At 34.4% G+C, this 72,089-nt stretch overlaps 5 protein-coding genes and 1 non-coding gene across 7 annotated transcripts; 3 read left to right on the top strand and 3 right to left on the bottom strand.

Annotated features, from left to right (window-relative positions):
• Window positions 1–14,110: 14,110 nt before the first annotated feature.
• On the top strand, window positions 14,111–14,602 carry LOC127103255 (uncharacterized). Its single transcript, XM_051040518.1, has one exon. The coding sequence runs from the start codon at window positions 14,111–14,113 to the stop codon at window positions 14,600–14,602; it is 492 nt and encodes a 163-aa protein (XP_050896475.1).
• A 5,266-nt stretch (window positions 14,603–19,868) lies between these two features.
• LOC127108143 (uncharacterized) lies at window positions 19,869–21,333 on the top strand. 2 transcript variants are annotated; one of them, XR_007795963.1, is made up of 2 exons: window positions 19,869–19,973; window positions 20,710–21,333. XR_007795963.1 is itself a non-coding variant. In XM_051045567.1 (2 exons), the coding sequence occupies exons 1-2, from the start codon at window positions 20,087–20,089 to the stop codon at window positions 21,082–21,084; spliced, it is 384 nt and encodes a 127-aa protein (XP_050901524.1). In that variant the 5' UTR covers window positions 20,004–20,086; the 3' UTR covers window positions 21,085–21,333. The 2 variants fall into 2 exon arrangements, 1 of the variants encoding a protein (XP_050901524.1); XM_051045567.1 differs by lacking the exon at window positions 19,869–19,973 and adding an exon at window positions 20,004–20,095.
• Window positions 21,334–21,410: 77 nt separating this feature from the next.
• On the bottom strand, window positions 21,411–24,430 carry LOC127108142 (ras-related protein RABA1f). The gene is made up of 2 exons (XM_051045566.1): window positions 24,010–24,430; window positions 21,411–22,115 (listed from the first exon to the last, which is right to left on the bottom strand). Exons 1-2 carry the CDS (start codon window positions 24,228–24,230, stop codon window positions 21,683–21,685), a joined length of 654 nt encoding a protein of 217 aa, XP_050901523.1. The 5' UTR covers window positions 24,231–24,430; the 3' UTR covers window positions 21,411–21,682.
• A 4,920-nt stretch (window positions 24,431–29,350) lies between these two features.
• Window positions 29,351–40,549, bottom strand: LOC127108141 (uncharacterized). Its single transcript, XM_051045565.1, has 19 exons — window positions 40,147–40,549; window positions 39,998–40,072; window positions 39,297–39,447; window positions 37,968–38,036; window positions 37,703–37,875; window positions 37,151–37,288; window positions 36,652–36,777; window positions 35,881–35,979; window positions 35,556–35,676; window positions 35,401–35,464; window positions 34,508–34,562; window positions 34,306–34,430; window positions 32,246–32,319; window positions 31,910–31,959; window positions 31,720–31,806; window positions 31,483–31,533; window positions 31,320–31,403; window positions 30,149–30,199; window positions 29,351–29,773 (listed from the first exon to the last, which is right to left on the bottom strand). Exons 1-19 carry the CDS (start codon window positions 40,450–40,452, stop codon window positions 29,690–29,692), a joined length of 1,983 nt encoding a protein of 660 aa, XP_050901522.1. The 5' UTR covers window positions 40,453–40,549; the 3' UTR covers window positions 29,351–29,689.
• A 56-nt stretch (window positions 40,550–40,605) lies between these two features.
• Window positions 40,606–40,678, bottom strand: TRNAR-CCU (transfer RNA arginine (anticodon CCU)). The gene has a single exon. It is a non-coding gene; the product is annotated as a tRNA-Arg (tRNA).
• A 16,616-nt stretch (window positions 40,679–57,294) lies between these two features.
• On the top strand, window positions 57,295–59,235 carry LOC127106721 (LOB domain-containing protein 2). Its single transcript, XM_051044023.1, has 2 exons — window positions 57,295–57,870; window positions 59,103–59,235. Exons 1-2 carry the CDS (start codon window positions 57,307–57,309, stop codon window positions 59,172–59,174), a joined length of 636 nt encoding a protein of 211 aa, XP_050899980.1. The 5' UTR covers window positions 57,295–57,306; the 3' UTR covers window positions 59,175–59,235.
• The last annotated feature ends 12,854 nt before the right edge of the window (window positions 59,236–72,089 follow it).

The following is a 72,089-nucleotide window of genomic DNA, read 5'->3' as shown; positions in this document are numbered from 1 at the left end:
TCTGAAGTGTAGTCTAACGTACGACTACCCCTTTCATCATCAGATCCTACCTAACATACGGTACATTTCTGAAGTGTAGTCTAACGTACGACTACCCCTTTCGTCATCAGATTCAGCCTAACGTACGGCTCATTCTGCAACTCAGATACGATCTAGCGTATGGTTCATTCTGATCCTTTATCCCCAACAGCATATGACACACTCCGACTCCCCAGCGAAGTCGGCAGTCCAATGGATGACTCATTATACGGTCTAACGTACGACCCAGTGTGGCACCCATGTCTTCAAATTGGCCTAATATACGGCGCGATCTGAAGCTTTCATCATCAAACCTCCCGGATGGCATCTTTAAGCCCATCTCCATCAAGACCAACTGTCGATTCTCAAGTGCAAACTTTTGGGGCATTCTAGTGTTCAATAATCTTCCACCTCCAGACCACGAATGGCGTATACACCATTCTAACTCTCTCGTATACAACAATAAATAGGATAGGATGAATAATGCATGGCTATGATAAAACATAAAAAAAAAAAAAAACAGAATAGAAAAGTCAGCTACTGTCTCGTTCGCCTCTGCCTCGCCTAGCGAAGGCCAGGCGAATACTCGCCCCAGGCTCGCCTAGCGAGGTGCTAGCGAGCGGCCACGAATTTTGAATTTGAAAACAGCCCCACGTTAGGAACTTTGAATTTTATGGCATTTTATCACAGGAATAACATGATCAAACATTCAGGGTATTCAGGCATATTTAAATTCCCATACGAAAGCAAATTATATATCAACATTTAATCATGATGCATTATATATGTAGATATGGCCAATTGAAAGTATAAACAATAGAGATACGCAAACCTGTTTGCCAATTCAAGGTTGAAGGGATTGACCACTTGTAGTATCGGAATAAGTTAGGCAGCGGGAATTGGACGGCGATGGCTTCGGTGCAGATGGGCTGCCTTCAGGGTTTCTTTACTCTGAATTCTCCGGGTAGGCAGGGTTCCTATGCCAAAACTTCTATTCGTTCTTCTCTGTTCTCCTCCTCTCTTTTTTTTTTCAGTGAATCTCCCAGTGTAACTCCAAGTGTCACTCCCCTACTGAAACTTCAGTATTTATAGACTAATTTCGTGGGTAATGGGCTTGGAATGAGGGAGACCCAAGTCCAAAATAATTTGTTATATTTTATTTATTTATTTATTTTAATTATTTAATTAATTAATTAATTAATTAATTAAAAAAAAATTCTCTTTTTTTTTTTTTTTTTTTATCATAGCCATGCATTATTCATCCTATCCTATTTATTGTTGTGATATTTCTCCGGTGTAATCTTCGATTGCACCCTGATTTGGTGTTCTGACATGTTTCTTTTTTTTGAGTTTCGTAAAGGTTCACATATCCCAGGAAAAGGTTATTGGCTAGGTATTCCACTTTATTTGTGGGATACCCTTGTGGAGTTTCACCCTAAATTAATTTTTAATGTATTAATTTCTAATGTATTAATTTTTTTAATATATTATTTTTAATAATTTTAATGTGGAGTTTCATCCTAATTATATAATTAATTGTAAAACTTTGCCTTTGAATAAGTGATCTTGGACCTCTCTTTGTTGCCTTACGATTACGATATTACGGTCATGTCCCGCGAACGTGGGGATACCCTTAGCAAAGACCCTTCGGTTAAATCATCATAAAATAAATTATAGTCCCTCGGATGTTGCCTTCGAATATACAACTTTGTCCCTCGATGACCCTCCGATGTTGCCTACGGTTAAAAGATGATAGTCCCTTCGAATGCTAAGATATCCTCGTAACTGTTGCCTTCAATGACCTATCGATGACCCTACGATGACCCTTAAACATCCAAAGGATAAAACTACTTATTTCTCAATAATAAGGACAGTTTTACCCTCATAAGGATAGGAAATGCTCATAAAGACCTTGGGTCGGTATAACTCTTAATTGTTGGCTCACAATCTAAAAACAATTTTCACACCTCACACCTTTCAAAATATCTTTAGAAAATCACCACTTGGTATATATTCATACTAGAATCATTACCGAGTTATATTTTTCTAAACAATTTCCAAAACTAAACGAGATAACTACTTTGTATATGTTCATACAAGAATCATTACAAAGTTAAATTCTCTTTTCAAAACAATTTTTCTAAACAATTCACAAACACTTTTTTTTAAAAAAATAATATAAGTGATCGAGCAATTAAGAGCCCATGGATAACCATGGATACAAAGGGTGCTAACACCTTCCCTTTGTATAATGTACCTCCCGAACCCAAAATCTAAATTAAGGTCTTTCCTGTTCTTTTCCACCTTTCCTTATTGGATAAAAGAAAAGTCGGTGGCGACTCTTGCTAACCGCGACATTGCGATTAAAACCACAAAAAAGTCCAGTTCACCGTATGACAGTAAGACTCAAATTTCTATATCTAATGAGAAATTTGTTGTTATTTGTGATTTACCTTACTCCGACTCTCTGTACACTTCTAAATCCCTTAATGTTGCGGAAGATTTTTTTTTGTCTTATTCTCAATCACTTCTAATTGACCCATCAACAAGTCACACATTTTCTCTTACTATGATTTGTGACTCCAAATGTTCGTCTCATTATGTGGCTACACATGTGCTAATCCCTAGGATGTTTAACCTCACACATGCGTCGAAAACTAATGTATTAATCACATCCTTACTAGCCAATAAGATTGAGATACACTAGGCGAGTAAGGGTAATTCTATTGGACATGTGATTCCATACACAAGAGGGGTGAGTTGTGGAAGTTTTGAAAAACTATGATTTAAAAAAATCATTTGAGAAATCAGAGTTTCAAACCATTTTATAAAAAAATTGATTAAATATGAAGTGGAAACTAAAATAATAAAAACGAAAAAATAAAAGAGATAAGGGAAGAGAAATAACACCCAAGAATTATACATTTGTATCCAAGAAGACCTAATCTTTTCTCCAAGAATTTTTATTGAGAGTATCCCCTAGACTTAAGAGATTTTAAAAGGTTATGCCCACGAACCCCCTTATACAAATAAATGATGTTTCACTTCTAACCAAATAGTAGACAATGCTTAAAACAGTTAGTCTCCAAACCAAACAGAGATTTCACACAGGATGATCTCGAACCAAGATGAAGTTTTGAGTTGGATATCTTGCGAATCGAACCAAGGTTTTACACGGGATGACCACGAATCGAACTGACATTTTTACAAGACTGATCTCGGACCTAATGAGTTTTTACACCATCCTGAACACAAAAACCAAGTGAGATTTTAACCGGGTTGATCTCAAAGCGGTAGAGATTTTAACATGGATGAACTTAAGAACTATTGTGAATATTTTCACTGGATGATGCTCATGAACCAAAAGAGAGTTTTTTCTTAAATGGCAGAGCTCACAGACCAAATTGAGACTTCCTAAGCCAGTCCCCCACTACAAAGAAGATCTTTTTAAATTGTTTAACTCGACACTAAAATATAAACTTCATATGGAAGAATTATTTACACAAGATAAAATTCACTCTTGTTAAATTTATAATTTTGCCTTCACCCATAACATAATTCCTTACTTAGACTAAAAAACACTATTGAAGCACTAGAAAATATGAGATTTAGAGAGACGATGAGAGAAATGAAAATTGAGGTTTTTCATATTTTCTAGATATTAAAAAGTGATAGAGAAACTCTATGTTTATAGGCCAAGGTGTGGTGTAAATCTGAAAATAATCCATGAGCCTTTTAACTCACCTAGCCGATTAGGCTAATGAACTAGGCACCTGAAATAATCGATTGTTGATGCCTAAAATGGAAGGTTTTGGTATAGAGTTGTTACCAATCATTAAGAGATTGTCATAATCAATTATGGACTCGATTAAGAATCATCTAATCGATTAGGCATATGATCTAATCAATTAGATAATTAGAAAAAGTCTCTTAATGAAACAAACAATCCCTGAATCAACTGGCTAGGCCTTAAAAACATTTTTTATGGCTTAATTTAAAAAGTGAAAGGCTTCTAAAATGAAATTAGGGCGTGTGTGTGGTTTATCTATAATGTTTTCATTAATTACTTTTTGTTTTTACAAGACACTGGTCACTCACATTGGCACAACCATGCGATCTTTCACACCTTTTCTCTTTCATATTCTAAAGCTTCAATTCTTGACATTATTATCTTTGATTTTAGCATGATACAAGATCCTTCATTATTGATGAAACTTGAGATATTCCCGTGTGGATTAACATCATCTAAGAGTTTGAAAAGTTAAACCATCAGTGATCCTTGAAACCTAAGTCTTCACTTGAGAGTCGTCATGTCTAGCTTGATTCGGGAGTATAACTTGATTAACAATCTTGTGAATCTTTGATCACGTGAACTATCCTTAGTAGTAGATTGACTTTGTTGGTTCTAAGTGTTGGCAGCAATTTTGGTAAAACAAAGAGTGTTCACAACATGTTGTTTGTGATGTCTTAACATAAGATATCTATGTACCTGCTGGAGTTTAAAAAATGTAATTATGCAGGATTGTTTCAGGATGTCATACACAATGTCATGACATATGATATTATGTACCTGCTGGAAATTATAAATGGAATTATGCAGGATTGTTCCAGGATGCCAGACCCGATGTCATGACATCCTGTACACAAAACATTCAGGGAGAATATTATGTGTTTTGTGATTGCGCATTTAATGGCAATCTATGTATGATTGAAGATCTGATTTACAGGCGCATTCAATCATTAATTACAACCTGATTTACTTATTTTCCAAGAAGATCTAACCAGCTGTCATGAGAAGATTTAATTGGAAAATAGTTTTAGGGTTTTCAAGATGTCCAAGCCCAGCTGAATGCTTCTATAAATAGGACATGGAAAACCTGATTTGTTACACAACCAATACTGAGCGAAATATTGAGAGAATATAAGGGTTTGTGTCTTGTTTAGTCGTGAGACTTGTAAGCCATTCAATTCATCCATAGATGATTGAATTGGTCTGATTTGTGGGTTGTAAATTGTCACTCCAAGCTTTTAAGCATGAGTGTGTGTCTACTTGATTGAAGCTGTTAAGCAAGATCAAGTGTGTGTCTACTTGGTTGAAGATCAAGTGTGTGTCTACTTGATTGAAGATCAAGTGTGTGTAATTGAAAAGTGTCTTCTTTTCAGAAGGAATTGTTGTTTAAAATCACAGGTGTGATTGTAGGGAAGTGAGTGGGTTCTCATATCTAAGAGTGCTTAGGTAGAAATTGCACGGGTAGAGATTAGGTGAGAAAGATTGTAACTTGTTGAAGTGTACGGAGAGTCTTTGAACTGATTCTATTTTAGTGAATTTCCTTCCTGGCTTGGTAGCCCCCAGATGTAGGTGAGTTGGACCGAACTGGGTTAACAATTGCTTGTGTCTCTTGCATTACTATTCTTTATCTTTATCCTATTTGTTTCACTCAGATATTAGTGTCGTGATATTACCTTCGACATCTCATATCTGATACCAAAATTTCAATTGGTATCAGAGCAGGCATCCTGCTCTGGTTCTGGGTAAGATCTAGGGACAACACTTTCTGGTACTATGGAGAGAGATGGAGGATATGTTCACAGGCCACCAATTTTGGATGGATCTAACTATGACTATTGGAAACCTCGAATGGTAGCTTTCCTAACATATCTTGATAATAAGGCTTAGAAGGTTGTGTTAACAAGCTGGGAACATCCAATAGTTACTAAGGAAGGGGAAGCCATTATTGATAAGAAACCTGAAGAACAATGGTCCAAGGAGGAGGATGACCTAGCCCTTGGAAATTCTAAAGCATTGAATGCCATCTTCAATGGAGTAGACAAGAACATCTTCAGATTGGTAAACAACTATGAAGTGGCTAAAGATGCTTGGGACATTCTCAAAACCACTCATGAAGGCACCTCTAGAGTGAAAATGTCTAGACTACAACTGCTCACCACCAAGTTTGAAAACTTAAGGATGAAAGAAGATGAAAATATTCATGAATTTCACATGAGTATCCTTGAAATTGCCAATGCCTTTGGAGCTCTGGAAGAGAAGATGTAAGATGAAAAGTTAGTAAGCAAAATACTCAGGTCACTCCCTAAGAGATTTGCTATGAAAGTGACAACCATAGAAGAATCTCAAGACATCTCAAATATGAGAGTTGATGAGCTAATTGGATCCCTCCAAACATTTGAGATGGGAATATGTGATGGATCTGAAAAGAAAGCCAAGAGCATAGCCTTCATGTCAAACATTGAAGGGGAAGATGAGGAAGGTGATCAAGATATTGATGAAGATCTGGAAAATGAGGTAGCAATGCTGGGAAGACAGTTCAACAGACTTATGAAAAAGATAGATGTAAGATCTAAGGCCAATGTCAAGAACATCGCATCTGACATCAATAAATCCAACAGTTTTGGAAGAAGAACAAGGTCTGAAGAAAAGCCCAAAGAAGGAAAAGAAGTTCAGTGCTATAAATGTGATGGGTATGGTCATATTAAAACTGAATGTGGGACCTACCTCAAGAAACAAAAGAGGAGTCTTGCTGCCTCTTGGTCTGATGGAAGTGAAACAGAAGAAGCTGCAAATCATGTGACTGCATTGACAGGAAGATGGGGTTCTGATGAAGAGTCAAGTGATGATGAAGTAACCTTTGAAGAGCTGGCCACTACCTACAGAGAGTTGTGTCACAAAAGTGCAGAAGTGTGCAGACAAGTTGAAAACCAGAAGAAAGTGATAGCTCAGCTGGAAAATGAAAAGGGCGAATATATGGAAACCATCTCCAAGTTGAAGACTGAAGCTGTTCTCTTGAATTCCAAACTAGATGAGATGACCAAGTATGTAAGAATGCTTAACAATGGATCTGACATCTTAGATAAGATTCTCCAGACTGGTTAAATAACAGGAGACAAATCTGGCATTGGATTCAATGAATCTAAGGCTGAGTGAAGTTACACTGGTTGCAAACCAAAATCCAAACCTAAGTGCAGCCATATTAAAAGCAAACCTGAGATGTCACATCATATGTCACAACATCAGAAGGGAAGACAGTAGAAAGGGAAACATAAAAGATGGAGATGCCATTATTGTGGAAATTTTGGCCACCTGAAGCCCTTCTGCTATAAGCTATATGGTTATCCTAGCCCTGTTCATCATCAGACTAAATATCAACCAAGACCCAAACATCACAGGCCTGTCAACAAGAAGCAATGGGTTCCTAAGACAAATGTTACAAGTCTAATAGCTCACACTTCCTTCAGAGTTTCAGCCAAAGAAGATTGGTATTTTGACAGTGGTTGTTCCAAACACAGGACTGGAAACAAAAACCTGCTAACTGACCTTCATCCCCATGCCATGAGTTATGTTACCTTTGGTGATGGAGCAAAGGGTGAAATCAAGGGAATTGGTAAGCTGGATTGCCCTGGAGTTCCTGACCTTGAAAATGTCATACTTGTTAAGGGATTAACTGCTAATCTAATAAGCATCAGTCAACTGTGTGATCAAGGTCTGAATGTAAACTTCACTAGAACTGAATGTCTGATTACTAACAAGGAAAATAAAGTGATCATGAAAGGAGTTAGGTCTAAAGACAACTGCTACATATGGAGTTCTCAAGAAACTGGTTACTCTTCAATGTGTACCTTGGCCAAAGAGGAAGAAGTGAAGATATGGCATCAAAGATTGGGCCATATGCATCTTAAAGGAATGAAGATGATCATATCTGTTGAAGCTGTTAGAGGAATTCCCAACTTAAAGATTGATGAAGGAAAAATCTGTGGAGAATGTCAGATTGGAAAACAGACAAGGATGTCACACCAGAAGCTCAGACATGACACCACTACCAAAGTTCTGGAACTCCTCCATATGGACTTGATGAGACCCATGCAAGTAGAAAGCCTTGGTGGGAAGAAGTATGCATATGTGGTGGTGGATGATTTCTCTAGATACACCTGGATCAATTTCATAAGAGAAAAATCTGATGTTTTTGAAGTCTTCAAGGAGCTTTGTCTAAAACTACAAAGAGAAAAGGAAAGTCCTGTTATCAAAATAAGAAGTGATCATGGGAAGGAATTTGAGAACAACAAATTTGCTGAGTTTTGTTCTTCAGAAGGAATTCATCATGAGTTCTCATCCCCCATTACTTCCCAGCAAAATGGTGTGGTGGAAAGAAAAAATAGAACTCTTCAAGAATCAGCCAGAGCCATGATTCATGCTAAGAAATTGCCATACCATTTTTGGGCTGAAGCCATGAACACTGCCTGCTATGTTCACAACAGAGTGACATTGAAGAAAGGGACTCCTACAACCCTATATGAAGTCTGGAAAGGAAGAAGACCTACAGTTAAATACTTCCATGTATTTGGTAGTAAATGTTATATCTTGGCTGATCGTGAACAAAGAAGGAAGATGGATCCTAAAAGTGATGAGGGAATATTTCTGGGCTATTCAACAAACAGCAGAGCTTACAGAGTTTTTAATTCCAGAACTAATGTATTGATGGAATCTATTAATGTTGTGGTTGATGATGTCACAGACGATGTCGAGACATCTCTGAATGATTCCCCAGCTGACTTTTCAGACAAAAACAAGGTGAATGAACCTCCCCAAGCTGAACCTGAAGATGACAAAATCAACAAGGGACCCTCTATCAGAATTCAGAAGGATCATCCCAAAGATCTCATTATAGGAGATCCAAATAAAGGGGTCACTACTAGAGCAATGAAAGTGATCTCAGATGGCTGCTTTGTGTCAAAGATTGAACCTAGGAATGTCAAGGAAACCTTGACTGATGATTTCTGGATCAATGCCATGCAGGAGGAGTTAGGTCAATTCAAGAGGAATGAAGTATGGGAACTGGTCTCTAGACCTGAAGGAGTAAATGTCATAGGCACAAAATGGGTATATAAGAATAAATCTGATGAACAAGGGGTTGTTACTAAAAACAAAGCAAGATTAGTAGCACAAGGATATACTCAAGTTGAAGGAGTGGACTTTGATGAAACATTTGCTCCTGTAGCTCGCCTTGAGTCCATTAGATTATTGCTTGGAGTGGCATGTATTCTGAAATTCAAACTGTTCCAAATGGATGTAAAAAGTGCCTTCTTGAATGGCTACTTAAATGAGGAAGTATATGTTGAACAGCCTAAAGGATTCACAGATCCAAATCTTCCACAGCATGTATACAGATTGAAGAAAGCCCTCTATGGGTTGAAGCAAGCTCCCAGGGCTTGGTATGAGAGACTCACAATGTTCCTCACTAACAATGGATACAGGATAGGAGGTATTGACAAAACTCTATTTGTGAAGAATGAAAGAGGGAAGATCATAGTGGCACAAATATATGTAGATGACATTGTGTTTGGTGGGATGTCGGATCAGATGGTTGAACACTTTGTTAGACAAATGCAGTTTAAGTTTGAGATGAGCCTTGTTGGAGAACTGACCTACTTTCTTGGGCTACAAGTCAAGCAGATGGAAGACTCTATCTTTCTATCTCAAAGCAAGTATGCCAAGAACATTGTTAAGAAGTTTGGCATGGAGAATGCAAGCCATAAAAGGACACCTGCTCCTACACATGTGAAAATCTCCAAAAGATGAAAATGGTGTCAGTGTAGATCAAAGTCTATATAGAAGCATGATAGGTAGTCTGCTATATCTCACAGCAAGCAGACCTGACATTGCATTTGCTGTTGGTGTTTGTGCTAGATATCAAGCTGAACCAAAAGTCTGTCACATAAACCAAGTGAAGAGAATACTGAAATATGTCAATGGCACCAGTGACTATGAGATGTTATATACTCATGGATCTGGATCTATGCTGACTGGTTACTGTGATGCTGACTGGGCTGGAAGTGCTGATGATAGGAATAGCACATCGGGAGGATGTTTCTTCTTGGGGAACAATCTGATATCATGGTTTAGCAAGAAACAGAACTGTGTATCTCTATCCACTGCTGAAGCTGAATACATAGCAGCTGGGAGTAGTTGTTCTCAACTGGTCTGCATGAAACAAATGTTGTCTGAATACAATGTCACACAAGAAGTCATGACATTATACTGTGACAACCTGAGTGCTATAAATATCTCAAAAAATCCTATTCAGCACAGCAGGACAAAGCACATTGATATTCGTCATCACTTCATTAGAGAACTTGTGGAAGAGAAGATCATAGCACTGGAGCATGTTACTACTAAAAAGCAATTAGCTGACATATTCACAAAAGCTTTGGATGCCAATCAATTTGAATGTTTAAGAGGGAAATTGGGGATTTGTGTTCATGAGAATCTATAGCAATCAAAGGAGTTTGTGGTCAATATCCCAGAGGATAGTTCTTACAAAAATAGCAAGGAGTTTTGCAAGGTGGTTGTGAAAAGAAGATGTTACTTCCTCGGACTGAGTAGTGAAGTTCCTCCTGAAATGAAGACAGTGTGCTGTGATGAAGACTGGGTTGGTGTGACTGTTGTATGTGCTGTTATGAAAGCTGGTCCCCCTGCTGTTTTGATGCTGAAGAATTTGTTTTTTCTGTTGAAATGTGTGTAATTTGTGGCAGTCCTTACTGATGCCTTTATGTAATATTTTGGCTCTTAATGAGTTCCATGGATTTCTAATTATCTCAGCTATTACAGCTGTGTATAATTATGGTGTGTATCTCCTAACATTTATGTTTTAACATTTTATATGTTATAACATCTATTGTGACATTCTCTGCTAGGCTGATTGACATTTATTTTGTCTAATTGGTCACCTTTGGTCAATTTTGACTAAAAAGGGGGAGAAATGTTTATGTGGAGCAGTTAAATTTGTGGAGCTGGATGTTTGTGCTGGTATAGCTGAATAGATGAACAACTACTGTTGAAGGAGATGTGTTTGATGTAAAACAGAATGTTGTTCTGTTCTGTGATGTTAGGGGAGATGTCTCATGTTCTGTGCAGCTGATGTTGGAAGAGATGTCTAGTGTGGTGCACAGGTGATGTTGAAGCAGATGTCAGAATGATATTCTGATTGTTACAGGTGCTGTTATTATTAAAGGAGATGTTTGTATTGCACATATTTAGGGGGAGAAGTAGTACCCTTGTGCATTTGTGTGTTTTACTAGTTACCTCTATAACTAGTAATTCTGTTTGTGTTGCACAGATTTAGGGAGAGAAGAAGTACCCTTGTGCATGTGTGTATTACTAGTAGCTTAGCTAGTATTACCCCTCTATATGCAATGCTCTCCTCTTTATCATATATGATTAAAACTTGTTTTTTTATCTTAAATGAATATATGTGTTCTATGTGTTGTTTATTCATCTTATATTACCTCCTTTTTTATAATGAAAAAGAGAGAGAAGTATATTGTAAGAGAAAGTCAATTATACTCTCTTTATATGTGAGAGGGATCTTAAAAACTCAAAATATTTTATCTCTATATATCTTTTTTACTACCTCTTTGATATATGTGTGATCATCATTAAAAAGGGAGAGAATATGGTTCTATGTGTTTTGTAGATAAATGAATTCTATTGGTTTGGATGATGACAATTGAACAAGAAAGAATATATCAAAAGTCTCATAAATAAAGAATCAAACAAGAGATAATGTGTCTCAAGTTCCAATTTAAAGTGCTAGAAATGTTTAAAACCAAATGCTAGATAAAGTTTAATCAAAAAAATAACTTGAAGTTGTAAAGATACAAACTTGAAGTTGTGAACAAAATAATTTTGACGTTAAAGTTAAAGTTTTGAAGATATGAACAAAATAACTTGAAGATGAAGTTTTGAAGATATGAACAAAATAATTTTGCGTTTAGTGTTTATCTTGTTTTTTATCAATAAATTACAAATGAAACAAGATAGGTTTTAAGGTACTAAGGTAACACACACACACACATAACACACACACACACACATGTTTATATTGTTTTTATCAGTAAATTGTAAATGAAGCAAGATAACTTTTGAGGTACTAAGGTAACACACACACACACGCACGCACGCACACACACACTCATGTTTATCTTGTTTTTTTATTAGTAAATTATAAATGAAACAAGTTAGGTTTTAAGGTACTAAGTTAACACACACACACGCACGCGTGCAGACACACACACACACACAAAGTATGTCAAACTTATCATCTTTTTTTATAAAGCTTCTTAAAACCAATTCAAGAAACTGCTTAGCTTGTGTGATCAATTAGGAAGGAAAAATACATTGGATTATGGATTAGGACTTTATTTATAAATAAACTCATATCATGTATTTCTACTACTCATGCTTTTACAAAGTTCTTTGTCACAAGAGTTGTCTTATTGCTGAGAGAGTGAAAGTTTCAACTGACAGTTATGTGTGTTTTGTGTTGTAATTATTTATTCAAGAGCGTAGTTATTATGACATCTTTTATAATAGATTTGAAGGTTGCAAGTTAAACTTGTAAAAAGATTGGTTTAAATTTGTTAAGTTGAATCCATGTATAATATCTAGGTGTTTTGTTTAAGGTTGTTTGGGTTGATCTTATGTAAAAACTTAGGGTCATTTGTAAAAGGTTACTGGACTTATCTTGCGTAAAAATTCAAGTTGTTAATGAAAGGCCAGTGAGTTAAACTTATGCAAAAGATCAAACTTGTTTTAGTGGAAATCTCATGAAAAAACTCTTGGGGATTAGAGTAGGCCACATGATTTAGGCCAAACCAGGATAATCTCAGGTGTGACCTTTATATCCATATCTCCTTCATTTTTGTTATTTATTTTATTCAACGACTTATTTCTCTATCTCTTCTCATTTTTATTATTTTGTTGATTTATCTATGCTTATTTTTCCTTTCTAACATAAATTATTTTCAAATCAAAATACTTTTATAAACCGGTTTTTAAAATCTAAATATCACAATTCACTAAATCCTCTCTTATGTTTTAATTTTCTTGTTCAACACTTGAAACATTTGTAACATCATAGGTTTGAAATCAATTTGGAAAGGAATGATTTATATCCTGACAATTCTAGTATCATCTCACTAAGATAACATAAATCATAAACACAAATGAATTTGTCATTGTCATTTTCTCTACAAATTATGTCAAATTCTCATGGAGGTGGTCCAACCATAATGTATTACTTTTCTTTGAAAAAAGATCTCACAAGGAAATATTGTGGCATCCAAAGTGGTGTAAACGTAAACTTGTCAAATATGTATGAATGGGCTAAATAATTCCATATTTTTCCTCTTCCAGAGACTTAACGTCAAGGTCAGTATGGAACACTTCGAATGAAACTTTAAGTTGGTGAGTTGATTGGTGCAAAAGAAAGATATAGAAATAATGATGTTTGTGTTAATCGAAATTGATTTTAATCTTTATTGTAAATTATCTACTTTCTTATAATAGGTTACATAAATTAGGCACTAGAATATTTGTCATTATAAGTTGTAATTACCGGTAATTATTGATACGATTATATATAGTATGGAATACAATAGAGAAATGCAGAAAAACCAATTTACATGACATGGTATAAGTAGGTGTTCGATCAAACCTGTGAAACCTTGTTTTCTTGGTCGCTCTCAAACCTAGTTTGGAAACAATTTCTTCCGCTAATAGAAACCTTGTAGCTGCTAGTGATTCTGAGTTTTTGGTTGCCGTCTCCCGATTTCATCATTGCTATTTCCGTTGTTGTTCTGTGATCTGGATTCTGCAGATCGATTCTTATTCGTTTGGTTTTCGGTTGATCGATTCTTGATCGTTTAGTTTTCGGTTGGTCGATTCTTGTTCGTTTGGTTTTCAATTGCGGTGGATTCTAGTTCCTTTTGCGGTTGCTGATTGTTGCACAGTGCTAGCAGATTGTGGTTGGAATCGGCGATCGATTATTGTTCGGTGATTGCAGCGCGTAGCTTGTTCGATCAGGTTTGTCGACGCCGTTTCAAGTTTGTTCTTTGTTCTGCTATCATTGTTACATAGTGGTATACTGGTGAACTCTTTTTGTTGCATGTTTTAAAAAAAAATATAACTAAATAAATAAATAATTCACGTGCAGAGTTTACTTAAAAAAAAGGTTACTTGTATTATTTATATAAAAAGGGGTTACTTGTATTATTTATAGAAAAAGGAGTTACTTGTATCATGGCTGCGGAAAACGAAAAATATTGTTTTTGCATCCATTTTACTGGTAAAAATGATTCAATTTGGGAATTTCAATTCAAAAATTATATGAAGGATAAGGGATTATGGAGTCACCTAGACGATGCGTTTAAGGCACCTACAGAGAAAATTGCATTAGAGGCGTGGGAAACCAAAGATGCTCAAATAATTACTTGGATCCTTAGCATTATCGATCCTCAAATGATCAATAATTTGCGCTCCTTTTCAACTGCTCAAGAAATGTGGAACTATTTGAAGCGTATTTACAATCAAGACAATACTGCTAAGCGTTTTCAGTTAGAGCTGGATATAGAAAATTACCAACAAGGTAATTTATCCATTCAAGAATATTATCCTGGTTTTCTGAATTTGTGGACAGAACACTCTTCTCTTATACATGTCGATGTTCCGAAGAATTCTCTTGCGGCTTTCAAGCGGTCTACAACACAAGTAGCCGAGATCAATTTCTCATGAAACTTCGTCCAGAATTTGAAGTTGTTAGAGGTGCTTTGTTGAATAGGAACCCTATTCCTTCTTTAGATACATGTGTTGGAGAGCTTCTAAGGGAAAACCAACGTCTTATTACTCAAGGAGCCATGTCTCATGAAGCTGTTATTTCTGAGCCTGCGGCGGTTGCATGTGCTGCTCAAAGTAGAGGCAAAGGTCGTGGTATGAGACAGGTTCAATGTTTCTCTTGAAAATAATTTGGACATATTTCTCGTAACTACAGTAAGAAGATTTGTAATTATTGCAAGCAGCTGGGACATATTATCTTCGAGTGTCTCACACGTCCTCCACGGCCAACACAATGTTCGGTGCAAGCATTACATGCAACTACAAATTATGCAGTTGGTCCTTCCAATGGTGGTGCGTCAAATAACGGTGTTATACAACCTGAATTGATTCAACAAATGGTACTTTCTACTCTTTCGGCATTGGAAATTCAGGGTAAGTCTTCTAATGTTTCTCGCTCATGGTTTCTTGATTCTGGTGCATCCAATCACATGACAGGATCCTCAGAATATTTACACAACCTACAATCTTATCGGGGTAATCACAAAATTCAAATAGTTGATGGTAATAACTTATCTATCACTAATGTTGGCGACATAAACTCTGATTTTCGGGATGTGCTTGTATCACCTGGACTTGCTTCCAATTTATTGTCTGTTGGTCAAATGGTAGATAAAAACTATATTGTTAACTTTTCTAGTATTGGTTGTCTTGTGCAGGAACAGGTGTCGGGGAAGGTGATCGCGAAGGGGCCTAAAGTGGGAAGATTGTTTCCAATACAATTTATTTCTAATCATTTGTCTCTTTCTTGTAATACCATTTTGAATTTTTATGAGGATTGACATAGAAAATTATGTCATCTAAACTCTGCTATTTTGTCTCATTTATCTAAAATTGGTTTGTTGGGAAATAAAAATGTTATAACTAATACCTCTGTTTCATTTTCTGTTTGCAAATTAGCTAAAAGTAAAACACTTCCTTTTCCGTCTGGTGCTCATCGTGCTTCCAGTTGTTTTGAGATGATTCATAGTGATATATGGGGAATGTCTCCTGTTGTTTCTTATGATCACTATAAATATTTTGTCACATTTATCGATGATTATAGTCGTTTTACGTGGATATATTTTCTCCGTTCTAAATCTGAAGTGTTTTCTATGTTTAAGAAAATTTTGACATATGTTGAAACTCAATTTCAAGCAAGTGTAAATTTTTTACGCTCTGACTCTGGTGGTGAGTATGTGTCTCATGAGTTTCAGGAATACCCTCAACAAAAAGGCATTTTGTCTCAACGATCTTGTCCCAATACTCCTCAACAAAATGGCATAGCAGAACGTAAGAATCATCATTTGCTTGATGTAACACACACCTTACTTCTCCAAGCTTCTGTACCATCCTGATTTTGGGCGGAGGCTCTTTTCACAATTGTCTTCTTGATCAATCGCCTTCCTTCTACGGTTATTGATCTTGATTCTCCTTTCTTTCGTCTTTTTAAAATTCACCTTGATTATAGTGCTTTACATACTTTTGGGTGGGTGTGTTTTGTTCACTTAACTCTATTTGAAAGGCATAAGCTTGGAGCACAGTCAGTTCAATGTGCATTTATGGTATATAGTAACTCTCATAAAGGATTTGTGTGTTATGATGTCACTAACCATCGTTTTCGTATTTCTAGGAATGTGACATTTTTTGATAATCAGTTTATGTATCCCTGTGTTTCTTCTGCCATTAATGATATTGTTACTCTTCCTAAGTTTTCTATTATGTCTCAACCTATAGAACGTTATAAACCAGGTCATGTATATGTCAGAAAACGCAGACAAGAGGTTCCCATACCCCTTCCCGACGCTGACCGCCACTTAATCCTGTACCAGTTGAACCACGACGTTCTGGTCAAATATCTCGAGCACCAGACAAGTATGATTCCTCACATACTTCACTGACTGCCACACTATCTAGCATATCTATTCCTACTTGTTACTCACAGGCTGTTAAAGATGTGTGATGGGTAAAAGCAATGAATGAAGAGCTTCAAGCTCTTCAAGAGAATTTCACATGGGATATTGTCTCATGTCCTCCTGATGTCAAACCTATAGGTTGCAAATGGGTGTATTCTATGAAATTGAATTCTAATGGGTCCCTTAACCATTACAATACTCGTTTGGTTGCTTTAGGAAACAATCAGGAATATAGAATTGTTTATGATGAGACATTTGCACCGGTTGCCAAAATGACAATTGTTCGCACGATCATCTCTATAGCTGCTTCTAGTGGGTGATCTATTCATCAAATGGATGTGAGTAATGCTTTTCTTCATGGTGACCTGACAAAAGATATTTATATGACTCCACCTCAAGGCTTATTCTCTTCATCTAAAGGCATGTGCAAGCTCAAACACTCCTTATATGGTTTGAAACAGGCACCTAGAGCATGGTACGATAAATTCCGCTCCATTCTACTTGGGTTCTCCTTTACTCAGAGTCAGTATGATTCCTCTTTATTTATTCATAGCACATCTGCAGGTATTGTTATGCTTCTTTTGTATGTTGATGATATGACTATTACTGGTTCTGATCATGCTCTCATTCAGTGACTTAAGAAACAGTTACAGACCTTATTTCACATGAAAGATCTGGGTAATCTACACTATTTTCTTGGTCTTAAGGTTCATTCTACGTCCAAGGGAACCTTCCTCCATCAACACAAGTATGCCACAAATTTGATTTCTATGGCTGGTCTTCTTAAAGTAGCTAATCTAGTGGATACCCCTCTTGAGGTTAATGTTAAGTATCATTGTGATTATGGTGATCTTTTGCCAGATCCTTTATTGTATCGATAACTTGTGGGCAGCCTTAATTACTTAACTATTACTCGTCCTGACATATCTTTTGTTGTTCAACAAGTAAGTCAATTCATGCATTCTTCTCGGCATCTTCATTTGGCAGCAGTTCGTCATATAATTTGCTATTTGAAAGGAACCTCTCATCGTGGTCTATTTTTTCCCACTGTAATAGCTCCCATGTTGAGTGCTTATAGTGATGCAGATTGGGCCGGGTGTCCGGACACTCATCGATCTATCACTTGTTGGTGCATGTTTCTTAGTTCTTCGTTGATCTCATGGAAAAGTAAGAAGCAAGCAAGAGTCTCTAAATCGTCTACTAAATCTGAGTATCGCTCAATGTCTGCTACCTGCTCGAAAATTATTTGGTTACGTGGTCTTTTGGATGAACTTGGATTTCCTCAAACAAAGCCTACATCACTTTATGCCGACAATACAAGTGTCATCCAGATTGTTGCGAATCCTGTCTTTCATGAACGCACCAAACATATCGAAATCGATTGTCATTCAATCTGTAATGCCTACGATGACTGACTTATAGCACTTCCTCACATCAGTACTCAGTTTCAGGTTGCAGATATTCTTATCAAAGTTGTTGCGCGACCACACCATCAGATTCTTGTTAGCAAATTGATGTTTATTGATCAACCGCATCAATTTGAGGGGGGTGTTAATAGGAATTGATCTTAATCTTTATTGTAAATTATCGACTTTCCTATAATAGGTTACATAAATTAAGCAATAGAATATTTTTCATTATAAGTTGTAATTACCGATAATTATTGATACGATTATATATAGTATGAAATACAATAGAGAAATGTAGAAAAACGAATTTACATGACAGTTTGTTAGAGATTTGGGACTATGCCCACTTCAATATCATATATCATTCAAGGTGATTGTATTATCTACTACCTTCAAAAGAATATATATACCAAGGAATACGAGTTAGTGATGGAAAATAAGGACAAAGAAGACCTTCAAAGGAGGTTATACAAGCTAGCCATTGTGGTAGAAGATGAAGGACATGTCTTTTAAGAATGTTAGATTGAAAAGAGATAAATATGTTGTTGATATGACTTGTGAATATTAAGAAGTTGAGGATAATTGATGAGATATCGATGAAAATTTGACCAGGAATTTACTAATGATATTGGTATCGAGGTCATGGATTTAAACTTGAAGGTTTGAAAATATATGAAATTTATGGCATGGGCTTGGTTAGGTTGTTTGTTTCTGGTCAATAATACTTTTTTATCACCATCTTTTGATGATCTTGAGAACAATATATATTGAGCAACAGGAAATACATATGTCTTACTATTTGTAAGACTTAAAGGATCACATAATTTATCTAACTGATTTGATTAAACTAATACTGATTAGTCTCTCAGTCCCAAATTATATGAAGTTTTGGTAATTTTCACATATTAAAAACTTAATTTTGTATGATAAGATATGAGATAGGTTACAAAATTATAAATTTATTATAATGAAAAGTTAAATCAAACTAATAGGAAGAAGAAAAAGTGATAAATAGTAAGGGGTAAGAAGAAAAAATGATCATTGACATTTCATTGATTGTAAAATGATCCATAATTCGGTTTTTTTTTTTCTTTTAAAAACGACTTGTAATTTTGAAGTGTAATACTCAATTATCAAATAATAACTTATACATGATATATTAGAGTCGACTTTGACTTTACCCAATTAATCTAAATAGATGGACACATCTAATAAATAAATTTTAGTAATAAGTTCCACTAATAACAAACTCTGTTAGTAAATCTCATTAATTTTTTAGTTATATTTACCCGTCTTATAAAATAAATAGACAATAAATAAAAGATATATAAATAGAGGAGAATCAAACTCATTAGAGACTAGTAAAATAAACGGGCACCCACTATAGTATATTTATGTAACAAAGAAAAAGTTGCTCTTATTTTAATGAAGAATACTTTGAAATGTAGTGTTATCTTCATGAACAATTTTAATTTACTACTAAAACTACTAGAATTAATAAAGTGAAAAGAGTGCAAATACTTATTTCTTCTCTTAACTAATGTAGAATATTTGCCAAATACAAGATTGAGTTCCAAAATTACTCCCGAAGTATATGAAAGGCAACTTTTAGAATAAGATTTTATGAAAAAGATATTTGCACATTGAACACAAGTTGAAAATTTGAAAATAAACAAGAAATGAGTCTAGTAATATTTAAGATGGAGATATAGAATATTCCTAAATTTCTTGAAAAAAAACATGTCCTTATCTAAAAGAAAAAAAAACACGTGCAAATGACGTGGAATTGATAAAATGAATAATGAAAACATGTGATAAAAATGACATATAAATACGAAGAAGGGTTTTTTTGGCGCATTATAACTCTTTTTTTGTTGGCGCTTAGTGGCGGCGGCGATTGTGTTGGTGTAAAGGTGTCCTTGACTTTGATTGCCATAATTCTTTACCTCACAAATCCGAACACCTCAGGTGCTTCTACTTGACTCTTTTAATGTTTTTGCCGTAGAAAAATACAATATTATTGTTATTGTTGTTACTGGATCGAATCAGATCAGATCTTCTCTTGTGTAAATTTCATTAAAATGAATTTGGTAAAAATCTTCATCATTCAATTATGCCGTATCAATGCGATCTATATACTTTGTGAATTTTGTGATTTTTTTCTCATTGGGCCAGATCTGTTTTCGTGTTACGGATGAACATATCTATCTTTATAGAAATTTAACGCGAGGAAATCTCGTAAAAATGTCCATCATTTAATACTAAGATATCTAATTGTTCAGATCTCGCAGTAAAGAAATTTTATAAGATATGATTTGTTTATCTTATTCAGATCTCGCAGTAAAGAAATTTTATAAGATATGATTTGTTTGTGTTACGGGGTAAGGTTGTTAAATAGTTAGCTTTGCTATAATGATATACCTCGTTGTTAAATAGTTAGCTTTGCTATAATGATATACCACGACAAAATAAGGCCCTATTGTTATGCGATATATTATTTAGTACAAAGTATTGAGAAATAGTGATGTTATAGCATTTATGTCCGTTGTGATTTGAACAATCATTCAAGTTTGACAACAATGTTGGGAGGTAAAATTACCCGACTCTAATGAATTGAGTATGTACGAAGGAGTAGGGTTTTGTTTTCTTTCTTTACTTCAAGATAATGTGATCAAATCTAACTTTACAAGTGGTGTATGTGTAGCTGAAGTCGCCTCAAATGGATCAATGCAAGGAAAAACGAGATGCGGTGGAAGTGAATGCTGCTGTTGTTGATGTTGACGATGTTTCTTCTCCAAAAGCTAAGGAAAAAGAGAGTGTGGATTTGGAAGCAGAGTCACTTCTGGCCATGGCAGTGATTAGGAAACAGCTGAATGGGATCCACATTGATTCAAACCATCACAATTGGAGCCCTCAAACACCTAACATCGGTGTTTTTGACCCTTTTGCTCCTGCTTCTGAGGACATGGTGCGAGCACCCCAGTCTCGCAAGTATCACGAAGAAATGAGGAACAATATTACTCGCAAACTTCTATTTAGTTCTGCCAATCAGCATCAAGATGAATCTGTTTCAGAGTAAAAGCTATTGCAGGAAGTTTTTCTTTTGTATAATTTTACAGGGAACAATTTGCATTTGACCAAAGCTAATAAATAGATGTAACATTAGCAGTAGCAGCAATACTATAAAGTACACTACTATTGATGTTAGATTGTTTTACAATGAACTGCATTCTAGTTTAATGGAATAATTTCTGTGTTTGTTAAATCAGCTTTAATGTTTTTGTTATCATATGGATTTTGTGCTTTTTAATAAAGCTTTTCTGCTATTTATACTTTCTTGTGTGATTATTATTAGTAGTACTAGTATAATGTTTGCCAATACTATAAAGTTAGGATGGAACAATCTAAGAACAGGATATCCTTTTCATTCAATACAAACAGTAACTTTGTATATCTAAAGATAAAATCATATAATCCCTATGACCAAACAAAACTTAGTAAAAAAATCGACAATAATAAACTCGACAAAGCATGTAGAAAAAAAATACAAAAAAGAAAAGGTTTAGGTATTAAAACATTTTACATGAATCTCAAAATGTTTGAGGGTTGGTTGATTCATGCACAAATAAATAGTATACCATTGGTTGCGAAGACGATCCTTTCTATTATCTGTCAAACTACGCAGAACAGCATCCAACCTTTTTAACAGCGGAGACGTCGTCTCTACTGCCAACATTGATTGTTTTCCCTTTTGGCAAGGCGGCAGGGTCGTCTCCAATCTCAAGAGTCTTCCTACTAACGACTCGATATATTTGAGTAAGTACTTCTGTGAAGGAATTATCGACATTCAGTGACTCAAGGGCAGACGTTTCCATAAAAAACGTGTTTTCTCTTTCAGCAAATGCTTTAGCATCCTCGGTGGACACGGCACGCAGGTGACGAAGATCAGCCTTGTTCCCCACGAGCATAATTACAATGTTGGCATCTGTGTGGTCACGAAGTTCCTTTAACCATCTTTCCACATTTTCAAAAGTTACATGTCTTGTAACATCATACACAAGCAATGCACCAACAGCTCCTCGATAATATGCACTTGTGATCGCACGATATCTGTGGAAATAAAAATTAACAAGGATGAGATGGATATATACAGAAGAATGGAATACAAAATACACCAGGGAAAAAAACTCCTATATTAATCTTCCCAAATACAATGGTCAAAACTTTTGTCCTTCAAAATACCAAGTTAGTCCCTCAACCATTGCAAATACCTTCTTTCCACTCTAATAAAGTGCATGTTTGTGCGACGAGTGAGTCACCCACAATCGCAAAGTGCAAAAAACAGCGGTTTATTCAAACTCTGCTACGCTCTAGCTACTATTTGACATCACTTTGTACCGAATAGTGTGTCTCAGAATAATAGTGATTTGTTCAAATTCCAATTTGCAATAGTGCTATAGCCGCTATTTGAAAACCCTGGGTCACCGCCACCATGCGGTAACTATAAGCTTGAATCTATAGCTTCAAATCTAATGTCTTTGGAGACACGAGAATACATGATGTACCGCATAGTAGTCAATAGTGGCATTATCCTGCTATAGCAAAGCGGAGCGGAGGCCTGCCGCTATGGGAAGAGCCTTAGCGGTGCAAGATACTATAGCAGACGCTATAAGGTAAATGGCAGGTAGCGAGGCCGGAGCAGTTTCTGTCCTGCTATCCTTTTCTCCTCTGAAAAACCGAAATTACCTCTTAAATTTAAAATGTTTGAAGTGTAATTTTGGGTTTTTCAATCAAGTTTGAGTTGAGACTCAACCCTAACCTTCTTTCACCGACGTTTTTGCACCTCACAGTTCGGAAAAAAATCACAATTTCCTCCCTCACCTTTCTCTGCACTTCATATGTTCATAATTATTGTTCATGTAATTTGTGTGAAAAATGAACAAACAGCGGGCATCCCGTCCACTAAACTTCATATGTTTATAATTATTGTTCACGTAATTTGTGTAAAAAATGAACAAATACCGGCCATCCCGTCCACTATACACTATCCCGCTATCCCATTTTTGGGTTGGCCGCTCCGCGCTGCTATCAGGGATTGACTACTCTGATGTACCATGGGTCTAAATAAGTGCAAAGTGTGTTGTACCATATTTGTCCATAAAAATACCAGCCATTGTCAAAGTGAAATGAAACCAAACCAAAGTATGGCATTGAATCACACTGCACTGCACACAGAGCCAACACTCTAACTTTGTCAAACATTTATCAGAAATTTGAACCATATTCACATTTAGGAGTAAATTTACTGGTCACAGACTCAAAGCTCTGCCTCATTTCATTTAAGTAAGTGCCTGAGTCTGACGCGTATAACGAAATCCACCAAACCAGATTATTTACGGAGCAGAGCATTACTTAAAAAACGAAAAGGAATGGAAAATTGACAGAAGATTCTACAAAAACCAACAAAACTAGAAGAAATAAACATGAGTCAAAAGTCATCTATTATTTCACACAAAGAGAGATATACCCTAAACCTTCATTAACTCTTGAGCAATTCACCTAAAGAACTGTTCTATGATATGAACATGATATGATGTATCCCCTCCCCCAGAAATCCTGGTAACAAAAAGCCTTCAATCTATTCACCATTTTACAGAAGAAACCATCAATTTCCCAACCTTCTCAATACATGCTTCAAATCAAATATGCCATAAATAAATAATATAGCACCATAAAAATGTGCCATAACAAAAAGTCCTAATCATCCAGATCAAAAACAAGAACCCCACAACAACAGAAAATACAAAATCCATATTCATGCAGCCATCATCATTCATCATTCCCGAATCAAAATCTCATTTTTTTTAATAAAAAATTCTTCAAAGCCCATATAAATTCAACCAAACCCCACTAAAATTTGGCCCAAACAAAGCACAAACAAAAACCAAAAAAAGAAATCAACAACAATAAAAAAGAGATCATAGCGAAGGCAAAAAAATGCAACCTTTCTTGTCCTGCGGTATCCCAAATTTGTGCTTTTACAATCTTATCATCAACGTGGATACTGCGTGTAGCGAATTCAACGCCAATGGTGGATTTGGATTCCAAACTGAATTCGTTTTTTGTGAATCGTGACAAGAGATTGGATTTACCGACGCCGGAGTCACCGATGAGAACAACTTTGAAAAGGTAATCGTAGTCGTCGTCGGCTCTGTACGCACCCATTTCTTGAATGTGTGAGGATTGAAATAGAAATGGATGGGTGAAGAATGATTAGGGATTTGAAGGAAGGGTTTGGGAAATGAATGGTTTTCAAGTTTGAGAATTTGAGATAGAGAGAGACATTGTTGTTTGGAGAAAGATAAAAGAGAGGAGGGAGGAGAAGTATTCAAAGAAATGAAATGGAAAAATTAAAAAAGAAATGCAACATGGTTGGTTTACTTGTCTGCATTTTTACTTTTTCCACCCTTCATACATTGAAAATATTTTTTTTATTTCAAAAATAAAACCAAAGTTGAATATTTGGAATTCTAATTTGAGGGACACTTGTAATTCTCTAAAATCAATTTATTATTTTGAGGCAAACATAAAAATCAATTCTGTTTTTTCGATTAAATCAATTCAGTTAATAGATAGATATGCACGGATATCTATAGAGGTGCGAGTTTATACTTCAACAAGAGTGCGTGTTCTAGTTCATGGCCGACGTCTAACTTATGTTTAAAGGTGAAATTTCTATGTTGGGCCAAGTTCGTATAGAGTTTTACTCTGCCATTAAATTGAAGACCAACAAAGAGAAAGAGCCGGTAAAATTGATCCTCTTAAATTATTCAATAGCAAGATTTAAAATAAAAATACTTTTATATATATTCCTTAACTTAATTTTTGGTTTCGTTTTAATTCATTAACAAAAAAAAATGTTACACAATAGTTTCTTAACTAACCTTCGTTATCTGAAATGATTCATTTCGTTAGTTTTTCTGAAAAAGCGTTAAGTACTAACTTTGTGGCACGACAGATCAGTAAATAATAAAATGTTGACTCAACATTTGTATTAGAAATGCGTTTTAGGGTTTATTTATCATTTTTCTTGCTTTGTATGTTTGCTACGTTTTTTTCGTTTAGTGTCTTTCCTTTTTCCTTCGTTTGCTGCATTTTTTATTCATCATCTTCCCTCTTTTATTCATTTTCTAGGATTTTTATCTTCTTCTTTAACATCCATCTTGTTTTAGATTTGTCTCCAATGTCAAATGATTCAAGTAGCGCTTCAATGTCATACAACCAAAACTTTGACAACCTTGTCATATTCCACATTCTACATGAATATTCTTTTTTTTAAAGATTAACAACATATTTTTTCTACTAAATAATATATGTTTAACCTCGTGATCATATTCACATGCACGCCGGTAATACATGTAAAAGCACAATATAATCATCATTCAATTTAATTATAGAGATATTACAAGTAGAAAGCACAATATAATCATATTACGTCACCATGTGAACATTCTACTAACCTTTTAGATTCCACAAAGGTTATAAATAGTATCGGATTCATCTTCAATGAAAAGAGAGCTCAAACTTTTCGTTTCTCTTGTGATCTTTCCCTAAATGGTATTCTCTCATTGAAATGAATCCTAAAACTTTTTCTAATATGTTTCACCTTCTTTTATATTTTTATTTCAAAAGTTTAAATCAATTTAAAAAAATAAAATTCTAGGTCAAATTTTAAATGTCCAACAAAACAAAAGTTAAGGTTTTTCAGAAAAATTAACGGTAGGGATCAATTCAAATAAGAGAATATTAGTTAAGAGACTACTTTATATCATTTTTTTAGACAAGAGACTAAAGTGAAATTTTAAATTAAATCAAAAAACAAAAAATATATTAATCCATATATATATATATATATATATATATATATATATATATATATATATATATATATATATATATATATATATATATATATATATATATATATATATATTTATTCTAAACCTAGGAAGACTGTATATTTTTTACCACAGTTTTTTCAACAAATTTTACCATCATTTAATTTTTGCACGCCAAATGTGAGTATTAGAGGACAGAATGGGCAAGTATTTGGTGTACCTGTGATATAAATAGTGTGTTGCTTTTCTTGTTTCGTTGTTTGAGTCCATTTATTGAGTTAACCATTACCTTGCTGAGAGAGTTATGTCATGTCGAGGAACCTGGATCTGTTGCGCAGTCCACGTCATTGGCAGCAATCACTTACCATTTTTGTCCTCTATAGTACTCTCAATATATCACAAGATCAAACTCATTTGTATTTTTTTCAATGGAAATTAAACTTCAAATCTATATCAGCTAGACAAGTACTAAGGTCATGATTGGGGAATTTAAACGGAAAAAAGTAACTAACTTGGAGACAAAGAAGAGAAAAGAGTAACTACCACAACAAACTAAACTAATTTCCCCTCTAATTTTATTTTACTTTGAAACAACTACCCCATTAATTGGGCATCGGCACTTAATGTAAGTTATTGTTTCGATATTTTCTATTTTTGAAGATAAATTAGACACAATTTTTTTTTCAGGTGATGATAGATAATCTTAGATAATTGCAAACACAAGTACCCAAGCACAATTAATAAATTATCGTCAAGGCCAATAATATTTTTTATCTATAGATGTTTATCTAAGATTATGTAATATTTAATACTTAGTTTTTTTTTGCGAAAAAGGTAAAAATATTTAATTTTTTTAATAATGAAAATAAGAGTTTGAGATTATAATTTGTGTCCCCCAATTTAGTTCATACAAATTACGATATTGATTATAATGAGAATTTTATCTTTCATAAAAAATACTAAAATAAGTGGTAATTGTCACTTTAATCGGCACATCACCGATCTCTAAACTCACAATTCATCTAATTTCGTTGATTTATAAATTTAAAAATTCTTTTTAAAATAAAAGTAATTTTTCAATTAGCTTAAATATTTTTCACAATCTCAATCAATTGTTCAAATTTCTAAGTCAAATATTATTTAGGGTCTTTCTTTATTTCTCAGACTCTAAATTAATCTACTACATTGCTAATGATAACATGGCATAGATAGATATAACAAGCATACATGTAAATAAACAGTAAAGTAAAAGCTAGAATACACTGAATATCTTTGAAAGTAAAAATGTTTCATAGGTAGGGGTGTTCAAAACCAAACCAACCCAATAGAAAACCGCAAACCAAACCAAACCGAAACCGCAAAAAACCGCATTTGGTTTGGATTCGTTTGGGTCATTTTTTAACAAAACCGCACGGTTTGGTTTGGTTTGCGGTTTGTATTTTGCAAACCGAACTAAACCAAACCAAACCGCATTATGTTACAACCCAAACTTCACTTATTTCACATTCAACTCAAACCTCAAACCTAGTATGCCTTAACCTTACAATTACAAACAATTTTCTCTTAATCACACTTAGGGTTTCAATTTCAACCTTCTTAAATCTCTCATAGTAGTATCACACATTCTTCTCATCTTCTTTTTCATGTAGGTCACGCCTATTCTACTCTAATAAGTCCTCTATTATGTTCTTTCTTTTTTATCTTTTATGTTACTATTTTCTCTTCCAATTATGTTTTTATTGCACTTTTCTTCTCAATCTCGCATCTCTTATGTTCTTTTTTTCATCTTCTCTAATCTCTCATCTCATATGTTTTTTTATGTTTTATTATAATGTCTTTGATATTATTTTATGCTACTATTTATATTTGTCTTTTATTCCACTTTTGTCTAATCTGGTTTTTTGTATATTGAATGAAACGTTTTTCTCTAAATATGATGAATTTTGATGTTATTTAGTAATGTATGAATGACTAAACACAAAGTTATGTCGTTATTTATAGGAATATATATGGCTCAATAAAAATATTATACAAAACCGAACCAACCGAACCAACTCAAACCGCATTGATTTGGTTTGGTTTGGTTTGGTTTGGTTTTATTTCTAAAAGTCAACCGAACCAAACCGAACCGCATGTTTTTTTCTCTTGCGGTTCGGGTGATTTTTATCGCAAAAACCGCCCAAACCGCACCGCGAACACCCCTATCCATAAGAGACTTTAAATTCCAATACAACAAGTAAAGCACAATAGAATAATTGCAACGAAAAAGAAAACTTAATAAATTACAAAATTTTGAAGTAATTTTAGTAAAAAGATGCTTGGGGACTTTTCTCCTAATGTTACCGTTATTTATCAATATAGAAGTTTATATATGAGGCTTCTAAAACGGATAGGATTTAACAAAACACTATCAGAGGTGATGCTTAATGTGTGCTAAGATACATTGGTGTTGAAGCTGGATTTGCTCCTATGAGGTCAGCTTCTTGCAACAACTCAATGTTATATTTTCTATGACATACGAAAATGCCATGAAATGATTTGGCAACTTCAAACCCTAAAAAATATTTGAGAGTTCTCAAATCTTTTATGTTAATTTTTGTGTCAAGAATAGTCTTAATAGAATTAATGAAGGTAATTTTTTGCAAGGAAGATGCAATCTTTTGTCTATTAGCTTGTTTAAGATGAATATTCTAAGCTTACAAACCAAAATCCCATATAGATTATGCAAGCTTGGCGGGTTCATTAAAAATTTAGTGAAAATAGTTAGAAAAATTCATCTAGAAGCATTTTATTAGGCCTAACGTGTGTCTTTGAATCACACCGGTATTCGGTATTGTTAGGGAAGAAAATATTACAACTCATATTCACATACTCTACCTTACTAATCATTCAACTTATAACTATAGGTGGAACGATTCTCACATCCAAAGACATTCGAATACAAAGTATCTCTAAATCATTGAACAATAATATTCCACTCAATTTTAGAAAAATAGGATGAAAATCATGGGAAGCCTGAAATTTTAAATTTTGTATGCTAAACAAAGTTTGTATAGTTTCCTCAATTAAATTTCCAAAAGTAAAAGAATTATATTAATAAAAATAAAAAATTCAATACTTTCGAGCATGATTAAAAAATAGTATAATTATTTGTGTCCACCCATGTTATAAAATTGGCAGTACTATTATTGAAAGTGATTTTTCTTTTGTAAAAAATAAATCAAAATGTGCGATTGATTTCTTTTTCATAAGAAAATAAGCAATTTGTGTTTGATTTAATACTAATAGTACTAATTTTAAATAAAAAAGTCTTTCCAACCAACATGCTGTAAGAAAATATACTATTAATAGACCACGTGTTCAACTTGTAATAAGAACAATCAATCCACTTTTCAAACAAAATGGAGACCAAGCCTTTTTTTTATGACGCCAAACATGAATGAACAATACGAGCAATATATATCCATCCACTTCTTTAGACCAAATGGAGGCTCAAGCCTTTTACATGACATCAATTGTAAATATTACATAACAACAATGAGTAACTTATTACCAGCAATAGGTAACCATTAATTATTTCGTCCAAATACAAAATTGAGTTGCTTTATTTATCACTATCAAAGAATATTTCTTTCTACGGTGCTGTATTACAACAGTACTTGTATTTAAGTTAGAACCTGGAGATGAAAACTTCTGCTCTTACTATACTATATGCTGTGAATAAATTAATGTTACAAAATTTATTCGAGGAAAAACTCCTCGTGTTTCTTTGCCTTTTTGTCCTCCTCATTCCTTTGGCTTTTTGCTCATGGTTTTACGCTTGTTAGCATCAAGGTATTTCTTCCGTAACCGAATGGTCTTTGGAGTAACCTTCATGCAAAAAAAAGTCACAATCAAATAATATGATAATATTAATAGAGCATTATTCGGTCACCATCAAGATCGTCTATGTTTTTTTCTTTTTCTTTTTCATATTTCCATCACAAAATCATTTCATTCCGAATCAAATTGTGGGGGGATTAGAGGACTAAATCATTGAGCGGCTATTTGATGACAAAAATCATTAGAGGATAAACATGACAACAAGATATTTGAAGAACCAAATCATGATTTAGTCATAAGCCTTTAGTGGGTATTGAGCATGGAGTGGAGGTGGGTTGGGGAAGAAGTCCCCTTACATATTTTCATCACAAAAATCAGATAAAACTTTTTACAGCATTTTTAAAATTCTAGATTGGAACATACCTCGATAAGCTCATCTGAAGCTACATATCCTATAGCTTCTTCAAGTGTCATCTGCAACCAGAAATCATTAGGTACATATCAAGCTCAAGAACAGTTATCATATTAGGCCTGTCTGCTAACTACTTTCCGGTCACATGCAAATTACACAGCCACAAAATGATGCCAGGTCTAGTACATAAAATTTGCTAGAAATGCAGAGTTACAAAGAACATATTGAAAATATTGATAAATTTCTACTTCACCAGTTAATATCAGTGAAATTCATCCATGCTTCATAGAGTTTCCTATTTGAAAACCATGTGACCCAAAAAAATAAGAATAACTTTTATGCTACAGATCATTATTCAAATAATTAAACAAACAGGAACTTCAAAAACTTTCACTATTCAATCCGAGATTTTAAAAGCATCTATGTTATATACAGGTAGATGCAATATCCTAAAATAATGTACACAAAGCTGTCACTGAACCAAATTTTCCTTGTTTTAATCCGATGTTATCCACTCACCCTAGCTTAGTTTTAAGTTTAAAAATATATATTTTCAAAATATCAGGGCATATAGGACCTGCTTGTTTTAGCTTTAAAAAAGCAGATTTTTTCTTTATATTTGAAAAAATGATTTTTATAAAAACATTTTTTCAAATAATAAAAGTTTTTTTTAAATTCATTTTTTATAAATTGAAAAACTAATTTTAACATCCTAAAGTGCAAACATACATTATTGAAGATGAAAACGGTCAAAACCGCAATTTTTTCAAAAAATTGTATCTCAAAAATGATTTTTATGAAAAGCTATTTGAAATAGCTTCAAATTCAAGTGATTTTTTAAAATTTTGATATCCAAAAAAAGTTTCAATAAAATGACCTAAAATAACTATTTAAGAATAACTATTCAGACCAAATTTTCATTTGAGGCTTTCATAAAAAAAATTCTTTGTAAAATTTTTTTAAACAAAAATATGTAACACTAAAAAAATCATTTAAAAAAAAAAGTTCAAACAAACATGCCCATAAACTCCTAACTATGTCTTATCAAATGATGAACCCCGCAACTCATTGCTGGACATCTTGGTGTCTAAATGCACTTAAACCATGAATTAAGTAGATATCAGAATTCTCAACTAAAATAAGCAAGATTTAAGGGCACAATTTTGGCACATAAAGACATACGAGGCGAGGAGGAGTCAGCTTCACATTCTCATCCTTGGAAGCAGAGCGTATATTTGTAAGTTGTTTAGCCCTCACTGGATTAACCTGCAATTTATATCAGTCTTTGTCAGTGAGTCGCCAACATTGAGGTAACACTGGCAGTTAGGCTAAGAATTCTTCTTACATCAAGATCTGTATCCCTTGAGTGTTCTCCAACAATCATACCATCATATGTCTGTTAACAAAAGAATAAGCATTACAGGCAGTACTTACGAGAAACCTATATGTGCAATACAAGCAAAAGCTAGATGAAACAATATAAAGTAATTTAAATTAAAACAATTTTTTAAACAATGATCCAGAAGGAATGTATACGATACAACATATAATACATGAAATAGCAGAAGGGATTGGCTCCTACCTCCATTCCAGGAGATACAAAAAGAGTCCCACGAGCTTCTAAGCTCATTAATGCATGAGATGTGATTGGACCATAACCCACTGACACCTGTTCAGTTAGAGGAACATCATTCAGTAGGACGCCAATGCAGCTTTATGATTTATAACAAATATATCATGTGAGTAGTAACTCTGATTAATAACAAACATACCAGTACTCCTTTCCTCACATTGCCAAGAGGGCCTCGAAATTTTTCATATGCTGCAAGGTTATAATAATGCACATTATAAAATATATGGATGTAGGAATGTGGGTATAAAACAAGTCTAAGAATAGCTTCATTGTCAAAGTGCTCAAAAATAGTACGAGAAGTTGTTCAAAATTCAAATAAGCATGCATCATGATCCACAAACATAAATGAGCATAAACTAAATCATGGGGGCAGCTAAACAGCATGATTTGAAAAACATATAACAATCATACTGAAAATCAACATCTTTGCATGCTAGATGGAAGAAGAGAAAGTGTTTTAGCAGAAGGTGCATACTGAGGAAAGCACGGTGCATGAACCCAGTTCCACGTGTCTCACTGCTGAACACACTCCTGTAACCAACCAGGCCCCTGAACAAACAGTAATAAAGAAGTTACTAGATTTGTTGCACATCTGATGTCACTAACTGTAATGCCTGTTAGAAAATATTAATGTTATAATATATGATTTTATCCTCAATTAGTTTCTTATCTCAGTGTATCTTAGAGTATCTCTTAAGATTAGTTTTTATATTTCTATATTATCATAATTTGTTTCGATATTTAACTAGGATAATTAGGATTAGGAGTCACGTATTAATATAAATAAAGGCTAGTGCTTAACCTTTTTATATCAAACTTCATAGTTCAAAGTTTTCATTCCTGCACTTTTTTCTTTACCTAAAACCCCTATTACCATCAGTCTGGAAAAAACAGATTTATAAAAAATGTGGCAAAAAGATACTTAATGGACATGTTGTGCTGCTAGGCTCAGATATGTGTTTTGTCCAAAACCAAATGTGCTTATGTTGTGCTGCTAGGCTCAGATGTATGTGTTTTGTCCAAACCCAAATGTGCTTATGTGTCTCACTAGGATGTTGTTAAAAAATTTGTACTACATTATGAAACTTTGTTAAAACATCAGCTTTGAATTTGATTGGTTTATTTAATATAATGCATATTGCTAATCTAATGCATAATGTCACTTTATCAAGTTTTTGTTCAAAAAATGGAAAATGTTATTATAAAATATAATTTTTCCGTGCACCTTATGGTTTCAAGATCTAGTACCTTCAATATGATATTGGGAGTCTACTATAATAATTGTATTCATAATCCTTTTAAGAACATTGTTGTCCTGTCGCTAATCAGGTTTTGGTTTGTCAGAATGTGAGGTTTACACACCACATGCCTGTCGTCTGTTCACTGTGATCAAGTTTTGTTTGCCAACCCCACCTGTTCAGACAACTTTTAGCTTGTGACTTTCATTTCAACACAGTTTGCAGCTCACGCGGCACCTCCTTGTGACCTCCCTCGGTAGATCCACGTTTCTCCAATCCAACCTAGATTGAATGTGCTTCTCTGAAGACACTGGTTTTGTCTAAAGTACAGTTTGTCACTGGTCGTCTCAATTGTGGTTTGGCATTTAGTTTGTCTTGGTTGCAGTTTTACACTGGTTTTGTCTCAAGTGTTGTTTGCCACCATTTTATTTGTTCCATGGAGTCTTTTTGTCCCAGCCACAATACGGCCTGAACTATGTCCTCTACCTATTTTAAATATCAAATTATATTATTAGTTTTTCAAAGGGTGCATTTGTAACAAGCTTAAGCATGTCTTAGCTCAAGAGTGAGTGTCGCGAAATATGGCAATATCTTTTAATATTCTTGATATTATTTGAGTATCTTAGATAATCTCAATGGATTAGTTTCTTCTAGGTATTTTAGAATATCTCCTTAATATTAGTCCATATTTCTCGTTATTATCATGATTTGCTACCCTATTCAATTAGGGCTTTTGAGCCTTGAGTTAGTATAAATAAAAGAGTTAGTATTTGGTCTTTTTGTATCAAATAGCATAATCGTCAATCATATTATGGAATATTCTCAGAATATAAAATATTCATTCTTTCTCTTCTCTCACTGTCTCCATCGATATAAGATAAATAAAGGATAATAGTGAAATGAATTCCCAAAGCTCGAGTTATTCAATTAGCTCTACGAGACCAAACAGTAAACAAGAAATCTTGACTGAGTTAGTAAGATGTGCCGTCTGCAACCAATCATGAAGCCGAAAACAAATTTTTAGTGAGAGAAACTAGAAAAATCATATTAATTAACAGACATCTAATTATTGAAGAGACACTTAAATTTCTCCCGTTTTCCTTTTAATAATCTCAGAGCAAGATTACTCAAGAAAGCCAGTGGGTTAGAAAAAAAGGTTATCGCTCCCACAAAAAGGGCAAAGAGGTATACATATAAAAAGATGTACATCTAAATTTCTTTATGTGACTTATACCGTACACGAGGTTACAAATCAAAGAGATAAAGTCAAGATGGAAAAAGAGACAACAAAACCAACCTTGATGGACAAGTCAAGGACAATCTAGTTCGACCAATAGCTCCCGCAACAGGACCCATGTCAGTAACCTCAGCTCGTCTGTGAGACAAAGCCTCCATTACAAAGCCAACGTGCTCATCATTTACCTGGGATAGATCCATTGTGATGTTAAAAGTCCAAACCCATGAACAAGCATACTATGAACACCAAATTGAATTATTACCTCGATTGTAACTTCTTCTATTGGCTCAAGTTTCTGACCTTTGTCGGTTTTATACCTAATAAATTCATAGCAAAAGGACATTAAAATGGAATAACAACAACAATCAAGCCTTATCCCACTTAGTAGGGTCAGCTGCATGGATATCTGTATCATATAACTTGACCAAAATTTCTGAACTATCAATCAATATACAAAATTTAGCCAGATCAAACATTTTAAATGGGTAGAACTTTCAAGAGTATTTGACATGAAGTTAAGAGAAGTATGAATACAAATAATGCAAAAATAAAAGACCAGCCTTCAAAACTCTACCCAGGGGTCAAGGGACGCCAGCTCTGTGCTTATTGATTTTTATTTATTCATGAACATTTGCATCTGTTATTAGAATCTTATTGACTTAGGAGTCTTATTATGTTATTAGGGCTATTTCCTAGACTTGTCCTGGATTTAGAATAGTGGGGTAAATATGAGCAGAAGGTTAATGTTATGCATCACATTACTATTCACTACTATTTCTCTTGTGTTTTTCAATCTTTTCCCAATAATTTCTGTACTGGGTATCAAACCAGTCCTGAGACTCCAACTTAACAAAAAACTAGGTCCCTGACAGGGTATTAGATTGGCATAACAAAGTGTTTACGAGATCAGCAGTCCATTATTTAAAAATTAATTTAAGTATATAGAAAATGAATTTGAGCATTAATCATCCTTCTCTAGTCTCTGTCAAAATCTAAGCAATAATACTCGAGATATACACAGGAAACTTAAAGTATTTACTCAGCATTATTAAATAGCATGACAAACTCAAAAACAATGCTAAGCAAGCAAAACCACATCAGGTCAAAACCAATAATCACACTAAAATTTCAGAGCTTCAGTCCTCAGAAACTCACATGACTTTAGGTGGAGAGACAGATAGCTCAAATCCCTCACGCCTCATATTCTCAATTAAAATACCTGTTAACATAAATGCATTGAGCAGCTGCCTAGGCACAAAATAAATCATAGACATTTAACTTGTATGCAGTTTCAGGAAACAAGAACGGACCCAGCTGTAGTTCTCCTCTTCCTTGAACTTCAAACGTTTCTGACAAGCCTGGAAGCACATTTATGGCAAGGTTGGTTTCAGCTTCAGCCGATAAACGATCACCAATTCGTCCGCCAGTCAACTAAAAAAAATCCAGCATTAGCCTATTTACTTGATATAAACAATAACTACAAACTTAATAACATACAAAAACTATTTATGGAAAAACTATATAACGCAGCTTCAATGATGACCATATGGTTATGTCAGAGTTTGGATTTGGGAAATCTCCAACGAAACTTTTCACACAAGCAAATAAAGTACAGGAAACACAAACACAACTTACATGAGTACCATCACGGCCAGCTAATGGGGAGTCGTTTACACCAAAGGTCATAGAAATTGTTGGTGGATCCAATTCAACTGTGGGTAATGCAGACATAATCTAAGGCATAAAAACACAGTTACTCCTGTAGCCAATTCCATGATAGTAAAATTCTCAAAATATAGGACATTAGTTACATATAAATTGATTGTTAAACACAAATAAAATAAACAAGCAAGAGCTTACTGTTTATCTCAACCAGCAAGAAATGGGTATTAGGGTGATATTAGACTATATGGTTTAATTATTTTATCCTGGTTTGGATTATCTTATTCTGATTTCTAACTTAGAATAGGAATACATAACTAGGGTGATTGGCTATATTAGTAGAGTAAATATTTGAGACACTTTAGTTATTTTAAGATGTTGAATTTTCCGTCAATCAGATAATCAGGTGAGCATTATGCCTTAGTGAAGTACTCTAGGTTCATCCTAATTCCTGACTCCTGCGTACCAAGCCAAGTGGACTACTCTTTGATTGCCCTACATTAACATTGGTATTTAAGATCCTAGTTTGACATCATTATAGTTTGGCACTCTTGTTTGAACTTTGAAGTTATCTGCAATATTAACTATTATCTGCAATATTCAAGAGCCTAAATTTAAGCATGTCTATGTCTTGGTTTAAAACTTGTATAAAAATGAAAAGGGGAACCGCGAAGGTCACATCAAATGACACATGACCTTTTTCATTAAACTATAAAAAAGGAGGATATGAAAACTTGTAAATACCTCCACACTAGTGACTGTATGGCCGATAGATGGACTTGACAAACCAGCAATTGAAATTATATCACCAGCTCCAGCACAATCCGTTACAACCATGGCTGTACCCTTCTTTTTCATCAGTTTCACCACCTTTTAAATGAAAACACGTGAAATTAGTGCTTCCAGTAGAAGTTCAAGTTATATTCATCTCATAAATGCTATTGAAGAGACAACACTAAGGATTAAGGACTTCAACACTTCAGTTTTTACGTTAGCCATTACGGAATAATTTGTACTGAAGGAGCTATTTACAGTTTCCATAAATGATCTTTAAATGAATGATGGAGATATATTTTTAAGCGCTGTCTATACAATGAACAGTAAGAATGTGTAGTGGATAGTTAATAAACTACACATTAACTGAAAAACCATTTAGCCCTTACCATTTACCACCATAGTATCAGACCAAATTACCATTCTATCCAACTGCAAAATGTAATTGAGAGGTCATAGATCTACAAACCTTTCCATCTTCAATCTTTTCAGCACCAGAATCTTTGTTACGTAGTCCGTGAACCCTGTCACCAACACGAACAACCCCAGAATACACACGTCCAGTTAAAATCCGCCCAAGATAAAAGTCCTTCTCCATCATTGAAACCTGAAAATCACTATTAAGCATGGTTTTTCACTGATCTGAAATATTAAACCCAAGAACAGTATGGGGAAACAACAATAAAGAGGATTTATACAAGAACAAATGAGACCGGAATTTCCTAAAGCCATTGTGCTTTTGTGATCTCTTATAATTAGTTGTGACTTGTTATTGTGATTATTGGAATAGGGAAGCAGACTTTGAAGTAATGAACCATGAACATTCATTTTGCATTCAAAATTCAATAATTAATAGGATCAGGCCACTGAATCCTCTATATAAACTGCACTTGATAAAAAGGGAAAAGTGCATTGGCAGCGAAAGAAAAGAAACACTGCATCAAAAAGACAATTACCACGAACTGAAGCTTATCAGATAAAGAGACACAATAATAAATTCATCAATATTTTAAATACCAACCAGCATTTGGAAAGGTGCGTCAATGTTTGCATTTGGTGGAGGAACATGAGTTACGATGGCATCAAGCAACTGTGACATATTTTTGGCCTCAGCAGGAGGGTCTTTTGTATAGGTGGTGGATGCCCATCCTTCTTTAGCAGAAGCATAAAGAACTGGGAAGTCAAGTTGCTCCTCTATAGATACAAATAAAACATTAAATTTCAGAAAACAGAGTTTGAATTACAAAATAATCAAGCATAATTCTCCTATGTCTTCTTTTGTGTACCTGTAGCACCCAAGTTCGCAAATAGATCAAACACCAGACTCTCAACCTCGTCACAGATCTCCTCAGTAACTACATGAAATAAAAATCACAAGGTTTAGGATCTGTGAGATTTGCATAAGAGGGATTGAAAACAATAACTTTTTTATCCCATGTTTGATTTTTAAAAAAGAAATGTGACACTACAACCCTAGAAATCAGGTACAAGGCAAAACTCTAAAACTTTAATATTCAACAAGTTATGGAACAGCTTTTAGTTTCAAGTACAACGTAGTCCAAAAGACACACAAAAAAAAACATTTTTCTACTCAACAGTTATTCTCCCTCCCTTTATCTCTCGTTTTTCTATACTTATTTATATAAAAATATAATAACATTCAAATGATCATATACGCACAAAAACACTTATATATATTAGTAGTATATAACAATTAATCCCTCCAACTCACATTTCACATATGTAAATATACAAGCATGTATTGCAATATTTAGCATGAAATAAAGGCTGTACAAAACAAAAATATTGATGTAGATTTCACATTATTTTGTTTATAATGTGTTTGTGCTATTCTGCTCGTTTATGCCTAAGTGTGCATAAATGCACCATTAGATCACAACAGAAGTACCTAAAAGATTCAAAGAAGAAAATGTGGGTGAACCAGTTCAGAAATTTTTAGCTTTCACGTGATTACTGTATTATATTATTTGTCACTTCTAAAAGTAACAGTAATTTGAGAAAGTCTTAAGATCAACTTTAATGTTTTACTGTGTGGGATGTGGCATGAGGGAGAAAAGGAACAATGTACTCAAAATTATTAAGAAAGACAACTTTAGAATGTTCTAGAATAGTCTGGACAGCCACATGATATAGAAACTGGTACCAAACAATGAAATTTAATAGTAATTACAATTCGTTTTCAAGAAATTTGAGAGTCTTGGTTCTCTCCCTCCAATATAACCTCTTCTAATTTTCCAGAACAACCCATACGGTTTCCTCATTTATTCATAATCCCCAAATAAACACTGAATAACTGCTACTAAATGTTAATACTAAAAACAGTAACTGTAATTCAGTTAACAAACATAATATACAAACAGAAGAGAAATTCAGTTGAGAATTCTCTCAACCATTTATGAATTTTATGCATTTCTAACAAAAATCCAGAGGAAGAGGATACATGGAAAATGAAAAGGAAATTGGAAAGTGTTGTTTCTTGGTCTGTTTATAATTTTTCTACATATATATCATCATAAAATCATGTCATCAACATAAATTGTACTCTTCGTTTAAAATGGTATTGAGATATTGTGGCAGAAAAACAGGGAACTAACCTGCAGGCCGGTCTACTTTGTTTAAAAGAAGAATAGGCCGCAACCCATACTTTAAGGCTTTCGCAAGAACAAACTTAGTTTGGGCAAGAGGACCTTCTCCAGCATCAACAACCAAAACTGCCCCCTCAACCATACCAACTACACGTTCAACCTAGTAATAAACCAAACACAAAAATAATAAGCATAGAAGTACACTACAACCGGTATGCAGTTTTCACTAACACGCATTGAAAACAAAAATTGGTCATCAAATAGTAAAAGAGTGTGTACAACTTCAATCCTATTAGGTCACGCTGTTTTAGATTAGTTTATTCAAGTTTGTCTATTGGCATAAACACTTTGGAAACTTTTTGGGATAGTCATGGAAGCAACTTGTGTCATGTTCATAACTTGTTTTCAGCTTTTTTTCATAGGATCTTTAGAATAGCTTATTAAGACAGTTCGACTTTATTTTATTTTTATTACAGATATACTAACTTACATGATATGCACTAATGCTATAAGCATAAGCATTTAATAAGTTTTCTATCTTAATAAGCATTTAATAAGAACTTATGCCACTCATTATTTTAATAACAAAACCATTTGTTAGATATCAATACTGTTAGTGTGACGCTAAGCAATTAGAATTTCAATCCAAGGATACAGTTTCTATGATTAACGAAATAAAAACGAGCTATAGTTTGAAAGCCTAAATCTACCTCGCCGCCAAAATCAGCATGTCCAGGAGTATCCACCATGTTGAGCTCATTTTCTTTCCACGCAATAGAAGTAACCTAAAAACTCAACAAGTCAATTCATTGCAGTTCTCAAAGAAGCATCGGATTAAAAAAAAAAGAGAGAAACAAACCTTGGAAGAGATAGTGATGCCGCGCTCGCGTTCGAGAGTAATGGAATCCATGGCGCGCTCGTGCGGGATATCAGCGCCGCACTGGCGGAGCAGACGGTCCATGAGCGTTGTCTTACCGTGGTCGACATGAGCTATCACAGCGACGTTGCGGAGGCGGGCGGGGTCGAGGGATCCGGTGGGATCGGAAGAGGAGGCGGCGGCGGGAGCGGCGGAGAAGGCGCGGGAGAAGTAACGAGAGGGATGTGGAGTGGAAAATGATTTTCTGGTGGAAGACCAGAGAGAACGAAGAAGAAGAGGACCCGCCATTAGCAAGGTCTTGGGTTTGTGATGCGAGGGTTTTAGCGTTTTAGCACTACCATGAACCAAAGTAGAAGCACTAGCAGTGACCTACGTGTGCTTTTTTTATTCTCACTGTCCCTTTTTAGAAGAGGTGAAATTTTGCAAAAATAAAAAGTAAACCGCGCCAGGTAGGGGTCGAACCTACGACTTTCTGCTTAGGAAACAGACGCTCTATCCACTGAGCTACAGGCGCTTGTGTGTTTGAAGGTAGCGCGAGTTATATAATATCGGTGGTGTATAAATTGATCGCCTATGTATTTAAAAGTTGGTGGTGAACTTACGGAAACAAAATAATGCTCCTGGTTGAAATTAATATTTGTAAAGAAGTGTATATCATGTTTGGCTAAATTTATTTTAGGATCCATTTTGGTTTAAAGATGAAGTTAAGGATTCAAAAGTAGGTTGAATATTTTTTTGGTTTGATGCCCATCAGTGGAGGAAAAAGTCAGACATATTGTTCGCATGTGCTTTTAGCAAACAATCAAGAATTTAAATAGTTTGTGAGATTAATTTGAAAAATTTTATAAATAATTTATGCAAAACATGTGTACAAGAAAGTATGTGTGTGAAGTGGCTGTAAATATTTGTATGTAGACAAAGTAAAAACAAACTTTATGGATGTAAAAGTTTAAATTAAAATAATTGGGAACTAGAATAAATGGCATTAAATAAAACGTAAAAAAATGACAAGAATAGTAAATGACGAGACTAGAAAAAGTGTTTCAATTGAGGAAACATAAAGACAATAAAGAAAAGGAATGCAGACTCACATGTTACTCACTTATTATTTCGCTATTTGACTTAGGTACTCCAGTTGTATAGAGAAAGTATATGAATTGTGTGACCTTTATTACAATATATGAATTTGATATATATATATATATATATATATATATATATATATATTAAACTAAAGATAACCCTCTTCGACAACTTATTCCTAGAAAATACACAAGTCTTCGAGAACATGCAACTTAGTCTTCTGGAACATTATCATGTTGTCAGAACTTATAGACTGCTAAAAACTATTATCCCATATTTGTAATTGCTCTTAGCAATTAATAAACGCATGCTCGTCAAAGGCGGTTGCTAACAACGCTAAGACCCCTCTCAAGTTTTTGGTTTCCAAAATCTTATAAGTCTTTGAAGCCCATTGAACGCTTCGACTTCGACACGGTGTCAAAAGATCAATTAGATTTGTTCCTGAGACTCCTCCAAACCATTTTTCAAGATCTACTCTTAAGATTCTTCCAAACCATATTCCAATATCAGCTAGTCGACGTATTTGTTCATGTCAACTTGTGTCAATCAATGTTAACACTTAATATTTTTCTAATGCAGTATTTAATTGACTATTTCCCAAATAGTAATTCCAGGTTAATTGATGCCCCCAAAAAATACCACTTTCGATCATATGTGTCAGATGGAAGAAAGGTGGGGTTTTTGTAACCCTTTGTTATTATTTGCCCAGTATGCACACGTCATACCAACTAGATGTTTTATTATTTAATTTATTATTTTTTTCTCTTGATCATCATGACCATTTCCTACCAGATCGTCACGTCATAGACGTGTGTGGTTGATCATCATCATCCCCTATTTCATGGGAGATTAAAGCATTACTATAAATAAAATTAAGACAAAAATCATTTAATTTCATTTTTCATTTTTCCCATGACCTTTTGGTGTCAATTGTCGACCTGAGTGTGACATGTATCCAAAATTATTTGGAGGGGAAAACTTAAATGTTTTTTCTTCCTTTTCATTTGGTTGTTTAAAATGTTCTCACTCGGATCTCTTATTTTTCATTATCTTTTCTTCTAAAAATAAACAGGATAAAGAAACATATATTGCATTTTGCAGTTTATCATTCTCCTCATCACATTTTTTATTTGAAACCTTTGAGAATCAACAATGGCTCCAAAAATCTAATCACGTCTTGCTTTAGCTATTGATATTGAAGAACTAGTATTCATCAACAATAACACCTACATTCTTGAGCCTCCATTGGAGGATGGAAAAAGAAACGTTTGGCATGGCACCACTTTGATTCCCTACTCCGTTGTAGGTACCATATATGTTTTCATGGCTCCTCTCCCCATACGTATTAAGAAATGTCAAGTGTTTAGGGATTTATTTCCCTATTACCCATCTTATGAACATTTGCTCTTTGTAGATGCACCCTTTGATTTTAGTTTCTTCAAAAATAGGGTATTTTGTTCTTCTCCTCCAACTGAGAATGCCTTCTACATTGAGTGGTTGGATAGGTTCCAAGAAAAAAATAAACACTTCTAGAAGGATTTGGGTATTTTTAACCTAATCTTACTCTCTAGAGTTGACCCCAAATATAACCCTCACATGCTCATTGCAAGCATGTGTTTTTGGGATACCTCCACCAACACATTTCACATTCCTTGTGGGATGATAACCTCAACACTTTTTGATATTGTTGTTATTGTTGGCCTTCGACCAACTATAGATCCCTTTGAGCCTTCAACCAAAACCAAGACCAATTCTGGATTTACTTTCACCATAATTTCTTACAACGCCTTCATCAAAGATCATGAGGTTTTGATAAATTGATTGGATGCCTATGAACACATCACTTTCCTGACTTATTGCCTTGCCCGGTATCTTTTATGTTCTAGATATGTTCAGGTGGCTAAAATAATTTGTCCCTTTGGGCACCCAAATTCATGAAGGAAGAAAAATTTGCCTCGGGAAACTCATTATATGTGGCCTATATGAATCTTTAGGGTTAGTAAGACCTTAAGCAAAGAGAAAATCATGAAAGTCTTTAGGTAGGTGGCCCACCTAGATTTTTTAGTTGTGGCTCAATACCACTTTCGAACCTTCCCTAAAAACCAGGATTCCTCTTAACTCAGAGGTAGGGGTCGAAGGTATGAAGCTCGCCCAACTAAATCCCAAAGATGGTAAATTTATGTCTAAGGAGGTCTTCGAGACTTACTTTGACTTATTCTACAAACGCAAGACGTTTATTTCGACTATGGCATCATTTGCCAGTCAGCAGTATGAACCTGAATTGTCCAGAAAACCATTTCCAAATCCTTCACGCCAAGATGAGAGGGACATGCATGATACTTTATTGGTGGACTTCCAGTCCACTGCTATGTGGATAATGCTTACCTCCTCCAAATTAGGGATAAGAGCAGGTGCCTACCAACCAAACTTGGTGGCCAAATATTTTGGTTTTAGCTAACTGCTTCCTAAAAGCTTGATTCCTAAAGAATATGCTTGTTTTTTTTCTACCGATGCACCCAACAAGAAATGGCTTGAGAGTTCCCATAACTTCTGTAAGAGAAAACAAATATTCCTCAACTCATTTGAATTTTCACTTTATTACCATTGTACCTAAGAGTTTGGGGACTGGTGGGCCCTTCATTACAAAAACATGTCAGACCCTACATGCATGGTTCAATGTATGGTTGATGCTTTCTCCCTTATGTAGGACTTAGAGAAGAAAAACAAAGGTAATGCTTGGTCGACTAGTTCCAAAAATCCACTCATCTTAACTTGCCTTAATTTCCTCATTGGTTATAATGCATTTTTGTCAACCTATTATAAGCATTCCCTTAAATCCAAAGTCATCGACTATTGCCTCTCGAGGCACAGGCACTACATGAATTTCACAGGTAAAAAAGATGTTTAGCCTTATTTCGTTGTTTTTCTTCTGTCAATGTCCTAATATATTTTGCTCCTTCAGGGTCGAAAGAAAGTAAAACTTCTTCTGCTCCAGGGCCCTCGACGAAGAAGAAACAATTGAATGAGGACGTTGATGATTCTTCCAATGAAGAAATTTTGGTTTATACCTTTTTTCTCCTTAATCTTTTATTTGATTTCATCTGTTAATCATTAACATTTTGTCGAGCCATATTAGTCTCCTCGGAAAGAAGTTAAGTTTGACATCAGTGACGAAAATCTATAATATCCTCCCCCCATCCCTCCAAAATATCACACAGATGCACCTGTCAGAGTTGTTGATGTCGACTTTGTAGAACGGATGGAAGGAAAACCCCCACCAAACCCCCTGGCATTTAACAGGAGAAGAAAAATCGGGTTAGGGAAGAATCTGACACATTTTTTATGATAAGGGGACGGAGGAAAGTGAAATTCCTCTAATGAAAAATAAGAAGAAATATAACACCACTTCTCGACATCATGTTTAGAGTCCTTGGAATGCACACTTGAGTCTACGTCCAGTCGTTGATTATGAAACTTATTACCTCACTCCTTTCTATGTTTCTATATTTTAAACTTCAAGTCAGATTAAGACTCTTTGGGATAGCTTGTCGATGTCGACCCTGAAAACTCCCAGGTATAATGCATCCTGTAACACCCCAATTAAACTAAGCTAATTATTTAATTTAAATTAATATTTTATTTATTAATTTAATTGAATAATTGGAAGTTTGGATTATTATTATTTTATTATTATTTTGGAATAATAATTATTGGAATAATATATAAGTTGGAATTTAGAAAAAATCCCATTTTTTGGTAAAAAGGTTAATTTCACGTGAAAAGGGAAAAGAGGCAGAAAGGGCAAAAAGCAAAAGAACGAAGGTTGAAGGAAGGGAAAGCTTGGAGCTCAGAGACTGCCGGATTTACTCAGGTAAGGGGGGTTTATCATCGGTTAAAGGGTATTATATGATAATATGTACTGGGTAGTAATAACCATTGGTTGTATCTCTGATTTGATTGATGCATGATGAATTTGTGAAATATTGGATGAATGAAATTGGATGATAATTGAAAAGAATTCGTAGGAATTAGAAGAGATAATGTTAGGATTGGTGAAGATGAATAGGATATGATTCGTGTAGATGATATGGACGATTATTTTGTGTAATTTGGACTGTGGAAGGTTGGATCGGATAGGTTTCGTAACAGAGAAAGCCATAGCAGATCTGAGAGTTCTGGTTTCTGGTCATACGCGTATGGCACTAGGCAATACGCGTATGAGCTGTCTGGTACGCGTATGGAGGGGCCTTACGCGTATGGGAGAAAAAGATGATATTTTGAACGTAAATTGGTCTCTGTTGGTACGCGTAAGGGGAGATTGTTACGCGTAGCATACGCGTATGGGATAGGTGATACGCGTATGAGTTGGGCGAGGAAATGCGCAATACGCGTATGAGAGTGGGCATTACGCGTATGGGTTTGGCCAGGTTTGGGCAATACGCGTATGGCAGAGGCAATACGCGTATGGGCAGAATTGTGATTTTTCTGTGCTACTGTTGTGCAGTTTTTGGTTGTTTAGGCTGAGTGATGCGACTTAGCTGAGGCATGATGTGATAGGGATCTTTTCCCGTTGTTTTGAGTAGTATAGGTATTAGTAGAGTGAGCTAATACTGTGTTTGATTATGTGGCATGATATGATATGCTTTTGTGATAAAATGTGTTAATGATGTGTGTTGATATGCATGATGCGGTGATTGTATCAGTTGTGTATGCATTTGTGAATAGACTATCCTATGGCTTAGAGTGTGAGCATGTGTCTATTCTTGATTACTGTTGATGTTGCATTGCTAGGTGATTAGCATGCATATTGCGGCCTTCGGGTGGTAGCTAATTCCCATGGTGAGGAATTAGTGAGTAAATCAGCTTGATTTTTGTTGTTAATGTTTGCATGCTAGGTGATTAGCGTGCATGTCATGGCCCATTTGGGGTGGTAGCTAATTCCCATGGTGAGGAATTAGTGAGTGAGTCACTATGTCTCAAATGAGTGGGACTAGTGAGCTTGGTAGCCGTGCCTGGATTTGGACGGTGAGGTTGAACTATATGTTCACAAATAGTCGGTACCGCATGCATAGAGTCTCATTGCATAATAAATGTATGGCATATAATATGAATGGATGTATTCCAGTATTATATGTGTGTTGTGTGTTGTGTTGTTGATGTTGAGTATGGTTGAGATTATATATATGCTATATGTTATTGTTGAATATGATGTTTGAACGGATACTGCCGTTGCTGAGTGTGTAGTCTGGTTAGGGTGAATTAATGTGTTAATTACTTAGCATTACATGTTGTTCTATAATGCTTGTTATATTGATTGAGGAACTCACCCTTACACCTATTTTTCAGGTAACGAGAAATGAGTTGAGTAGAAGCTAATGCTTGGAGTCTAGAGTAGTTCTTATGGGTCATGCTCTGATAGATGTAACATCGGGAGGGGATGTCTTAATTGATTTGATATTGGTTGTTGATGATTTACATGTATTGTGTTACATGTTTTACATTGAGTTGAATTTTATTCCGCTGCGAATTATGCAAAGAACCTTATTTTGATTAAATAAATGAGCATGACAGGATATTTTAATGATTTTTGTGAAATGATTGTGTGACACCCTTCGGGGCATAATTACTCTGATGAATATATTGTTATTTTAATTATAATAATTTGGGGTATTTAGAAGGGTGTTACATTAGTGGTATCAGAGCATAGTCGGTCGTGTCGAGTCGTAATTATTCTGTTTCCCCTGTACGGGATAGGTGTTGTGTAACCCTATCAGTACTTATTTGTTTAGCTTGTTTGGGTTTTCAGAATAGAGATGGCTGGAAGAGGTAGAGATGATGCTGCGATTGCTGAGGCTCTGGGTATGCTAGCTGGAGTACTTGGAGGAAATCCGAATGTTGTGGGAATGGGAGCTGCTCGTCAACTGAGTGAGTTCCAGAAGAACAATCCTCCAATGTTCAAAGGGGCATACGATCCAGATGGTGCTCAGAAGTGGTTGAAGGAGATTGAGAGAATCTTCCGAGTGACTGAGTGTGCTGATAACCAGAAGGTCAGGTTCGGTACACATATGCTGTCAGAGGAAGCTGATGATTGGTGGGTTGCTACCCGCACTGAGTTGGAAACTGCTGGAGATGCTGAGATTTCTTGGGCTGTGTTCAGAGAGAGATTTCTGAGGAAGTATTTTCCCGAGGATGTCAGAGGAAAGAAGGAGATAGAGTTCTTGGAATTGAAGCAGGGTAACAGGTCCGTTACGGAGTATGCTGCTAAGTTCACAGAGCTGTCAAAGTATTATACTCCCTATGCTGAGGCTGCTGGGGAATTTTCCAAATGTGTGAAGTTCGAGAACGGGTTGCGTCCCGAGATCAAGCAGGCGATTGGGTATCAAAGGATTAGAGTGTTTTCTGACTTGGTTGACTGTTGCAGGATTTTCGAACAGGATTCCAAGGCTAGAGCAGAGAGCTATCAGCAAAGGGTTGATAGGAAAGGCAAGAATCAGATTGATCGTGGAAAACCGTATGCAGCTGGCAAAGGTTTCCAGAGGCAGAGTGGGATGAAGAGGCCTAGTGGAGGAGATTCTAGTGCTCCTGCTAAGTGTTACAGATGTGGTCAGGCTGGACATCGTATCCATGAGTGTACCAGTAACGAGAAGAAGTGTTTCAAATGTGGAAAAGGTGGTCATTTGGCTGCAGATTGTCGGTTGAAGACTGTGACTTGTTTCAACTGTGGAGAGTTGGGTCATATCAGTCCACAATGTCCTAAGCTGAAGAAAGAGAATCAGTCAGGAGGCAAGGTTTTTGCTTTATCGGGTTCTGAGACTTCTGCAGATGATCGTTTGATCCGAGGTACGTGTTATATTAATGGCTTTCCTCTTGTAGCTATTATTGACACCGGTGCTACTCATTCCTTTATATCTTTGGATTGCGCTGTGAAACTTAAGTTAGAGATATCTGAGATGTTTGGAAGTATGGTGATTGATACTCCTGCGAAGGGTTCAGTAACTACTACTTCAGTTTGTCTAAGTTGTCCCTTGAGTATTTTTGGTAGAGACTTTGGGATAGACCTTGTGTGTCTTCCACTAGTACAGGTTGATGTTATTCTGGGTATGAACTGGTTGGTGTTTAACCGAGTCTATATCAACTGTTTTGATAAGACTGTGATATTTCCTGAGATTGAAGAAGGAAAGAGTTTGTTTCTATCGGCCAGGCAGGTGAATGAAGAAGTAGCAGATGGGGCGGAGTTGTTTATGCTGTTAGCAACCTTGGAGGCTAAAGATAAACTGGTGATTGGCGATCTAGCTGTGGTGTGTGATTTCCCTGATGTGTTTCCGGAAGAGGTGAATGAATTACCGCCAGAGCGTGAAGTTGAGTTCTCAATTGATTTGGTACCTGGTACTAGACCGATATCGATGGCTCCTTATCGTATGTCTGCTGTTGAGCTAGCTGAATTGAAGAGTCAGTTGGAAGATTTGTTGGATAAGAAATTTATTCGTCCGAGTGTGTCACCGTGGGGTGCACCAGTGTTGTTGGTTAAGAAGAAAGAAGGTACTATGAGGTTGTGTGTGGACTACAGGCAACTGAATAAAGTGACGATCAAGAATCGGTATCCTTTGCCTAGGATTGATGATTTAATGGATCAATTGGTTGGTGCTAGTGTGTTCAGCAAGATAGACTTGAGATCTGGGTATCATCAGATACGTGTGAAAACTGAAGATATTCAGAAGACTGCTTTCAGAACAAGGTATGGACATTATGAGTATTCTGTAATGCCTTTTGGTGTGACTAATGCGCCTGGAGTATTTATGGAGTATATGAATAGGATTTTCCATCCGTACCTGGACAAGTTTGTAGTAGTGTTTATTGATGACATTTTGGTGTACTCGAAATCTGAAGAAGAGCATGCTGAGCATTTGAGAGTGGTTTTAGAAGTCCTCCGAGAAAAGAAGTTATTTGCTAAACTGTCTAAGTGTGAATTTTGGTTAGAAGAAGTTAGTTTTCTTGGGCATGTGATTTCAAGAGGTGGTGTTGCCGTTGATCCTTCTAAGATAGAAGCGGTATCTAGGTGGGAAGCTCCGAAGTCAGTTTCTGAGATAAGGAGTTTTCTTGGACTTGCAGGTTATTATAGGAAGTTCATTGAGGGATTTTCCAAGTTGGCGTTACCGTTGACAATGTTGACTAGAAAGGGGCAAGCGTTTGTTTGGGATTCAATATGTGAAGAAGGTTTCCAAGAGTTAAAGAGAAGGTTGACTACTGCTCCTATCCTGATATTACCGAGTTCGTCGGAATTATTTGAGGTTTATTGTGATGCTTCATTGTTGGGTCTAGGTGGTGTGTTGATGCAGAATAAGCAGGTTATAGCTTATGCTTCGAGACAACTAAGGGTTCATGAGAGGAACTATCCGACACATGATTTAGAGTTGGCAGCTGTGGTATTTGTTCTGAAGTTGTGGAGGCATTATTTGTATGGATCAAGATTTGAAGTTTTCAGTGACCATAAAAGTTTGAAGTATTTGTTTGATCAGAAAGAGTTGAATATGAGACAGAGGAGATGGTTAGAGTTTCTGAAGGATTATGATTTTGGTTTGAATTATCATCCGGGTAAAGCAAATGTAGTGGCTGATGCGTTGAGTCGGAAATCCTTACATATGTCTATGTTAATGGTTAAAGAGTTGGATTTAATTGAGCAGTTTAGAGATTTGAGTTTGGTGTGTGAGAGTACCCACAATAGTGTTAAATTGGGAATGTTGAAGTTGACGAGTAATATTCTGGATGAGATCAGAGAGGGTCAGAAATCCGATATGCTTTTGGTTGATAAGTTGACTTTAGTGAATCAAGGTCAAGGTGGTGAATTCAGAGTTGATGAGAACGGTGTTTTGAAAATTGGTAGTCGGGTGTGTATTCCGGATATTACTGAGCTTAAGAAGAGTATTCTTGAAGAGGGACATCGTAGTGGCCTGAGTATTCATCCTGGAACTACGAAGATGTACCATGATTTGAAGAAGTTATTTTGGTGGCCGGGAATGAAGAGAGAAATTGCGAGTTTTGTTTATTCCTGTTTGACTTGTCAGAAGTCAAAGATTGAGCATCAGAAGCCGTCTGGGCTAATGCAACCGTTGGCTATTCCAGAGTGGAAGTGGGATAGTATCAGTATGGATTTTGTTTCTGGTTTGCCGAGGACAAGTAAGAATTTTGAGGCTATCTGGGTGATTGTTGATAGATTGACGAAGTCGGCTCATTTCATTCCGATCAGAATGGATTATCCGTTAGAGAGATTAGCTGAGTTGTATATTGAGAAGATTGTAAGTTTGCATGGTATTCCGTCGAGTATTGTTTCGGACAGAGATCCTAGATTTACATCGAAGTTCTGGGAAGGTTTGCAGAGGGCTTTGGGAACTAAGCTGAGATTGAGTTCTGCATATCATCCGCAGACTGATGGTCAGACTGAGAGGACGATTCAGTCATTAGAGGATCTTTTGAGAGCTTGTGTTTTGGAAAAGGGAGGTGCTTGGGATTGTTATTTGCCTTTGATTGAGTTTACCTACAACAATAGTTTTCATTCGAGCATTGGTATGGCACCGTTTGAAGCTTTGTATGGTAGGAGATGTCGGACACCGTTATGTTGGTATGAGTCCGGTGAGAGTGCTGTGGTTGGACCGGAGATTGTTCAACAGACTACAGAAAAGATTAAGATGATTCAGGAGAATATGAGAATTGCTCAGAGTCGTCAGAAGAGTTATCATGACAAGAGGAGGAAGTCACTTGAGTTCCAAGAGGGAGATCATGTATTTCTTCGTGTCACTCCGATAACTGGTGTTGGTCGAGCTTTGAAGTCGAAGAAGTTGACACCTCGATTTATTGGTCCTTATCAGATTTTGGAGAGGATAGGAGAGGTAGCCTATCGTATCGCTTTACCGCCGTCGCTTGCGAATTTGCATGATGTTTTTCATGTGTCTCAGTTGAGGAGGTACATTCATGATCCGTCGCATGTAGTCCAAGTAGATGATGTACAGGTGAGAGATAACCTGACTGTTGAAACATCACCTATGAGGATCGAGGATCGAGAGTTGAAGCAGTTGCGGGGTAAAGAGATTGCCTTAGTGAAGGTAGCTTGGGGAGGACCAGCAGGTGGCAATGTGACTTGGGAACTGGAGAGCCAGATGAAGGAGGCTTATCCGGAGTTGTTCGATTGAGGTATGTTTTCGAGGACGAAAACTCTTTTAGTGGGGGAGAGTTGTAACACCCCAATTAAACTAAGCTAATTATTTAATTTAAATTAATATTTTATTTATTAATTTAATTGAATAATTGGAAGTTTGGATTATTATTATTTTATTATTATTTTGGAATAATAATTATTGGAATAATATATAAGTTGGAATTTAGAAAAAATCCCATTTTTTGGTAAAAAGGTTAATTTCACGTGAAAAGGGAAAAGAGGCAGAAAGGGCAAAAAGCAAAGAACGAAGGTTGAAGGAAGGGAAAGCTTGGAGCTCAGAGACTGCCGGATTTACTCAGGTAAGGGGGGTTTATCATCGGTTAAAGGGTATTATATGATAATATGTACTGGGTAGTAATAACCATTGGTTGTATCTCTGATTTGATTGATGCATGATGAATTTGTGAAATATTGGATGAATGAAATTGGATGATAATTGAAAAGAATTCGTAGGAATTAGAAGAGATAATGTTAGGATTGGTGAAGATGAATAGGATATGATTCGTGTAGATGATATGGACGATTATTTGTGTAATTTGGACTGTGGAAGGTTGGATCGGATAGGTTTCGTAACAGAGAAAGCCATAGCAGATCTGAGAGTTCTGGTTTCTGGTCATACGCGTATGGCACTAGGCAATACGCGTATGAGCTGTCTGGTACGCGTATGGAGGGGCCTTACGCGTATGGGAGAAAAAGATGATATTTTGAACGTAAATTGGTCTCTGTTGGTACGCGTAAGGGGAGATTGTTACGCGTAGCATACGCGTATGGGATAGGTGATACGCGTATGAGTTGGGCGAGGAAATGCGCAATACGCGTATGAGAGTGGGCATTACGCGTATGGGTTTGGCCAGGTTTGGGCAATACGCGTATGGCAGAGGCAATACGCGTATGGGCAGAATTGTGATTTTTCTGTGCTACTGTTGTGCAGTTTTTGGTTGTTTAGGCTGAGTGATGCGACTTAGCTGAGGCATGATGTGATAGGGATCTTTTCCCGTTGTTTTGAGTAGTATAGGTATTAGTAGAGTGAGCTAATACTGTGTTTGATTATGTGGCATGATATGATATGCTTTTGTGATAAAATGTGTTAATGATGTGTGTTGATATGCATGATGCGGTGATTGTATCAGTTGTGTATGCATTTGTGAATAGACTATCCTATGGCTTAGAGTGTGAGCATGTGTCTATTCTTGATTACTGTTGATGTTGCATTGCTAGGTGATTAGCATGCATATTGCGGCCTTCGGGTGGTAGCTAATTCCCATGGTGAGGAATTAGTGAGTAAATCAGCTTGATTTTTGTTGTTAATGTTTGCATGCTAGGTGATTAGCGTGCATGTCATGGCCCATTTGGGGTGGTAGCTAATTCCCATGGTGAGGAATTAGTGAGTGAGTCACTATGTCTCAAATGAGTGGGACTAGTGAGCTTGGTAGCCGTGCCTGGATTTGGACGGTGAGGTTGAACTATATGTTCACAAATAGTCGGTACCGCATGCATAGAGTCTCATTGCATAATAAATGTATGGCATATAATATGAATGGATGTATTCCAGTATTATATGTGTGTTGTGTGTTGTGTTGTTGATGTTGAGTATGGTTGAGATTATATATATGCTATATGTTATTGTTGAATATGATGTTTGAACGGATACTGCCGTTGCTGAGTGTGTAGTCTGGTTAGGGTGAATTAATGTGTTAATTACTTAGCATTACATGTTGTTCTATAATGCTTGTTATATTGATTGAGGAACTCACCCTTACACCTATTTTTCAGGTAACGAGAAATGAGTTGAGTAGAAGCTAATGCTTGGAGTCTAGAGTAGTTCTTATGGGTCATGCTCTGATAGATGTAACATCGGGAGGGGATGTCTTAATTGATTTGATATTGGTTGTTGATGATTTACATGTATTGTGTTACATGTTTTACATTGAGTTGAATTTTATTCCGCTGCGAATTATGCAAAGAACCTTATTTTGATTAAATAAATGAGCATGACAGGATATTTTAATGATTTTTGTGAAATGATTGTGTGACACCCTTCGGGGCATAATTACTCTGATGAATATATTGTTATTTTAATTATAATAATTTGGGGTATTTAGAAGGGTGTTACACATCCTGCATCCATGTTGATTTCTCAAACATCAAATACACATCGCCTTCGACAACCACTTCACCCTTTGTCCATCCACATAGTGATGCAGGAAATGACATGGTTTATAGCCACTATAGGGACTTTGGATCTAATTGCACAAACTGTTGAAAGTTCGAATAATGAGTCCCTACTTGAAAAATAAGGTCCACCCGCATTTGAAGCAACTCCTTAGACTGATAGGGTCAAGGCTCCAGCAGTAAACCTTCCCATTGAAACTAGTATTGTGCAAGAGACAACTAGGGACGCTTATGTCAAGAAGACTCCAAATATTGGTATGCCCAACAAAGTTCAGGATCTTGTTAGGTCTCCTTCTCATGAAGGCATTCAAGAGAAGACTCACTTTTCTCTTACTCCTGGGTCTTAATCCCACTAGGCATGCTAATTTGTTCGCAAGTGTTTTTAGCTAACAATTACGAGTTTAAATAGTCTGCTAACTCAAAAAATCTCAGAAGCAATTTGTACAAATCACGTGTACAAGAAAGTATGTGTGCAATTTGTGCAAATCACGTTTAGGAATAAGTTGTCGAAGACGGTTATCTTTAGTTTGGTGTATATATATATATATATATATATATATATATATATATATATATATATATATATATATATATATAGAGAGAGAGAGAGAGAGAGAGAGAGAGAGAGAGAGAGAGAGAGAGAGAGAGAGAGAGAGAGAGAGAGAGACGTCTTAAAAGACCTGCAGATGGGGAAGGAACATCACGTCCACTAGAATTGACACCTGAAATGATAGAAATAGTGAGACAACTAGCTCTAACTGAGACGAGACGCGAGAAGACGACACATGACACGACGCTAAAGGCCAAAATTGAGGAAATGAAGAAGAGACATTTTGATATGGAGGAGCAAATGCGACAAATTTTGTTCTCACAAACGAACCATGGTTCAATGAGTGGAAATCAAGAATTTGATGGAAATGAAGGACTTGGTGGCCAAGAAGTAGTAAATGAGGAGGATGAAACTGAAGAAGACGAGTTATTTAGCGATGATGATTTTTTTATTGTTATTATGCTTGTGGCGTGAATATGACATGACTAATGATTAATTTTAGTGAATATAATTTTAATTTTTGAATTTTATTAATTATTATTTTTTGTAATAATTATTATTTGAAAATATTTTTATTAATTATTAATTATTATATTTTAATAATTATTTTTGTATTTTATTTTTTTATTAAAAAATATCCTGCAAAATAGAAATAACGTGGCAAAATTCTGACAAAAAAATCACTAGTGGTGTATTTTCCAAGTTGTTATTAACAATTTTGTGGTGTGAATTTCACAAGGAGTGCTCTTGCGACGTATTTCAACCACGTCATTAATTTCCTTTTGTAATGTGTTATTTGGGTCTGTGACGTGAATTTCACGTGTCAAATAAATATTTTTGTTAGTATTCCTATGTATCTTTGATCGAAAGATTTAGTGAATAGAATTAAAATGATAAAAATAACAATTAAAATAATATAACTTTTTAAAAATAGAAAAAAATATTTAGCGGAAAAAATTGAAGTAATATTATAAGTAAAGTTGGTTGAGATATTTATGTCCTGTAACAATTGTTTTGAAAAATACAAAATATTAAAACAAAGTTTTTGATGAATATAATCAAAATACTACTTACATTTTTGAGAAGTTTATTTAAAAACAATTTAAAATTAATTTTTTTATGAAATGTTTAGTGAATATAGTCAAAATAATATGTATGTAATATTTGAAAGGAAAAAAAGAAATATATCTAATTTATTGAGATATTTATACGAGTGAATTTCTTCCAACAACTCATGGTTATGGTTCAAACTTTTTTTAAAGAAGACTTTTATTATGCATTATAGTCTCTACATAAAATTATAGAAGTAAAAGGTGTCGTGGTCCGTGGATTTTCACGCGCACACATAAAATAATTATAGTAGTTGGATTAGAATTTTGTATTTGTCTATTTGTTCAATTCGTCCCCTTTTAATCCTTTTAACCTCTCTGCCTTAAGACTTAAAAAAAAAAAGGGTATGTTGCATCGCCCGTCCGTCAATCTAATTATTAAACATTCAAAATATTTATTTTGATTGGTTGAATGTTAATATTTAAACTATAACTTTTAAACTTTTGTTGATCGTTCTATTTTAGTTGAATTTTTTTTGATGATTTTAGATTTTTAACTATCATTTTAGTTAATTCTAATAATTTTAATTTTTGATGATTTTATTTTATATATTTATTTTGTGAATATATGTTATATTTTTTTAAATAAAATTTTTTAAAAAGATGTTTTATAAAAATTATTTTAAAAAATAAATGAATTTAATTAAAATATAAAAAAAATTCTATTAATTTATTTTAAATCCGTCAATCTATTACCTTGATGTAACGAAATAGATATTTCATCTGTCAAATTTATTCACCTCATCTCTTTTTAAAGGGTTTAATACAGGTGGAGGGGATGTGAACCCTTACCCCTAATTATACTATTTATTTATACTATTGACAAATTAATTGACATCTTATACTATATATACTATTTTTGATTCATGATAATAAAATAAAATAATAATACTGTAAGAGTGATGCGTAAGTAGCGGAACAGTCTCAAGAGTTTTTTTTTTCTTGTTTTGTTGTTTTGTTTTAAATGTCCTGTTACAGTTTAGTTGTTGTTTTTATTTTTTTCCCTATTTTATCGAATTAAGTTTAATTAATACGTGATTATCTCTGAAACAAAACATTCTTATTTTTGGGCTTAGGCCCTTAATAAAAAAACATTGTTATTTTAATGTGATTCACTCTTTAAATAATTATCACTCCAAGAGACCCTCTACCTTAGCCATCTTTTCATGCTTCTCCTACACTCAACAATACTGCTTTTTTTAGGTATGTCTTATTTATACTTTTGATTTTTCATTTACTTCAACACATTAACTATTTCATGAGGTTTGTATCTTCAATTATTCTATTTTTATTTTTCTCTATATTTTGTGCTGCCGTTTTTAGAGAGCATTAACAATTTTTTACCCTCTTTAATGGTGGAGAGACAGTAAAGAGATTTTATATTATAAAGGAGTCATTAATTTAGCTATGACTTCTTTTGTTATAAAAAGAATTTTTAGTTGTGATTCGATAACTTACCTTATACACCCTTAAAAATCATTATGAATATTGTTTTGCAATATTGAAAAGAAGTGTTTGAATTTGATCAAGAATGATTTTTCCTCTCTCACCTCCAAAGTATATTAATCAAACAAGAGTGGTTCATATATTAGTATTAGTATTCATAATACCAAACCCTAATGTTTCATAAATAAAACACTGTGTTAGGTTTAAAGATTTTGTAAATAGAAAGAAGGCCAAAATCAAGTTCAATAGGTTTACAAATTGCTAATAAAAATTTGGATATATCACTTGAATAGGTTAAGTTCTGTTAATTATAATAAACTTTATGATTCAATTTCTTTCTACCAAACCCTTTTCTAAAACACTACATTATAAGTTTATGAAATAATTAATATATTTAATCTATACATAAATCAGTATCATTAATTGTTTAACAAACGCCTCCTTAATGATTGAAAGGTGTACTATTGATATTTGTGCATTTAAATAATTTTTTAAAAATAGTTTAGCACAAAACTCGCATAATTTAAATTTCAATCTATAGTATGATATTTGAGTTTAAATCTCATGACAGGATGCAAGAAAGTGACAACAACAGCAACAACAACGTTGTTACACATCAAGCATGTTCAGCATGCAAACATCAAAGAAAAAAATGCAGTGATAACTGCACATTAGCACCGTATTTTCCATCAAACAAAAACAAAGAATTTCAAGCAGTTCACAAAGTTTTCGGAGTTAGCAACATAACAAAAATGGTAAAGAGTTGTGAAGAAACAGAAAGAAAAAGAGTAGTGGATTCATTGATTTGGGAAGCATTGTGTAGACAAAAAGATCCTATAAATGGTTCTCTTGGAGCATATAAAAAAGTTTACAATGAGTATAGAAAAGTATTTGAAGAACTTAGAATAATAAAAGAGCAAAATCAATTATTGCACATGCAAAGTAATCAAGGGTTAATATCAACCAAACCAATAAGTGATTCTAATGGAATGGATTATCATCTTCTTCATCAGAATAATGGTGTTGGTTCTTCATTATATACTTCTTATTATTCACATTATTTACAAGATTATGACAATTTGAGGACAGAAGTTGCTATTCCAATTCAGCAACACTCATCACAGAGTTTGAGGCAGGTACTATACAACTTATAAAAGTTCATATGGTCTATTTTTTTTTTGGGTTTAAATATATTTTTATTTATTTATTTATTTATTTAAAAAACCGATATATTTATTTCAATAAGATTTAAGATTTTTCAAATAATTTTTTTATGTATTTAACCACAATAAACTACCATATTTTAAAAATAATTATGAAGGTTTTTTTTATAAACCAATATGTATAAAATGTTATGATAAAGGGATTTAAAAATCAGAAAAAGTGAGTAAATATTTTTTTAATTTATTGTTTTGATTGATTTTAATGAAAATAAAATGGGCCTGTCTAATAAAAAATCAAGCCAGGACTCTAAGTTTTTTTTATAGATTACTGGCTCTTAATGGCATTGGTTATTCCAGATCAAAATAGCAAAAAAAAAAGTTTTAACTCAAAAAAATACATTGCAACCATGAATATGAAATTATTTAAATTACTTTCTATATTATTAGAATAAAACATATTTTTGACTAAAATATTTTTGTAAAATAATAATAAAGAATTATTTATTTAAATCCGGTTGAATATTAAAATCTTCAACTTCTATACCGATTCATTGACTCGGTTTTGATTACCTTGTGAATTTTCCTATTTCTAAGGAGGTGTTTGAGATGGTTGCAAATTTTTTATTTTAAGAAGTCAAATTTAAAAACAAACTGTTTTTTTTGAGTAAAATGAGATTGAATTTATTTTACCTAATTTTAAATCAATTTTCACTTAAATATAAAAATCAAGAAAAAAAGGTTTTATAGTTCTTGTTCATATATTTTATTAAAAAATAATATTTAATAACAAAATGTTTTATTAAAATAGGTTGAATTTGTTCTTTTTAACCTAATTTTAAAACCGCTTCAAATTAAATATCAAAACCACAAAAACAAATTTTATAGTTCTAATTTTTTGTTTTACTTGAGTTTATGTTATTTTTTAGTCAACCCTCATTTTTTAAAGAAAAAAGTGTTAATAATTTAGAGTTCAATTAAGAATTAAGTAAAATTTGAGTGAAAATGCTTCCATCTAAATTCAAACTAGAGTAGTCCTTAAAAGGTTCCTATAAAATTAGAATACATAAAAATAACATAAATATATATTTAAACGCCACATTAAATTATATCATTTTTTATTGTCTTCACCTTTAAATATGTAAATTACCATTTAAATTAAACGAATATAAAAATTAATGTATCATTTTTCTGTATCTATATTTTAGGTGATGAATTCAATCAGTGAACAGTGGGAGCATATGGAAGAAGGCACTAGGGTTGGTAATCATGCAGTGTGAAGAAAGTTTCATATTTGGATTTGAAATTTCAAAACTGAGATATGAATCTTTTAGACTTTTCAGCATTTTTTTAATATTATAAATATGTCGTTTTTCTAAGTTAAAGATTTTATTTTCAAGAGAATATGTGCATTAGTTTGGATATATAGTGACATATTTCTCTCTCTCATGGTTTTATATTTTCTACAGTAAGTAGAAGGGATAAATTATGGTTTATCAATCGATTTTTACAAATTTCTTCTCATTTGATGGAATATAAAATATTTGAACTCAAACAAACAAATTTCAATACTATTTTCATTCATCTCATTCACATTGTATTTTAAATATTACTTTCGTTCAATACATTTATTTTTGTATTATGGTATTAAAAGTGTATATGATCGTAGGGGTTCTTCTTAACCTTGTATAATCGAACCTTGGATTTTCACTGGCTTTAGTTGTTTCCTTGATGTCATGAAATAACCAATGAATCACATACATAAATCTCCTTATAAATTGATGGATAAACTACATAAGCCACATAACAAGCCATCACTCATGTCTTTAAGGTGAGAATGAACAACTTACACTTCTACTATCCTCTTACACCTCCAAAATTTTGGAGAACAACTACGCATTCCATATGTTCATGTGTAAGTGGTTCTCTCATATATCTCAATTTCTATCAATTTCTAAAATTATATGAGCATGAGGTACTCATTTATCCTTATAATTCTTATAATTGATTGTATTTCTAACTTCTAATTGATTATGATTATACTCTAATCAATTAGATTGTCTTAAACTCATTAAATTAAAATTCCTTTTTGAGTCAAACTCAAACCTATAAATAGAGGCTCCATTTTTCATTTCAAATTATCCAGAATCGTGTTTTGACATTTTCATTTCTCACTTTCTCTATAAAATTTTCTTTAACTTTCTCTCGCTAATGTTTTAGCCTATATGCTTTTGTGAGAAAACTCATTTTGTGAGTCAGGATACATTTGGAATTATGGAAATGGTAGAATTATAAATCCACCAAGGGAATTTTTTGTATACACCTTGGTTGAATATTATCCATTTATGGATTTGTTTGGGTTAGAAGGTAAGCCTGTAAAAAGCTTTTGTTTGGTATTGTGTGATTCAGGTCTAGTTTAGGTTGGAGATCAGCCCATGGTAAAATCTCCTAGGTTCTTGGTTAGTCCGATGTTAAAACCAAGATAGGTTAAAGCTCAACCCGATATTAAAAGCTTTAGAAGTTCGAGATCAGACCGGTGTTAAAACCAAGATAGGTTGAAGCCCAGTCGGATATTAAAAGCTTCATAAGTTCCAGATCAGCTTGTTGTTAAAAACAAGATAGGTTAAAGTCCAGTTTGGATATTAACCGTTCCAAGGTCCATGTTTCTGGAAAGAGGACTAACCACTTCCATCCACCATTGGGAAGAAAGATTGACCACTCCACTCCTTTGTTTATTTTGAAGAAAATATGCAAATGCTCATATCTATCATTTTGTATTTCTTGTTGAAGATCAACCATCATTTCCTTATATAAGGAGGTTCATGAGTCTTTCCTACTTAAAGCTCTCAACGTTTATTGGAAACTCTCAAGATCAATTATTAGAGATATGACAAAGTCATTTTTTACTAAACCTATATAATTCTTGGTGTTCTTTTTCTTCCTTTAACTCTTTTAAATTTTCGCAATTTATTTTCTGCCTTTTATTTTCCGCTGCTAAAATTTTCAAAAATATTTTAAAACTCTGATCTTAATTCCCAAAGTTTTTCAAAACCACAATTTTCTAAGCCATATAATTCACCCCATATCGTGTGTGAAGTCTCAAGTCTAACACATTTCAAATCAGCCAAGTATTTTGAAATAACGCTTATGAAATTGAAGAGTTGACCCCTGAAAGTCGAATTTTGAGGATAAATGATAAGTACTTACAAAAGTACAAGCCTATACTGCAAGAGGTTCAAATAGCAGACGGGCAATAATACATAAAAAAAATAGAATGCTAAAATGGTGTTGAAATTAAAAAAACATGCCAAAATGGCACATTGTCATTAATACAATCAACTGATAGAAAATAAGGTCGAAAGTTTGAAGTGGAAAGTCATTTTGAAGCTTCTCAAGATGTCTTTTGGCAAATCTGATCTTGGTATCGTTCATAGAATCTTCAATGTTCATTTATTCTACTTCTTCCTCCAGCGCACAAGCAACATCAACATGTTGAAGACCAACATTTGCTTCTTGCTTGCGTTTTTCATTGCTGGAAGCTAATATAGAAGCTTAAATGTCAACTTTTTGTTACTTCACTTCTTTGACCTTTTGTTGCAGTTCTTCTATTTGTTTCATCTAGTTTAATATGTTTGCACTGTAAGTTGCCACTTCCTGATCCAGATCTTCGTTGGCATGTGTTTCCAGTTTGTTGACTCGATCTTGAGATTTAACAACTAAGGCCCATTCTTGAGCATTGGCATCATTTTGCATCTTAAGACTGTAAACATATTCTTTCTTTATCCTGATGTTCTGAGAAGTTTGCTTGAGGAATGACTCAACCTCAAGTATGAAGTTGATAAGGGCATCATGGTGAATATGGATGGTTAAGTTGTTTCAACAGACTTTTGATTTCATAGACATTGACAAGAATGTTTTTGAGTGTCAGAAATAGATCCACAAAGACAACTTTTCCTTTCAGATGATGAATCAATGCAGTAGAAGAAGAACCAAATGGTTCATTTCCTGAAGTAATCGAAGAGCTTGTAGATTTTTCCACAGAAAGGCCTCAACTACTCATAATAATCTTCAAAGCTTCTACAAGATCCTTATGATTTCCTTGTGTTGGATGATCATCTTGGTTCCCTTGTGATTGATCAACATGATCTAGAGTACCTGGTGTCAAAACACTTTTTTTCTGCACCATTCGGCTGATGGTCAGTGTTAGAATCCTTAAAATCAGTTAAAGGTTATTTAAAGTTTGGGTCGTCTGGGCTATCAGATAATTGGTCGAGATGTTGGTCTTCACCAACTTCATTGGATAATTCAACAATGATTTCCTTGACTATTTTTTTCCGACTGGATTGACAGGTGTTGCTGGTTGGATTGATGGCAAACTTGTTGTTAAAGGAATTGACCAATGGATACTCGAATTAACATTCGTTATAGGAAATACAACAAAAATAGGTTTTTCCTGTAAAAGAAAGCAGACAAGTGATATAATGATATTGTAAGAGATAAATTGTAAAGGAGATGGAGATTGTAATTTAAAGTACCACAGAGGTCCCGATGCTAGGGCTTAAATCGTTTTTTTAAACTCTCGTCAGAAATGTTAAATTCTGGGCGTTTTAGTTTCTTTTTTTAATGGGTCTTCTTATTTTTCTTCATCATCTTCATAAATGGTGATAAGAGGTTCTTTTCTTGTTAGTTTGGATGGACTCACCTTAACAACTTATCTTTTGGTTTTCTTCTTATTGGCTTTATGAAATTTTGAAGTCCCGACTGAGACATTTTTCTTCTTGGCATCTCAAAAATATGAGGCTTCAACTTTCTCTACCAAGTCCTTCTGATGTTTAGTAGAAGTGGGTTGACTAGAAACCAAGTTTTCATTACTCTCGTCGGCAGGCTCGATTTATATATCATCCTATTGAGCTCTTTTTTCAGACTAAAGCATTGGTAAATATTAGTATGATAAGAATGGATTGAGGAAATATAGGAGAGTCAGAAAGTAAGTAAGACCTGTGTTTTTTCACTTTCAAGAGCGACAATGGCTTTGTTTTTCTTGGCTTTCTTTTTCGGGGTGGCAGTAGTGGCATTACTTCCTCTTTTTCGACTCTGTAAAATAACAAGGATAAGCGAGAGATAAATAAAATTTTGGTGTCGAGAGAAAGAATAAAGGTCTAGAAGGTTTACCTTTTTTGTTTCATGTTGGTGGTCAGACTTCTCACCATCATTGGTTGTTTCTATTTGCTTTTTCTTCGACTCTTTTGAAGCAAAATGTGTGGCTATAAACATTTGACACAAGTAAATAAAGTGAAACATAAAAGAAGTTAATAGGTTCCTAAGAGTCTTGTATCTATCCTATTGAGATGGGGAACAAGATTTGAACATGTTCAATATCAACATAAAGATGGCATATATATTTGTTTATGTTGTACTTAGTTGAAACTACTCTTTGACGAGGTTTTTTCAGTTTACTATTTAAAGTTGACAAAGATCCACAAGTAAACCAGTATAAAAATGGAGGATGACAAACCAAGCCAAATTCACAGGTTGGTAATGGTGGAAATTTGAAGAATTTTTTGTAAAGAAAAATCATACCTATTTTTTAAATAAGGAGGAATTTTCAAGTTTGAGATTTTTTCAATAACTTTTTGTTTTAAAGTAAGGGTCGCATCATAGATAATTTGACTAAGCTAGCATGAGATATACACAGTTTCGAAGTATTTTTGAAAAGCTAGAATTTCCTTGATATGCGTACCTCGACTTTTCTTGATTTAGTCTGTAGAGATGAAAAAGCGTCTGTTAAATTTTGAAGAAGAAGCGAACGATGCTGAGACAGAGCGAGATGATAAGATGGCCACCATTTTTAGAATTTTTATGTGCATAGATAAAAAGCTTGAAATTTAAAGGGGGTTAAAGTGATGTCTTCTTTGGAATGGAAGTATAGACATGATTGATATTCTTCTTCTAACAGTTCAGTAGTGGCAAGGAAGATTTCAGCCCTATTGCGGAAAAAAGACTTAGGTAGAAATTGGATGAAACCAAATTGTCTGGACACCAGGTTAGAAATTGGTTGATAACTAACAAGTCTCAGGTCACCTCTCCCCAGTGCAATTCTGGTCGATAGAATAGTAGGATTGAGAAAAGAACCCCATATGTCGAGAGTCTCAAATTGTTATTCAGGGGAAATAGGTGGAAATTCACTTTTTAACCAAGTTGGCCCATAACTTTGACTGGAAAAAAGGAGTCATAGTGGGGACAAAGGTAGCGCAGTCTGCATGCATGAAGAAGTATTTCTTGAAGGTTGTGTCGGTTGGAAAGCCAGTATCTTATGGAGTAAGTAGAACAAGCCTAATGGCTTTAACCCATATTTCTTCGACTTGTTTTTCTAAGTCGAAAGGGATGGTAACCCTCAGACAAGGTTAAAAAAGGCATAAGTCACAATTGTTGAAACCACATAGGGCCAGAGATCAGAAACTTTTGATCTAGAGTGGTTATGGATTTTACGTCAAACGAAGCAAACTCAAGAGCTTCATACATGGAACCTAAAATTAGCTTGCTAAGGCAGATGTTTTGCCCCTCATGGATTTGGGTTGCCAAATTTATGAACTTTTTGGATACCTGCAGAGAGCTAGAACAAAATAAAAATTGGGATAGCCAAAAAGTGAGGAAAGCAATGTGCTTATAGTCGAAGACTTCCAATGTTAGTCTTTGTATTTATCTTAGATGTAGTTACTATAGCTTGGACGAGAAACATATAAGTTTAGTTTGATTTTATTTTTTAGAGAAGGATCGAAGATTTCCCCAGTGGGTTGAAGGCCAATAATGACAACCACATCGAAAAGGATATGAGTTACCATTCTACAACAAAGGTGAAAGGTGTTAGTCGAGCCTTCCCAAAATAAAAAGGCTAAAAAATAAGCATGTTGGCATTGCACTTGGGGCTAACTTTTGACAATTGAATCAAATTATAAATACCTTGGTCTTTCTAAAATTGTTCCTTTTTTCTTTTTTACTTTATTTAACCAATTGACGTAAGCCTCATTTTTAGTAGCGGGAGAGGAACGAAAAACACGATGGGGTGAACTCATGAACCCTAACTCATAGGTTTTGTATTCAAATGGATTAGCAAGGAAAAAACTTCTTTAGTTGTTCAGTTTTTTTAGAAGATATAGGAAATGGGCTCTAGAATGCATGAACATTACCTGAGATAGAGAAAGGGATTAGTACCTGGGAGACCCAAATAATTGATTTTTCTTCCTCCATTGGTGGTTCAGGGATGCAGGTATGATCACCAGGAAGAGCATGAGTGGTAACTTCAGAAGGAAACGAGATTGAAAGTTGTTGTGTTGAAGAAGAAGAAGAAGAAGCCATTATCTTTGAAATTTGACGGAGGAACAAAAGTGACAGTCTATAGAAGTTGAAGATTCTTAGGGTTCTGAAGAAGAAGAAGTTTTGAAAAGGGGAAAATATATAGTGGAAGAAAATGTTTCAGTGTCTCTCTCAAATCTAGACAAATGGCACTTGAGTTTTTCTGATTTAAAATCAATTACATGATTTCTTTATTGTAATATAATATTTTGGCCCACAATGTCCTAGGAAATCAGAATCATGAAGATTAAGTTCACGCATGTTTACTGACGTGGTAGTTTGGTTAAAGTGGTCATGATGAGCATGACGTATGCAAGCCACCTTAAACAGTGTCAAGTAGTTACTAAAAATGTCACCTTTCTTCCATCTTGTGAATATGAGCAAAAATGGCATTTTTCGACGACATTTGTTAGCTTGAGAATTTTGGTTTAGTAATTCGACATTAAAAGTGTGATATAAAGGTTGAGATGGCTAAGTATAAAATAATCTAGCTATAGTTTCGACATTTGAAGGGGTGAGTTCGACTCACTTATTAGATGTTTTGGGACTTAGTCTATTTTGAGTTCAAGGTAGATAACCTAGAGATCTGACAAGCTTGGTTTAGAAGAATATTAGGAACAAATTCACGAGATTCTGGTCACTCTCTCACTTCAAAACACATTCAGAATCTCGAAAAGGTTCGATAGTAGAAACTCTCGAAAAAAGCAGTTAGGAGATTTAAAAGTGCAGGTCAAGTCGAAGACATGTGAAAGCAAACTAGAAGGTTGAAAGCTCACGTAAGGGAATAAATGTTGATTTCTATGGAGATAACTATTATTGACGGTTAACATTGTAATAATACAACAAGGGGAGGGGTTGAATTGTGTTTGACTTTTTCTTCCTTTTTAAAACTCCAATCAGATTTTGAATACAAAGTCTAGAACCTGAATAGGATGTGAGTGATAAGTAGTGGATAAGGAATGAAATAAAGAAGGATACATACAAAAGTTATCCAGGTTCCTCTTATAAACCGAGAGTAGTCCAGTCCCCTTGCACTTCCAAGGGATTTCACTATAATCAGACAAGATTACAATTTGTTCAAGACTATAAGCAAAAGATTTTCAATGCTCACACATAAATTAAGAGACTTCTAATGCTCAAGCACACAAGAAAAAGATTTCATATACTCAAGCATACAAGCAAGAGACTACTAATGCTCAAACACTAAGTAAGATACTTCTAACAATCTACCTAACAAATAAAAGATTGTTTAGGGGTAATACACTTGATATAAAATTAGAGGTGTAGATAAAATACAATATAAGAAGTCTCTTTAAGACTTAGGGATTTCTAAGATATACAAAGATAAGAAATCTTAAGTTAAACTCGTGCTTATGTTTTGACAGAGGAACAACTCTTTGAATGCAATAGTTCAGTATATTTCTTTAAATCTTCGACTCCTTATATAAAGAAGGAAAAGAGTTGTTGGAGAGTTTGCATAAGAGAGTTTTTGAGAAGCTTGATTTAAAGACTTTAAGATGTTTCTTGATATGGATAATGTCGTTGAAAGGCCATTTGGAATTCCTTTGCTTCAAAAGGAATTATCAGTTACATCCCAACTGTCTATATGAAAAATAACTTAGGTATTCACGTGATCAAAAGAAGACAAAATAGCCTCAGAGTCTGAGAGAGACCTATCAGAGTCACCTTGATCTCTGCGTTTTGACTGACTTTAGATTTTGATCTTCAAAAGTAGACTTCTTCAAAGTCTGGCATTCAGAAGATGACTTATTCAGAGTCTAGTCTTTAGACGTTGACCTCTTCAGAGTTTGTTCTTCAGCTACTAGTCCTTCAGATTCTAATCTTTAAGTTTCTCTCTAGATGTTCATTAACAGAACCAATACTTAGATTATTCCTGAAATTTTAGTTTATGGTCTTGCACACTTGAACAAATATTAGTATACCCAATTGTTCTTTAAATACTTTTTTGTCATCAAAACCTAGGGGATATGGTACAAACTAATTTTATTCCAATAATTTCCCTCTTTTTGATGATGACAAACACAAGTATTTAAGAACAATGATTGTTAATTTAATTAACAACTTGAATTCAAAATCTGAGGTTTGTAAGCTCCCTTTGAGTCTAATAGTCAAGAGGGTTAGGTTTGTAATATACTCTTAAGTTAATCCAAGTTAATTAAATTTAAACTTTAAAGCACAACAATTGATTCTTTAAATTTTAAGCAATAAAAGGTTCTCAAACTACCAGATTCAGATGCTTAAATACTTATCTTACTCCCCATTTTGTCATAAAAAAGAGAGACATAAAGAATAAGGGAGATAAGAAAAGATACTCAAGAAAACAAGTTATAAAGTTAAAAGAGAATTTCCAGAAGCACAATAATCGTATAATCAAATCGAGAAAGTTAAATGTTCGGGATTTTATCCAATCTTGATAAAAATGAATCAAAATCATATCTGTTTATCCCCCATTGTCATCAAAGAATATAAATAATTTTAAGACGTAATCTATCTTAAAAAATTAGAAATACGGTTGTAATTTGGCTAGAATGGTTGTGAACAACTCTTTAATTCTCGAGATGAAACAATAGTAGTCAAAGCTGACAAATGAGCATTTGAGAGAAACAATAGTAGTCAAAGTTGGGGAGATGTGCTTGAAGACCACAAATATTTCTCTTTCTTATGTCCATTGAGGCACAATAAACAAAGTTGATTTTGCTTTATCCCAAACTCTCCATTTAAGCAGGATTTCGTTACTAGCAAGGTCATGTTCCTCTTTATTACATCTAGCTATTCTCATATTAGACAATACGAGCAAATCATTTAATAATTATAAGAGGGGCTCCTCTAAGGAAGTCAGCAAGGCCATTGGGAGGCACAAAGATGATAAGATCAAATCCTCTGAAGGTGTAGGAACACAAGCTTGCACATCTATGGTATGAAGGACTTTAGTGTCAAGGATGAAGAATCTTAAGAAAAATAAGGATCTAGCTTATGAAAGTGGATCAAACACTGGTGATGACTAGAGAACCTTCATCGAGTCAGGTGGTTGGATTGACAACTAAGTTTGAAAATTGTAACCTTTTGTAGTCATCTAATTAGATTTTGAGAATCACTATGGATTTGTAATAGATTCTTGATCAATAATAACTGATCCTTTTCTCATTACATTTGTTTATGAATCTTTTGCCACTAACATACTTTGAGTGAGCCACCAGTAGAGATGTTACAAAGAATTTTTCAACCATTTCAGCCGAGTTTTGTTGAACAACCATTGGAGTTGTATGGTTTAGGGTTGAAAAGATTCAAGTGTAAGTGGTGAGAGTTGTGTTGTGTGTGGAAATAGTGATACAATGAATTTTTAAAAATGTTTTAATCACCCAAACATTTTAAAAAAATAATGATGACCTAGGGGCGCCAAAACATGGTTTTATTTCACCCAAGAAAATAACTCCCAAAGGCTACTCAAAACATTTATGTTAGGCGATAGGCCTATATCTAGAAAGGGGGGGGGGGGGGGGGAGTTGAATAGATCCCAAGTTAAAAAGTTATTTGAAACTTTGATTTAGTATTTTTTGGCGCATAAGCACGTTTTAAATATTTCCCGGATTCAAAATCGTTTAACCGAACCTACTATTGAAAAGCTCAGATATGCGTAATAGTACCAATAAAATGATAACAATCCACAAGTCAATTAACAACTATTAAGCACAACTAATTGAATACTCTACAATAGTAAAAGTCTATCTCCAACGATATCCACACACAAAAAACTAAGTCAAACAATTTATCGAACACTTGGTGTGCGAAAAACAAAGTTTGGAATTTTATATGGTGTTTGTTGCTCTAAGAAATCCAATCACAACCAAATGGTTTATGATCAATACAACAAAGACAAGATTCAAAATGTAATCAAAATTATGATCAAAATTATGTTGATTCGGTGATCAAAGCAATTGACAATTTTGGAATTGAAAAATAAAAGAGAGAGAGAGAAAGTACACAAGGCTTTCACTCAACTGAATTAATCCCAAGATAATACTTGTTGGACCCAAGATTTGTCAGCACGATCCACCGTTTCAAGCTACTCACTTACCGACATACCTAGTCTCAAGGCTTTCACTCGATCGGATTCGAATTGCACAATCTTGTCAAAAACCTTCAAACCCTAAAGATCTTGAAGGAAAAGCCCAAACCAACTTTCTTATTTGAATCCCTCAAAGATTGCAACCCAATATTCTCGGTACAACAAACCTAATTGGATGTTATCAATCATAATCTAGATGACACCCAATCAAAAAATGATTATATGTAGTTTGATTGTGTGTATGCATAGATTAAATTAAAGATGATGCGATGCTTTGAAATCTTGGATTCATGTAGGTTTTACTCACTATAGAAACCTTACTAGAGAATGATGCATGTACCAAGTATTTACATGTGTGAGAGTCATAAGAGGCAAAAGGAATGCAAAAGGAAAGGGAACATATGCGATTTTTAAAAACATTTAGTCGATAGCTCAACCTATACGATTCATGTGTCGACTTATTCAAGGCATGTGTCGACCTGTTGGAAGCATGTGTCGACCTGTAAGGCTATGTGTTGTCTATAGGTCGACCTGAAGACTCAACACATAAGATATACGCTACAGGCTTTAATACTGCAACATATGTGTCAACCTGAAGTTTAAAAAAGTCATTTATAGGTCAACCTGTAGTCGTATGTGTAGACTTATAATGATGATTTTTCACTTAAACTAAGTTTCTCATGCTTAACACACTATTTTGATGCATAAATATTTTTCAGACCATTTCCAATGATGTTTACATGCTTCCTAATGCAAGAACGCTAAAATGCACAATTAGACTCGGATGATACCGTCAAATATACATAAACGTTATTTCCTAGTTTTGACATCATGCAAAACATATATAAACAGAAGAGGCACTCACAATTCATGACAACAATAAAAATATATATGACAAATGTCACACTTTTTTGCCTTAACAAAAAACACTTGGTTAAACCCATATATATAACTCAGAGTCTAGAAGATAGAAAATTCCTAGAGGGATTTTGACTTAGGACCTTCTAACCCAGAGAACCTTCTCACTCAGAGGACTAATCAGCGTCAAATAACCCACAATTACATATTAAGCAACCATAGGCTATACAACCTGAGATATATCATAGTGAAGTTAAGCTTTGTAATATCAAGAATACTCTGGTTCACACAGGGTATCCCTAGTCCTAAGTGATATCTACTGTGGAGTAACCTTATGAAAACCTTATCAATGGCGGTCCAGCCTAATTGATAACCACAAAACAATCTCAATTGGTCCGAAAGAGAAAGCAAGAAACACATCAAAAGGTTACCGTAAACATAATATTATAAATGCAAATGTAAACGCAAATTCGTTACAATTCTAAATCAGGGACACCCCCTAGCATTGGGGGGTTTAGCTACTCATATTATTTAAAACAAATGCAAGATAAAAATTACACATTACAAGTAATAGGATGAACATAACAATTTTCTAAAGGTTAATACTCAACTGTTAAAAAAAACACTTGTCAGAAGACCTTTTAGATTTGTGACACATAAGTGGACATATGTCAGAAAAAGCAGTTAAAAACTTTTTTAGTTATATACTGTCAGAGACAACTAATCATACTTGAGCATCAGAGACTGAGATACTTCAGAGGCTACTATTCCTCAGAAATTGATTCAGAGCTTCTGATCTCAGTAGCTTCTAAACATCATTAGACTCTGATCATTCAGAAGCAAACACTATTCTTTTTTCAAAATGCATGTTTAGATTCTTTTTAATACAATCAAATCTTTATATAGTAAGAGGCATGATAAATATATCATCCCATTGATGATCAGTATCAATGAACTATACATCTATCACACCCTTCTGATTATATTCTCTAGTAAAATGATGTTTTATTTCTATGTGTTTGGTTCTTGAATGTTGAATACGATTCTTTGTCAAATAAATATCAGTAATATTATCACAAAAGATTGGAATAATGCTTTCACATATCTGATAGTCTTTCAACTGATATTTCATCCAGAGTAGTTATGTGCAATAACTTGTAGCTGAGATGTATTTTGCTTCTACTATAGACAAAGCAATAGTTGCTTATCTTTTACTAGCCCAGAATATTAGGTTTTCACCTATGAATTGACTTTTTCCACTAGTGAGTTTTCTCTCAATTCTATCCCCCGCATAATCAATATCACATAATCCAACTAACTTATAATCTAGGATTTTTTTATAAAGCAACCATATATTGGTTGTTCTCTTCAGATACCTAAAGATCCTCTTAACAACAGTTAAGCAATTCTCTCTAGGATTTGACTGAAATCTTGTACACAAACAAACAATAAACAAAATATATGGTCTAGAAGTTGTTAAGTAAAGTAAACAATCCATCACGCCTTTATATAACTTCTAACATACTTTGGTGTTACTTTCCTCTTTGCTCAAATTGCAAGTTGGATGCATAGGAGTTGTCATTATATTGAAATCATCTAGCTTGAATTTCTTCAGAAGCTCCTTTATGTATTTTGTCTAATGAACATATACTTCATTTTTGCATTGATTGATTTGAATTTCAAGGAAGAACTTCAGCTCTCGCATCATACTTATCTCAAACTCAGCTTGTAACACCCTAAATCCCAGACTTAAATTTTAAAGATAAAATTATATATAGGATGTTACTTCGCCAAATACTCTCGTACATAAACATGCAATTAAATAATTCACAACAGAAGATAAACAAAAATACGTATGAATAAAAACATTTATGAAAAACTCCATAAAAGAGAGTTA

The sequence above is a fragment of the Lathyrus oleraceus genome, chromosome 7 (genome assembly GCF_024323335.1).
Source record: "Lathyrus oleraceus cultivar Zhongwan6 chromosome 7, CAAS_Psat_ZW6_1.0, whole genome shotgun sequence".
Classification (NCBI taxonomy): Eukaryota; Viridiplantae; Streptophyta; class Magnoliopsida; order Fabales; family Fabaceae; genus Lathyrus; species Lathyrus oleraceus.
This window is presented reverse-complemented; position numbering and strand designations above follow the sequence as displayed.

Excerpts from the sequence above, each read along its gene's own strand:
- LOC127103255 (XM_051040518.1), top strand. The coding sequence starts at position 14,111 with ATGGCTGCGGAAAACGAAAAATATTGTTTTTGCATCCATTTTACTGGT.
- LOC127106721 (XM_051044023.1), top strand. The coding sequence starts at position 57,307 with ATGCAAGAAAGTGACAACAACAGCAACAACAACGTTGTTACACATCAA. Across the intron at positions 57,871-59,102 it reads CATCACAGAGTTTGAGGCAG|GTGATGAATTCAATCAGTGA; the intron begins GTACTATACAAC and ends TCTATATTTTAG.
- LOC127108142 (XM_051045566.1), bottom strand. The coding sequence starts at position 24,230 with ATGGGTGCGTACAGAGCCGACGACGACTACGATTACCTTTTCAAAGTT. Across the intron at positions 22,116-24,009 it reads GATACCGCAGGACAAGAAAG|ATATCGTGCGATCACAAGTG; the intron begins GTTGCATTTTTT and ends TTATTTCCACAG.
- LOC127108141 (XM_051045565.1), bottom strand. The coding sequence starts at position 40,452 with ATGGCGGGTCCTCTTCTTCTTCGTTCTCTCTGGTCTTCCACCAGAAAA. Across the intron at positions 31,807-31,909 it reads ATGTGAGGAAAGGAGTACTG|GTGTCAGTGGGTTATGGTCC; the intron begins GTATGTTTGTTA and ends CTAACTGAACAG. Across the intron at positions 30,200-31,319 it reads AGCTGACTCCTCCTCGCCTC|ATGACACTTGAAGAAGCTAT; the intron begins GTATGTCTTTAT and ends TTCTGGTTGCAG.